Genomic DNA, 72,089 nt, shown 5'->3' with positions numbered 1-72,089 from the left:
ATCTATAGAGATAGATCGAGACGCCTCATCGGTCTTTCACAAAGTACGTACCTTGACAAGATATTGAAGAAGTTCAATATGGATCAGTCCAAGAAGGGGTTCTTGCCTGTATTGCAAGGTGTGCGATTGAGCACAGCTCAATGCCCGACCACGGCAGAAGATATAGAAGAGATGAGTGTCATCCCCTATGCCTCAGCCATAGGGTCTATTATGTATGCCATGCTGTGTACCAGACCTGATTTAAACCTTGCCATACGTTTGGTAGGTAGGTACCAAAGTAATCCCGGCAAGGAACACTGGACAGCGGTCAAAAACATCCTGAAGTACTTGAAAAGGACCAAGGATATGTTTCTCGTTTATGGAGGTGGCGAAGAGCTCGTCGTAAAGGGTTACGTCGACGCTAGCTTCGACACAGATCTGGATGACTCTAAGTCACAAACCGGATACGTGTATATTTTAAATGGTGGGGCAGTAAGCTGGTGCAGTTGCAAGCAAAGCGTCGTGGCGGGATCTACATGTGAAGCAGAATACATGGCAGCCTCGGAGGCAGCACAAGAAGCAATCTGGGTGAAGGAGTTCATCACCGACCTAGCAGTCATACCCAATGCGTCGGGGCCGATGACTCTCTTCTGTGACAACACTGGAGCTATTGCCCTTGCCAAGGAGCCCAGGTTTCACAGGAAGACCAGGCATATCAAGCGTCGCTTCAACTCCATTCGTGAAAGTGTTCAAAATGGAGACATAGAAATTTGTAAAGTACATACGGACCTGAATGTAGCAGATCCGTTGACTAAACCTCTCCCTAGAGCAAAACATGATCAACACCAGAACTGCATGGGTGTTCGATTCATCACAATGTAACTAGAATATTGACTCTAGTGCAAGTGGGAGACTGTTGGAAATATGCCCTAGAGGTAATAATAAAATGGTTATTATTATATTTCTTTGTTCATGATAATTGTCTATTGTTCATGCTATAATTGTGTTATACGGGAAATCGTAATACATGTGTGAATACATAGACCACAACACGTCCCTAGTGAGCCTCTAGTTGACTAGCTCGTTGATCAAAAGATAGTCATGGTTTCCTGACTATGGACATTAGATGTCATTGATAACAGGATCACATCATTAGGAGAATGATGTGATGGACAAGACCCAATCCTAAGCTTAGCTCAAAGATCGTGTAGTTCATTTGTTGTAGCTTTTCTGAATGTCAAGTATCATTTCCTTAGACCATGAGATTGTGCAACTCCCGGATACCGTAGGAGTACCTTGGGTGTGCCAAACGTCACAACGTAACTGGGTGACTATAAAGGTACATTACAGGTATCTCCAAAAGTGTCTGTTGGGTTGGCATGAATCGAGACTGGGATTTGTCACTCCGTATGACGGGGAGGTATCTCTGGGCCCACTCGGTAATGCATCATCATAATGAGCTCAATGTGACCAAAGGGTTGGTCACGGGATCATGCATTACGGTACGAGTAAAGTGACTTGCCGGTAACGATATTGAACAAGCTATTGGGACACCGACGATCGAGTCTCGGGCAAGTAACGTACCAATTGACAAAGGGAATTGAATATGGGATTGATTAAGTCCTCGACATTGTGGTTCATCCGATGAGATCATCGAGGAGCATGTGGGAGCCAACATGGGTATCCAGATCCCGCTGTTGGTTATTGACCGGAGAGGCGTCTTGGTCATGTCTGCGTGTCTCCCGAACCCGTAGGGTCTACACACTTAAGGTTCGGTGACGCTAGGGTTGTAGAGATATTAGTATGCAGTAACCCGAAAGTTGTTCGGAGTCCCGGATGAGATCCCGGACGTCACGAGGAGTTCCGTAATGGTCCAGAGGTAAAGATTTATATATAGGAAGTCCAGTTTCGGCCAGCGGGAAGGTTTCGGGGGTTACCGGTATTGTACCGGGACCACCGGAAGGGTCCCGGGGGTCCACCGGATGGGGCCATCTATTTCAGAGGGCCCCATGGGCTGAAGTGGCGTGGGAACTAGCCCCTGATGGGCTGGTGCGCCCCACCCAAGGGCCCAAGGCGCCTAGGGTTGGAAACCCTAGGGGGGCGTTGCCCCCCGAGGGGGCATGCGCCCCCTGGTTGGAAACCCTAAGGGGGCCGTTGCCCCCAGGGGCCGCCGCCCCCCCCCCTTTAGATGGGATCTCCAAGGGGGCATGCGCCCCCCTAGCCCCTATATATAGTGGAAGGGAGGGAGGGCAGCCGCACCTTGCTCTTGGCGCCTCCCTCTCCCTCCGTAACACCTCTCCTCCCCGCTTGTGCTTGGCGAAGTCATCTTCACGTCTTCCCAACCGTACGTGTGTTGAACGCGGAGGTGCTGTCCGTTCGGCACTTGGTCATGAATAAATCCCATATAGCCGCTGAACTTGCCATGCGAAATTCAAACAGGGGCAACCCCTCGCCAACATGTGTGCATCCTGATAGGTCCAATATAGCTGCAGAACTTGGCATGCTCATAAATCCCATATTTCTCTTTCTTAACATATACATTGCTTTTTTTAACACACAAAACATGTCATTTTATTCACAAGTACGAAACTGAGCAAAGGGAGATTCCACTTTCCAGAGAGGAGGGCGTGAGGAGCAACAGCGGGAGATTAGAGAGAAGAATACATGAGTTGTTGCACCATGCGTCTCTGTCGCCCGCTAGCTCTCTGCAGAAGCACCTCCTCTGTTCCGGAGACCTCCCCTCGCTAGCCACTCGGCGTGATGGTCAGCTGCTAGAGCTCGCGCCCCTTTTCTCTCCTTGAGATCTTTGTCGCTCTCTACTGCTCTGAGTCAACTCGCGGGCATATAAAAAGTGATAGAATTTACAATAAAAGAGCGAGGTGGGATTCACTTACGTGCATATACTTTTCGTTGCTCCTTGTCGGCGGAAACAAATACGGAGGATGCCCAGCCCATGCGGTGGACCCTATGTGCAGCCCACGTACAAAAATTCCTAGACAAACTTTTTTCGAAGAGCCGATTTTCCACATTTTTTATTTTTGTTTTCTTTTGCTTTTTTTCCTTTTTCTTCTCCCGTTTTCCATTCTTTTTGCATTTGTTCCTTCGGTTTTATTTTTTGTTTTCTTTTTCCTTTGGTTTATTTTGTTATCCTTTTCAGTTTTTTATTATTTTAGTTCCTTTTATTTCTCTTGGTTTTTATTCTCCATTTTTTGTATACATTGACAATATTTTTCTAATATTTGTTGAAGGTTTTTCTAAATTTAGCATTTTTTAATATAGGTATTTTTAAATTATTTATTAATATTTTCCATATACAAGATTAAAAAAATTATACATGGTCAACATTTTTTATATACATTCTAAAAAAGGCTTAATTAATAGTTTTGAAATAAAAAGATTACATTCTTTTAATACATGGTCAACATTTTTTCTATACACATGTAAAATTTTCCAAATGCTTGATTAACATTATTCAAACACTTGTTCAACATTCCTTCAAATGCTTAATTAACATTTTTACATACATGAATAATTTTTTTCATCAATTTTTTAATACATGATCAACATTTTTATATACACATTTAACATTTCCCAAATGCTTGATTAGCATTTTTCAAATATTTGTTCAACATTTTTATTCAAATTCTTGATTAAAAATTTTAAATACATGATAAAAAAATTCATCATTTTTTAATACTCGATCAATAATATTTATAAACATGTTCAACATTTTCTAAATGCTTGATTAACATTTTCAAATACATGTAAAGTATTTTTCTGAATGCTTGATCAACATTTTTTCAAATATTTGTTCAACAGTTTTTAAATACTTGTTCAACACTTTCTGAATGCTAGATTAACATTTTTGAAATAATTGTTCAACATTTTCCAAAAAACATTGTATAGGGTTTTTAATAATATATATATATAATTTTTAAAGTATAAACAAAAGCAAAAAAGAAACATAAAACATAAAAAATATATTATTAGAAAAGAGGCTGTGGCCTCCCGCGCGCGTGGGCTGGTCCATCTTGCTGGCCCCCTTCAGCGAGTCAGAACTAAAATGTGTATAGAGAAAATGTTGATCATGTAATAAAAAATGATGAAAAAAATTTAATCATGTATATAGAAATATTAATGTCTGACCAAAGGCGTGAAATAGGGGTACCCGCGCGTACATGCTGCGTTCACTTTTTGGCGAGAGCGAGTTATGGCACCCTCAGGGTCCACGTCGATGCATGTGAGCCCGCCGCCTCCCTCCCTCCACGTACAGCCCTTTGGACCTCGTTCACGTGGCCATGGCCGCGTCCACCGGCGACCTCCTCACGGCCGCTATAAAGTGCATCAGCTACTCGCTCACAGAGACACAGCAAAACAACACCAGCCAAGTGACATCGTCCATCCATTAAGCCAGCACTAACTTCTCAGTTCTCTTCGTGCCTTGAGTAATGGCGACCATGGTGGCTTTGAGTTCCTTCGCCGTCGTCGGCCGGTCCGCCGCCCGCTCTCCAGTGGCGGGCCCGCGCCGGAGGACCCTCGTCGTCAGGGCCCAGTCTGAGGTGAGCTTTCACGTCACACACTTGACTGCATCGCATGTTGGCTAGTTGGAGACTCGACCTCAACGTGAGATTGTTTGTGTATGTGCAGCCTGGCATGGACTCAACCAAGGAGACGACGAGCGCATCGACCTCCTCCTCCCCGAGCACGAGCCCGACCCCGATCCCGGCGGCACCCAAGCCCATGACCAAGAAGGCGAACCCCTCGGTCTGGGACACGCTCGCCTTCAGCGGCCCGGCGCCGGAGCGCATCAACGGCCGGCTGGCCATGGTGGGCTTCGTGGCGGCGCTCTCCGTCGAGGCGGCACGCGGCGGCGGGCTCCTCGACCAGGCCGGCAGCGGCGCCGGGCTGGGCTGGTTCCTGGTGACCGCGGGGGTGTTCTCCGCGGCATCGTTGGTGCCGCTGCTGCAGGGCCAGACTGTCGAGAGCAAGTCGAGCGGAATCTGGAGCGCCGACGCAGAGCTCTGGAACGGCCGCTTCGCTATGCTCGGCCTCGTCGCGCTCGCCGCCACCGAGTTCATTACCGGCGCTCCCTTCGTCAACATCTAAGACTATGTACTGTAGCGCTGAGGATTCTCTTTTCATCAGCTAACAAAATTGTAATAGTAGTAGTACTAACTGTTGTAGCCACGTTTATGTCAAAAAAAAATTTTGTTGCAGCCACGTTTATGCCATGATCTGATGTAGTGATTTTATTTCTATAGCTTCTTGGTGGATGTGAATTATATTATGTTTTCATGGAAGCCTTCTCTTTCCCCTCTCTCATCTTATTCAACACAATCTTTACTTTCTTGGTGCTTCCAAATTCCAAATTCATATGCTATGTTCATGCAACCTAATACGTTCACGAATAATCACTATTTGTTGGCATGCCCTACCACCATCTGTGTCCGGTCACTCTAATGTGGTTACATTGTGCAGACGGAACGAGATCCTCTAACATCACGAAGGGATGTCAGAGAAGGTACAGTATCCTAACATCCCTTCTTCACATTCATATGATTAAGCCTAAAATGACTTGAATTAATTTACAAATTATAAATCTACTGTATACATTTACGAAAATTACATACAAACAAAATTATGGTGCAATAAAATTAATTTTGGATTTTATTTTCCATGAACAATAATTACGCACAGCGTCTTTGCTACAGTGCCCGTGACATCCCTTCTTCGTTTTGCACTGGGATTGCACTGCAGCTTCGTGACATCCCTTCATGGTGTTAGAGGATCCGTTCCCCGTGCAGACATGTTCTGTCATGGCACATTTGTTTGCGATATTCATCTTTGGGAGCCCCTAATGTTTGCACTGATCAAGTAACGCACATGCTACTGCACCCTTTGTGGTCAAATCATTAGCTTCAAAGCTATCGGGATACAGGATATGCTCTTTTATCTGACGGAGTTTCTTTTCCAGTTATATTTTTGAAGCTGGAGAGTGTTTCTTTTCCGGTTATGTTTCTTAAGTTGGAGAGTGTGCTCCTTGTCCGTCAGAGATGCTAGCTGATAAAGAAACATCCAGGTTCAAAGATTATCATGAATACTCAGAAATCCAAGATGCGCACTTCAGTTACTGTCTCACTTCCTTTATTCTGTATGCATTAAGGGCATTTCCAACACAGATTACCAAACGGACATTAATAAACAATTTTTAAACTCACGAACATGTTTGAATTTGTTAAAAATCAAATTCAATAATATTCAAATTTGAGTACTTTTTTGAATTTATGAACTTTTTTGAATTCATGACCATTTTTTCAAACCCACAATTACTTTTTGAATCACGAATAATTTTCAGATTCAGGAGCATTTTCAAGTTGGGCGATCATTTTTTCAATTTTATGAACAATTTTGTATTCACAAACATTTTTTAAATTTTGCAGACATTTTTGAATTCACGAACAATTTTTGAGTTCATCGACATTTTTTGAATTCACAAATCTTAATACCAGAAAATCTTTTTTAAATTTATGAACATTTTTCATTTTAGCACTCATTTATCAAGTTTTTTTAATTCAAGGTCTTTTTAGAATTCACGAACATTTTATAGACTCGTGAATATTTTGAAATTTGGGGACATTTTTAAACAAGGCAAACAGATTTTTGAATTCACAGATAATTTTGCAAATACATGAACAGTTTCTGAATTCACTAGAATTATTCAAGTTCAGAAGCATAATTTGAATCCATATACATCTAAAAAATATGAATATTTTTCAAATTCATGAACACCTTTTCAAATTCTCAAACATTTTTATCTTTATCTTTCTTCGTACATGAAATCAGATGGTAGTAAATCAGAAGGAAAAAAAACGATGATGGAAAGAGGAGAGAGTTAGCAACCGGTTTGCCTACACCCCTGAAAAGAAACTAAAATATTGAATAACGCTCCTCCCCTACTCAATCGAAACCTGCACAGACAAGCAGAGGTACAAAAAAAAGTGAGATATAGGTAGTCTGGAATAGACATATCTATCATAACGAAAACAAGTACGACATCACTATGCCCTAGAAATCAAGTATTATAGGTGAAAAATAATCCATGGAAAAACATCAGGATCAACTATGGCCTATGGGACACGTAGAAAGGGAAATACCCAAACCTGCGACCCACAGGTAGAAATATCTAGTACTCCCATCCTTGAGGTACTCCCCATGCTCCAACTTCAAATAAATTAATTTTAAATGTTTTAAAAAATTCTGGAAAAAAATATGCATGTTTACAAGGAATGTGACTACAACTCCTAAAAATTTCAGGTCCAAACTCTAAATGCACATTGAGGAACAAAAATGTGAAACCTAGCATGAATAGTGTCATAAAAAGACAAAACCAACATTTAACACTATTCACATCTGAATTTGTCTTTTTTGTTTCTCAATATACATTCTGAGTTTGGACCTGAAATTATTTGAGGGTGTAATCACATTGCTTTTGAACATTCACACTTTTTTTCAGAATTTTTGAAACATTTGAAATTGATGTTTTAGACTTGGAGTATAGGGAGCACCTCAAGGATGGAAGCACCTGATATTTCCCTAGCTAGATTATGATAGGCAAAAAATACCACGAAATGGCCTGCGCGAACTGAATGCAAAAGGGCCGGAAGTAAAGGGCCCTAACAAAATCAATGGATGGCCTAGTTAGGATTCGGCCCACAGAGGGGGCGACTATTCCGCACGTTAGGATTCGCCCCTGCTGAAGGCCTCGTCAGGGATCTGGACTCCTGTCTCCGTAGGCGGCGAGGGCGTGCGAACTGGGGGGAAGGCAACCGCCGCGCTGCCTCTCCGCCCTCGGCTCCCCTGCCGCCGCCGGCCTCTCCGTGCCCTTCTCTCCCCCGCGGGCGCCTCCCCACCTCAGCGCCTCCCCACCTCGCCGCCTCCCTGCCGCCACTGACTACGGATTCCGTGCGTCCCCCGACACCGCCGCCCTACCCAGTCCGTGCTTCTTCGCCGCTGCCCCCCTCCTCTCCACCGCGCCGCAAGCAACCTCGGCCTCTTCAAGGAGGGGCCAAAAGGTTCATCCTCGCCGTCACCGGGGAAGCACCTTCGTAGCGTCACCAGGTAAAGATTTAATGCTCTACGCCACTATTTGATTTCTGTTGTTCTGCACGAATGTTTGGCGTGTTGTCTATTTCTGGTTGATGAAACATATATACAATTGTAGAAACATGTTAGAAATTCGGTCCTTGATGGACTGATGCTTTCTTGCGAACTAAATCAAATAGTCAGATTTAATTTTAACTGTTCGTTTGGTAGCTAATGTCCATACCTCGTGTCCCATGCGCTTGTGTTAGCTCCTCGTTTGGTTGACGCGGTACTACCTTTTCTTGTGCCATTTGCTAAACTTGTATGATCATTTAATCTTGCAACAATTGAATGCAGTTGTGTCGGTGAATTAAATGTGCTAGTCATATCATTCATGATGTTCTTTTTATGTTTCAATTCTTATCTTTTCTGTGAGCATCATTGAAATCATCATGCCTAGCTAGAAAGGCATTAAAGAAAAATGCTTGTTGGGAGACAACCCAACATTTATATCTATTGTTTTTGTGTGTTCACATGATTATGCTACTATAATAATCATGTTTTATAGCTTTTGTTTCAATAAAGTGTCAATTAAGACCTTTGGAATGGCTTACGGTGATAGTTGATTTGATTTTGCTGAAAAACAGAAACTTTTGCGCCCAGGAAATTAGTTTTAATTTTTAACAGAAGCGCGATAAAATACTGATTCTTTTTGCAGAGGATTAATAAAAAAATTGCCTAGGACTTCCTGATTTCTCAGGATTTTTGGAGTTACAGAAGTATTCGAGAGTTACAAATTACTACAAACTGTCCTGTTTTTGACAGATTCTGTTTTCGATGCATAGTTTGCTTGTTTTCTAATTTCCGTGGCTTATATTGTTTAATATAAATTGTAGAAATGATAGGGTACAGTAGGCTTCATGTGAGAAAAATTATGAATTTTGTCTTGGCAGTACCTAAGTGGTGATTTACTTTCTTATACTAACGGAGCTTACGAGTTTTCTGTTAAGTTTTGTGTTGTGAAGTTTTCAAGTTTTGGGTAAGATTTGATGGACTATGGAATAAGGAGTGGAAAGAGCCTAAGTTTTTGCTTGTTCACATGATATGTGCTATCCTTGCAATGTAACTTTATTTTGTTTTGCTTGCTGTTTGAATAAAATACCAAAATCTGAAATTCTTAAATGTTAGAGAGTCTTCACATAGTTACATAATTATTCGACTACTCATTGATCTTCACTTATATCTTTTGGAGTAGTTTGTCATTTGCTCTAGTGCTTCACTTATATCTTTTAGAGCACGGCGGTGGTTTTATTTTGAAGAAATAGATGAACTCTCATGCTTCACTTATACTATTTTGAGAGTCTTAAACAGCATGGTAATTTGCTTTGGTTATAAATTTAGCCCTAATATGATAGGCATTCAAGAGGGATATAATAAAAACTTTCATATAAAGTGCATTGAATACTATGAGAAGTTTGATGCTTGATGATTGTTTTGAGACATGAGGATGGTGATATTAGAGTCATGCTAGTAAATTAATTGTGAATTTGAGAAATACTTGTATTGAGGTTTGCAAGTCTCGTAGCATGCACGTATGGTGAACCGTTATGTAACGAAGTTGGAGCATGAGATATTTTTTGATTGTCTTCCTTATGAGTGGCAGTCGGGGACGAGCGATGGTATTTTCCTACCAATTTATCCCCTAGGAGCATGCGCGTAGTACTTCGTTTCGATAACTAATAGATTTTTGCAATAAGTATGTGAGTTCTTTATGACTAATGTTGAGTCCATGGATTATACGCACTCTCATCCTTCCACCATTGCTAGCATCTCTTGTGGCGCGCAACTTTTGCCGGTACCATACACCCACCATATAACTTCCTCAAAACAGCCATCATACCTACCTATTATGGCATTTTCATAGCCATTCCGAGATATATTGCCATGCAACTTTCCACCGTTTCGTTTATTATGACACACTGTTGGGGAACATAGTAATTTCAAAAAAATTCCTATGCACACGCAAGATCATGGTGATGCATAGCAACAAGAGGGGAGAGTGTTGTCTACGTACCCTCGTAGACCGAAAGCGGAAGCGTTATGACAACGCGGTTGATGTAGTCGTACGTCTTCACGGCCCGACCGATCAAGCACCGAAACTACGGCACCTCCGAGTTCTAGCACACGTTCAGCTCGATGACGATCCCCGGACTCTGATCCAGCAAAGTGTCGGGGAAGAGTTCCGTCAGCACGACGGCGTGGTGACGATCTTGTGTTCTACCGTCGCAGGGCTTCGCCTAAGCACCGCTACAATATTATCGAGGAGTATGGTGGAGGGGGGCACCGCACACGGCTAAGAGAACGGTCACGAAGATCAACTTGTGTGTCTATGGGGTGCCCCCTGCCCCCGTATATAAAGGAGTGGAGGAGGGGAGGGACGGCCCTCTCTATGGCGCGCCCTAGGGGAGTCCTACTCCCACCGGGAGTAGGATTCCCCCCTTTCCTAGTACAACTAGGAGTCCTTCCAAGTAGTAGGAGTAGGAGACAAGGAAGGGGAAGAGGGAAGAGAAGGAAGGAGGGGGCGTCGCCCCTCCCCCTAGTCCAATTCGGACTAGTCAATGGGGGGCGCGCGGCCTGCCTCTCCCTCTCCCCTAAAGCCCAATAAGGCCCATATACTTCTTCCCCCGTATTCCCGTAACTCCCCGGTACTCCGAAAAATACCCGAACCACTCGGAACCTTTCCGATGTCCGAATATAGTCGTCCAATATATCGATCTTTACGTCTCGACCATTTCGAGACTCCTCGTCATGTCCCCGATCTCATCCGGGACTCCGAACTCCTTCGGTACATCAAAACTCATAAACTCATAATATAACTATCATCGAAACCTTAAGCGTGCGGACCCTACGGGTTCGAGAACAATGTAGACATGACCGAGACACGTCTCCGGTCAATAACCAATAGCGGAACCTGGATGCTCATATTGGCTCCCACATATTCTACGAAGGTCTTTATCGGTCAGACCGCATAACAACATACGTTGTTCCCTTTGTCATCGGTATGTTACTTGCCTGAGATTCGATCGTCGATATCTGAATACCTAGTTCAATCTCGTTACCGGCAAGTCTCTTTACTCGTTCCGTAATACATCATCCCGCAACTAACTTATTAGTTGCAATGCTTGCAAGGCTTATGTGATGTGCATTACCGAGAGGGCCCAGAGATACCTCTCCGACAATCGGAGTGACAAATCCTAATCTCGAAATACGCCAACCCAACAAGTACCTTTGGAGACACCTGTAGAGCACCTTTATAATCACCCAGTTACGTTGTGACGTTTGGTAGCACATAAAGTGTTCCTTCGGTAAACGGGAGTTGCATAATCTCATAGTAATAGGAACATGTATAAGTCATGAAGAAAGCAATAGCAACATACTAAACGATCGGGTGCTAAGGTAATGGAATGGGTCATGTCAATCACATCATTCTCCTAATGATGTGATCCCGTTAATCAAATGACAACACATGTCTATGGTTAGGAAACATAACCATCTTCGATCAACGAGCTAGTCAAGTAGAGGCATACTAGTGACGTTTAGTTTGTCTATGTATTCACACAAGTATTATGTTTCCGGTTAATACAATTCTAGCATGAATAATAAACATTTATCATGAAATAAAGAAATAAAAAATAACTTTATTATTGCCTCTAGGGCATATTTTCTTCACACACTTTATCATTGTCATATTGCTTTGCATGGTCATGTAGTTGACATTGTATTTGTGCCAAAGCCACCGATCATAATTCTTTCATACATGTCACTCTTGTTTCATTGCACATCCCGGTACACCGCTGGAGGCATTCATATAGAGTCATATTTTGTTCTAAGTATCGAATTTTAATTCTTGAGTTGTAAGTAAATAAAAGTGTGGTGATCTTCATTATTAGAGCATTGTCCCATGTGAAAAAAAAGAGAATGCCCAAAAAATGAGAGAAAAAAAGAGAAGGGCAATGCTACTATCCTTTTACCACACTTGTGCTTCAAAGTAGCACCATGATCTTCATGATAGAGAGTCTCCTATGTTGTCACTTTCATATACTAGTGGGAATTTTTTATTATAGATAGGCATCTCAAATGATGGGCTTCCTCAAATGCCCTAGGTCTTTATGAGCAAGCAAGTTGGATGCACACCCACTTAGTTTTTCTTTTTGAGCTTTCATACACTTATAGCTCTGGTGCATCCGTTGTATGGCAATCCCTACTCACTAACATTGATATCTATTGATGGGCATCTCCATAGCCCGTTGATATGCCTAGTTGATGTGAGACTATCTCCCTCTTTTTATCTTCTCCACAACCACCGTCTATTTCACCTATAGTGCTATGTCCATGGCTCACGCTCATGTATTGCGTGAAAGTTGAAAAAGTTTGAGAACATCAAAAGTATGAAACAATTGCTTGGCTTGTCATCGGGGTTGTGCATGATTTGAATATTTTGTGTGATGAAGATGGAGTATAGCCAGACTATATGATTTTGTAGGGATAAGCTTTCTTTGGCCATATTATTTTGAGAAGACATGATTGCTTTATTAGTATGCTTGAAGTATTATTGTTGTTATGTCAATATTAAACTTTTGCCTTGAATCTTTCGGATCTGAACATTCATGTCACAATAAAGAGAATTACATAGATAAATATGTTAGGTAGCATTCCACATCAAAAATTCTGTTTTTATCATTTACCTACTCGAGGACGAGCAGGAATTAAGCTTGGGGATGCTTGATACGTCTCCAACGTATCTATAATTTTTGATTGTTCCATGCTATTATATTATCTATCTTGGATGTTTTATATGCATTTATATGCTATTTTATATGATTTTCGGGACTAACCTATTAACCTAGAGCCCAGTGCTAGTTTCTGTTTTTTCCTTGTTTTTGAGTTTACAAAAAAGGAATACCAAACGGAGTCCAATTGACGTGCCAATTTTTGATGATTTTTTATGGACCAAAAGAATCCCCCGGAGTAAAAGAGTTGGGTCAGAAGAGTTCCGAGCCATCCACGAGAGTGGAGGGCGCGCCCTACCCCCTGGGCTTGCCCCCTATCTCGTGGATGGCTCGGAGACCCCCCCCCCCTGACGTGAGACCGACGCCAAAAATTCCTATAAATACAGAAACCCCCGAAAAGAAACCTAGATCGGGAGTTCCGCCGCCGCAAGCCTCTATAGCCACCAAAAACCAATCGGGACCCTGTTCCGGCACCCTGCTGGAGGGGGGATCCATCACCGGTGGCCATCTTCATCATCCCGGCGCTCTCCATGAGGAGGAGGGAGTATTTCACCCTCGGGGCTGAGGGTATGTACCAGTAGCTATGTGTTTGATCTCTCTCTCTCTTTCGTGTTCTTGATATGGCACGATCTTGATGTACCGCGAGCTTTGCTATTATAGTTGGATCTCCCCTCTATCTTCTTGTGATGAATTGAGTTTTCCCTTTGAAGTTATCTTATCAGATTAAGTCCTTAAGGATTTGAGAACACTTGATGTATGTTTTGGTGATCAACTTGCGGGTTCAGTGACCTTGTGAACTTATGCATAGGGGTTGGCACACGTTTTCATCTTGACTCTCCAGTAGAAACTTTGGGGCACTCTTTGAAGTTCTTTGTGTTGGTTGAATAGATGAATCTGAGATTGTGTGATGCATATCGTATAATCATACCCGCGGATATTGAGGTGACATTGGAGTATCTAGGTGACATTAGGGTTTTGGTTGATTTGTGTCTTAAGGTGTTATTTTACTACGAACTCTAGGGCTGTTTGTGACACTTATAGGAATAGCCTAATGGATTGATCGGAAAGAATAACTTTGAGGTGGTTTCGTACCCTACAATAATCTCTTCGTTTGTTCTCCGCTATTAGTGACTTTGGAGTGACTCTTTGTTGGATGTTGAGGGACTGTTATATGATCCAATTATGTTATCCTTGTTGAGAGAACTTGCACTAGTGAAAGTATGAACCCTAGGCCTTGTTTCAACGCATTGCAATACCGTTTGTGCTCACTTTTATCATTAATTACCTTACTGTTTTTATATTTTCAGATTACAAAAACCTATATCTACCATCCATATTGCACTTGTATCACCATCTCTTCGCCGAACTAGTGCACCTATACAATTTACCATTGTATTGGGTGTGTTGCGGACACAAGAGACTCTTTGTTATTTGGTTGCAGGGTTGTTTGAGAGAAACCATTTTCATCCTACGCCTCCCACGGATTGATAAACCTTAGGTCATCCACTTGAGGGAAATTTGCTACTGTCCTACAAACCTCTGCACTTGGAGGCCCAACAACGTCTACAAGAAGAAGGTTGTGTAGTAGACATCAGCGGCAACGCACGACGCGGGCGTCGGTCGGCTGAACAGGGAAAGGGAAGGCAACAGCGGAGGAGCTGGGCCAGCTCAGGTGGGCCGCGCAGGGGGTTAGGCCCAGGAGAGGTTGGGGCCTTCTTTTTTTGCTTTAGCCTTTTTCCCTTTTTATTTTCCTGCTTCTGTTTCATTTATTTTAGGGCAATAAACCACTTTATAAAAAGTTGGTTCATCACCAATATTTAGTTATGGAATATTTTTCACACTTTGAATATTTTAGTTTTGACATTTAAAAACTTTATTTGTTTGACTTGATTTTGAATTTTGAAAAAAAGGTGGGTTTGAAACATCGCGAGTTTAATAACAGTAATCATGATGACATGACATCATTAGCAGGAAATTACTGTAGTTCAATTATATCCGGGCTTCACAATTCATGAGGCTTCATGTTGATTAGTCTGTTATATTATTTAGTAATAATTCTCTGCTATTGCAAGGGCGCCTTGTAGGAGATCACATGTAATGCAGACTACCACAAAATCCATTCCCTTTTGCTGTGGATAAAGTATTCCTTGGAAAAAAAAGTTTGCGTCTCACCTGATTGGTTGCGCGAAGAGGGACCGGAACAAGCTCACCCATGGCCTTGCTGCTTTGGCTTCTAGGACGGGCGACTTCTTTCTGTTGGCCGCAATGCCAGATGAGCTTAGAAAGACTCTGGTCAAAGATTGTAACCAGGCAGGTGCATACAAGACAACTTTCTTTTTGTGCAAGGGATGGCACGCCACTTCCACCGCACAAAGAAGCCGATGCTACTGATCAAGCTCGACATTGCCAAAGTATTTGATACGGTATCCTGGACATACCTCCTCGACATGCTGAGGGCCAGGGGTTTCGGACAGCGATAGTGTGATTGGATTGCCTTGTGTCTGGCCTCGGCCTCCTCCCGGGTGCTCGTCAATGGAGTAGCGGGGTGGCCGATTCGGCACCGGCGTGGCCGATTCGGCACCGGCGTGGCCTCCGTCAAGGTGACCCGCTATCACCATTCCTGTTCATCCTAGCGATGGAGCCGCTGCAGCAACTGTTGGTGCAAGCGGTCCATGATGGGACACTGAGCCGGTTGCGTGGGCAAGTTCCTGCCTTCCGCACCTCTATGTATGCGGACGACGTGGCAATCTTCGTCAACCCCATCTGAACGGAAGTGGAAACGCTGCACCAGATCCTGCATGCATTCCGGGAGGTCACCGGCCTCAAGGTGAACTTCCAGAAGAGCACAATTCTGCCAATCTAGGGTGCACTTTTTGATGTTCAGCATGTCACTGAACCTTTGGGGGCCCCCTGTGCGGCCTTTCCATGCAAATTCCTCGGACTACCATTGTCTCTCAGAAAATGGCGCAAGGTTGACCTCCAACCCCTGCTCGACAAGCTGCTGGCACGACTGGCTTGCTGGAAACTTAAACTTTTCGCGGCAGCGGGCAGATTGGTGCTCCTCAACTCGGTCCTGACCGCCTTCACCACCTACTGGTTATCTGTCCAAGACATGCCAGCGTGGGTGCGCCGCCAAATTGACAAGGTCAGAAGAGCTTGGCTGTGGCGTGGGCAAGAGGAATGCCATGGTGGTCACTGCAAGGTTGCTTGGGGGAGGATCTGTAGGCCGAAGGAGCTAGGCGGCCTCGGGATCTTGGATCTAGTGCGGTTCGGACATGCCTTGAGGCTATATACGTTGGCTGTGGCTTGAACGGACGGCACCGGAAAGGCCATGGATAGGTTTGCATGTCCCTTGCACCCTACAAGAGAGAGTTATGTTTGCGGCCGCAACGGCGGCGCAAGTCAGAGACGGGAAGACGGCGTCCTTTTGGTACGACAGCTGGATGCAAGGGGAAGCACCCTTCCTAGTAGCACCTAACATCTTCCAGTTGGCGCGCCGAAAAAACAAGACGGTACATGCGGCGCTCCGAGACAACAGTTGGGTGCGTGATGTGCAGGGGCGGGTGACCACGGGGCTGCTGCCTCAATTTGTCAACCTCTGGACGAGGGTGACGGCAACTGGCCAACTGTCGACAGGACAGGATGTCTTCTCTTGGAAACTGACGGGATCAGGCATCTTCTCCACAAGCTCGGCGTACCACATGCAATTCTTGAGATCCACGAGATCACCTCTCATGGCGGCAGTGTGGAAGGCACGGGCGCCGGCAAAGATCAAGCTGTTCGCCTGGCTTCTTGCCATCAACCGGCTCCTTACAGCGGGCAGGCCGATGGCGAGGAAATGGCCAAATTGTTACTTTTGCCCTCTCTGCATGCGCAACCTGGAGACCAACATGCATTTGTTCCAAGAATGTACATGGACGAGACGTCTATGGGCGATGGGGGCTGACCGCTTTCAGTTACCCTCATGCCACCCAGATAACTGGAGTACGACGACTGACACAACAGAATGGCTCCTGGGATTGACGATCAACGCAGCACACGCCAAGAAGGCCAGGTCCATCTCTCTGCTCATAGCTTGGACGATCTGGGGCGAGAGAAACAACCGGATTTTCAGAGGCCAAGAGCGATCTGTCGAGAGAGCGCTGGACTCCATTGGTGATGAGATCACAACCTGGACGTGGGCAGGCGGGAAGCACTTGATACCGCGAGAGTAGGACCTAGGCGCCCTTTCTCTCTCTTTTTTTTCTTTTTTCCTTTTTTCTGCGAGCTCGCTCTCGTTTGTACAGTTGGCGTTCCTTCGCCGTTTTCATCTTATAATGAAATCGCAGCTCTCCTGCGTTTCCTTCAAAAAAAAAGATTGTAACCAGCCTGTTTGATCGTTTATTTAATCCTCAAAAAGTTTATGTTTCTTAATTTAAGTCTGAGAATATTGATATTGCTTGATAAAGTGCAAATTAACTCACATTTTTCTTGCCAAAGGTGGCACGTGAAGATTCTATCCCTGTCAGCCGGTCACAGTTGGAATACCATACAGCTTGAGGCTCCGTTTGGATTAGCGTTTCAGCTCGTTTTCTGGCTGGTTTAGGATACAGACCCTCTCCCGTCGTTTTCATCCCATGCAGGAATCAAAAGTTGACCTATAATTTACACCTATAAAATAAATACAGGTGTAAAGTTTTGCACCCAATATTCCAAGCGAGGACTAAAAATATTCTCAGCGAAGGCTTTAGCGATGGTGTGTATAATTATTGGGTGTTTCATCATAGAAATGAAGTGTATGTATTTGGTGAACCTGCCCACCAACTAAGATGTTTTTTATCACAGAAATAATTTGGTTTCAACTCAGTGAAAATAATCTAAGGTACAATAAGCCATATAAAAACGTCAAAAAGTCAAGAAAACACAACACAAACACCGACGAGAGCGACGTCATATTTGAATTTAACTAAACTTCGATCAGCTGACAAGTTCTTCAGAAGTTCAGGCTTGGGCCATTGCCGCCGGTGGCCCCATGCAGCGCGCTCTCGCCTGCAGTACATCGTGCGCACACACAAGAGAGCTATGTCTCGCATTAAGCTAGACAGTAGTACTTCTCGCTGAAGGATTCTTTTCTCTACTGTAGCAACTGGGTCGGCCCGCTTAATGAAAGGAAAGGGGGAGAAAAAGTGACTGAAACCAGGATTCGAACACTCGTCTCCTGGATGTACTGAAGGCACGACCTCCTTTAAGGTAAAAGAGCCGATTTTCTATGGTTTTTTTGTTTTTCTTCTCTTTTTTGTTTTATTTTGTTTTTTCCCTTTTCTTCTCTGTTTTTTCATTCTTTTTACATATGCATCTTCGGTTTTATTTTTTATTTGGTTTATTTTGTTTTATTTTTCGGTTTTTAATTATTTTAGTTCTTTTTATTTCTCTTGGTTTTAATTGTCCATTTTTGCATATGTCAACAACATTTTTCTAATACTCGTTTAAGGTTTTTCCAATACAAATTTAACATTTTTAATATATGATCAACATTGTTTCTATACACATTTTTTAATATTTTTTCAAATTCTTGATTAACATTTTGCATATACAAGATTAACATTTTTAATACATGGTTAACATTTTCTCTTTACATTTTAAAAAAGTCTTGATTAACAGTTTTCAAATAAAAAGATTAACATTTTTTCGAATACATGGTCAACATTTTTTCTACACACATTTAACATATTCCAAATGCTTGATTAACATTATTCAAACACTTGTTGAACATTTTTTCAAATGCTTTATTAACACTTTTATATATATGATTAAATTTTTTCATAAATTTTTTTAATACATGATCAACATTTTTTCTATACACATTTAACCCAAATGCTTGAATAGCATTCCTTGAATATTTGTTCAACATTTTTATTCAAATTCTTGATTAACATTTTAAAATACATGATCAAAAAAATTCATCATTTTTCTAATACAGGATCAACAATATTTCTAAACATGTTCAACATTTTCTAAAAGCTTGATTAACATTTTTTTAATTCATGTTCAATATTTTTCTGAATGCTTGATCAATATTTTTTCAAATACTTGTTCGGCATTTTTCAAATATTTGTTCAACATTTTCCAAGAAAAATTGTATAGGGTTTTTTATAGTATATATATTTAGAATTTTCTGAAGTATAAACAAAGGTAAAAAAAATAAAGCAAAAAAGAAACAGAAAACATAAAGAAACAGAAAAGAGGCTGTCGCCTCCCGCGCGCATGGGCTGGTCGCCCCCCTTGAGCGAGTAAGAACCTAGTCTCGCTGAAAGCGTGAAATAGGGGCGCCGCGTACACGCTGGGTTCACTTTTTGGCGAGAGCGAGTTATGGCGCCCTAGGTGTACACGTCGATGCATGTGAGCCCGCCGCCTCCCTCCGTCCACGTACAGCTCTTGCACCTCGTTCACGTGGCCACGGCCGCGTCCACCGGCGACCTCCTCACGGCCGCTATAAAGTGCATCAGCTACTCGCTCACAGAGACACAGCAAAGCAGCATCAGCCAAGTGACATCGTCCATCCATTAAGCCAGCACTACTTCTCAGTTCTCTTCGTGCCTTGAGTAATGGCGACCATGGTGGCTTTGAGTTCCTTCGCCGTCGTCAGCCGGTCCGCCGCCCGCTCTCCAGTGGCGGCCCCGCGCCGGAGGACCCTCGTCGTCAGGGCCCAGACCGAGGTGAGCTTTCACGTCACACACTTGACTGCATCGCATGTTGGCTAGTTGGAGACTCGACCTCGACGTGAGATTGTTTGTGTATGTGCAGCCTGGCATGGACTCAACCAAGGAGACGACGAGCGCATCGACCTCCTCCTCCCCGAGCACGAGCTCGACCCCGACCCCGATCCCGGCGGCACCCAAGCCCATGACCAAGAAGGCTAACCCCTCGGCCTGGGACGCGCTCGCCTTCAGCGGCCCGGCGCCGGAGCGCATCAACGGCCGGCTGGCCATGGTGGGCTTCGTGGCGGCGCTCTCCGTCGAGGCGGCACGCGGCGGCGGGCTCCTCGACCAGGCCGGCAGCGGCGCCGGGCTGGGCTGGTTCCTGGTGACCGCGGGGGTGTTCTCCGCGGCATCGTTGGTGCCGCTGCTGCAGGGCCAGACTGTCGAGAGCAAGTCGAGCGGAATCTGGAGCGCCGACGCAGAGCTCTGGAACGGTCGCTTCGCTATGCTCGGCCTCGTCGCGCTCGCCGCCACCGAGTTCATTACCGGCGCGCCCTTCGTCAACATCTAAGACTATGTACTGTAGCGCTGCGGATTCTCTTTTCATCAGCTAACAAAATTGTAATAGTAGTAGTACTAACTGTTGTAGCCACGTTTATGTAAAAAAAAAATTGCAGCCACGTTTATGCCATGATCTGATGTAGTGATTTTATTTCTATAGCTTCTTCATGGATGTGAATTATATAGTAGAAACTGAAAAGAAGCTATAGAAATAGTGATTTTATTTCTATAGCTTCTTGGTGGATGTGAATTATATCACGTTTATGCCATCTCTGACGGAGTTTCTTTTCCAGTTATATTTTTTAAGCCGGAGAGTGTTTCTTTTCCAGTTATGTTTCTTAAGTTGGAGAGTGTGCTCCTAGTCCGTCAGAGATGCTAGCTGATAAAGAAACATCCAGGTTCAAAGATTATCATGAATACTCAGAAATCCAAGATGCGCACTTCAGTTACTGTCTCACTTCCTTTATTCTGTATGCATTAAGGGCATTTCCAACACGGATTACCAAACGGACATTAATAAACAATTTTTGAACTCCCGAACATGTTTGAATTTGTTAAAAATCAAATTCAATAATATTCAAATTTGAGTATTTTTTTGAATTTATGAACTTTTTTGAATTCATGACCATTTTTTCAAACCCACAATTACTTTTTTGAATCACGAATAATTTTCAGATTCAGGAGCATTTTCAAGTTGGGCGATCATTTTTTCAATTTCATGAACAATTTTGTATTCACAAACATTTTTTCAATTTTGCAGACATTTTTTAATTCACGAACAGTTTTTGAGTTCATCAACATTTTTTGAATTCACAAATCTTAATACCAGAAAATCTTTTTTAATTTATGAACATTTTTCATTTTAGCACTCATTTATCAAGTTTTTTTAATTCAAGGTTTTTTTTATAATTCACGAACATTTTATAGACTCGTAAATCCTTTGAAATTTGGGAACATTTTTAAACATGGCAAACATATTTTTGAATTCACAGATAATTTTGCAAATACATGAACAGTTTCTGAATTCACTAGAATTATTCAAGTTCATAAGCATAATTTCAATTCATATACATTTAAAAAATATGAATATTTTTCAAATTCATGAACACCTTTTCAAATTCTCAAACATTTTTATCTTCATCTTTCTTCATACATGAAATCAGATGGTAGTAAATCAGAAGGAAAAAAACGATGATGGAAAGAGGAGAGAGTTAGCAACCGGTTTGCCTACACCCCTGAAAAGAAACTAAAATGTTGAATAACGCTCCTCCCCTACTCAATCGAAACCTGCACAGACAAGCATAGGTAAAAAAAGTGAGATATTGGCAGTAGTCTGGAATCGACAGATCTAGCATAACGAAAACAGCTACGACATCACTATGCCCTAGAAAAGCAAGCATATATAGGTGAAAAAAATCCATGTAAAAACAGCAGGATCAACTATGGCCTATGGGGGACACGTAGAAAGGGAAATACCAAAACCTGCGACCCACAGGTAGATTATGATAGGCAAAAAATACCACGAAATGGCCTGCGCGAACTGAATGCAAAAGGGCCGGAAGTAAAGGGCCCTAACAAAATCAAGAGATGGCCTAGTTAGGATTCGGCCCACAGAGGGGGCGACTATTCCGCGCGTTAGGATTCGCCCCTGCTGAAGGCCTCGTCAGGGGTCTGGACTCCTGTCTCCGTAGGCGGCGAGGGCGTGCGAACTGGGGGGAAGGCAACCGCCGCGCCGCCTCTCCGCCCTCGGCTCCCCTGCCGCCGCCGGCCTCTCCGTGCCCTTCTCTCCCCCGCGGGCGCCTCCCCACCTCGCCGCCTCCCTGCCGCCACCGACTACGGATTCCGTGCGTCCCCCGACACCGCCGCCCTACCCAGTCCGTGCTTCTCCGCCGCTGCCCCCCTCCTCTCAACCGCGCCGCAGGCAACCTCGGCCTCTTCAAGGAGGGGCCAAAAGGTTCATCCTCGCCGTCACCGGGGAAGCACCTTCGTGGCGTCACCAGGTAAAGATTTAATGCTCCACGTCACTATTTGATTTCTGTTGTTCTGCACAGAATGTTTGGCGTGTTGTCTATTTCTTGTTGATGAACCGTATATATACAATTGTTGAAACGTCTTAGAAATTCGGTCGTTGATGCATGCCTGATGCTTTCTTGTGAACTAAATCAAATAGTCAGATTTAATTTTAACTGTTCGTTTGGTAGCTAATGTCCATACCTCGTGTCCTATGCGCTTGTGTTAGCTCCTCGTTTGGTTGACGCGGTACTGCCTTTTCTTGTGCCATTTGCTAAATTTGTATGATCATTTAATCTTGCAACAATTGAATGCAGTTGTGTTGGTGATGCCAGTTAGAACCTGGAAAATATGGTTGGTCACCATAAGTTTCTTTTGCACGGCAAGATGGGCCTATAAGATGTTATGGGGCCTTAGAAAAATAGTGCCAACAAGGATTTCCGTTTCCTTTTATTTTGTTATCTCTATGTGAGATAATATATTGTCCATTTCTTTCTTATATAACATGCTTCCCTTGCTGCTGCTGCTGTCTGAACCTGCAATATTTCCTAAAGTGACTTTGGCAGGTCAAAACAACTTCCTGGAGGCCACAAAGGGGGTTTGGACATGATTGATGATGAGGCTAACTTTGGCGACATCACTGATGCCCCTGCAGAAGCGGAAGCTGCTGCAAAGTTTCATCCTAATAAGCTGCGTGGCAAGCTTCGGAAGAAATCTGTGCCATCAAGATCTGTTGTACCCAATCGTACAGTGGAAACAAGTGATGAGAAGGCTCTAGCTTTAAGTCAAGATAATTTGTCTCAAGGACTTGCTACGAATCAAGAAATAGCATCTTCGGCCGTTCATGGTAGTGAAACGATTGGTGGTGCGGAAGTTTGTGGGGGCACTATTTACACACCTTCTGATGATGTGCTGGCAGTTTCTTCTGTAGATAGGGTTTCACAAAATGACGATCCTCATGATGATCCATCTGAAGTAGCTACGCTCCAAGAAAGCTTGGTTGTTTCAGATACCCAAGCATCATCCACCCATCCAACTAGCAAGACAGTTGATGATTTAGCTGACTTTGGGGAACTATTTGACACACATTCTGAAGAGGAAAACGCTGCAAAGTCCAAGCTAAAAATTAAGGTGAAACTCAGCAAGGCAGCATCCAAGTACCGAAAGACTGGCCAAAAGAAGGCAGCTTCAACTGTAGACGTGGTCTCACAAAATAAAGAGGATGGTAACGATGATGTCAGAGGATGCAACGATGAGCAGGTACAAGCTCAACATGAAGAACATGTACAGACCTCAGATTCTCAGCCACCCTTGGGAACTGATGATGGTACAGTTGACAATTTTGTTAACCACAACCGCATCCTTGAAGAGCCTGGTCCAGAGGAAACGGCTGCAAAGTTATGCCCTAAATCACAAAGAAAACCTGGCGGGGCTTCATCCAAGGCTGTTGGGACTAGTGATGATTATGCAGCAGCTAATCTAAAGGTCAGGGTTGAAATCTGTTAGAAATTTAACTAAGTTCACAAATATGATATGCTGATGCTCTGCTTTTGATTGCTTTTAGGATATCAATGCTAGTGTTGATATAGACTCTCAAGATGGGCTGATAAATCCTCATACTGATGATACTCAACCGATCTTTGGAGAACCCTCAGGTGCGTGTTTGATTTACTTGTGGAACTTCTTTTCCATGCACATCTGGCATAACGCTCATTCTGACCATACAGTATGTCATGAGTTGTTGGCTGCACTTATCACTTTATATTGCTTCGTCTAGCTTTCCTGCTTATTTACTCATAATGAGCAAACATATTTCTGGTACAGCTGAAGCTGCTGCTACATTTCTACTTGATCTTGGAAAGAAAAAGAGCAAAGGCAAATCAGTAACATTTGTTCTACCAGATGATTATGAGGGGGTCGCTGCAACAGATACCAACCATAATGACATAGGATCTGATGAAAATTTGAACACCTTGCCTCAGCAAGCACCTCAAAAGGTAAGTCCTTGCTGAAGTCTACACTTGTGATTAGAATTTTCTTAGCACCTCAAAAGGTAAGTCCTTGTCTCATTGGTAATTTTTGCAGCATTGTCTTACTGAAGAACATTCAGACGATCAGGAATATACTGATAGGGAGAGCCAGTACTATGAGGGGGAGCGATCAGATCATGGTGTTGAACAACAATCCAAATTGGATGTTGGAAAACAAGAATTATCAATGAAGTTAAGAAGCAGGACAGAGATTCAGAAGGTTGGGTTATCTGAGCATATTGTTGACGATCATCTTGATGAAGATTTTGTTGAACCTTCAGCAGCCGAACAAAATAATGATAGTAGCGACGAGAACACTGCTGGAGGAAAGCAGAAGGCACCAAGAAAGTCAAGGAAGAAAGATCCAAATAAAGAACCTTTGAGGGGTTCCAAGCGCACCTCGACGAAATCCACTTCGGAAAAATCACAGCCGAACCAGCAGAAAAATAAAAGTGAAGTATCGTCACGCGGTCGTAAGAGAGCCTTGAAAGATACAATGACAGAACAGCCTGAGAAGAAGCTTACTCACAGAATTCGTCAAAAAAGAGCTCAAGGTATCTGGCTAAAATAACAACGGTACCCAAATAACAAAGCATCAATTTAACATGCTATGAGCTCTTGACTCTTGTATTTTTGGCCTTTGTTGTTTTATAGAAGTGCAAACGTTACTTCAAAAACCTGATCATGAGATAGATCGCATGAAGCTAAGTGTGACGCATCTCAGGTTGTTACAAGAGGCCAGAGAGCGTATTCAGGTGAGTTGTGCACGTTTGCTGGGTCTACCTTCTTTATTGGAGTATTATGCTGTTGCTCATGATTTTTGTTTTGGCCTTTCCTAGAGTAAAACACCGTCAGGACCATCATCCTCTAATCAAAGGTAGGCTCTTTTCCCAACTTAAAATATTATTTATGAATATTTTCTCTGTATCTTGTTTAACTACCATTCTGCATTTTCTGTTTGGATATTTTTACCTAAAGTGTAGTAAAATAACCAGTCATTGACAACAATGCTACAGTTCTATTTGCAAGCTTTCTATTTTATCATATAGATACTTCACTTTTTCAGATAGGGTATTTGAAGTTGGTGTTGCTGCTGCAGTTTTTATTCCAGCATCTAAATTTGTATTCTTAAATTTGATGAGTTGGTATGCTGCTTTAACCATGATTTCACTGACTTTCGCCTGTCATGTTCTTTGTTGATGTCTTTTCACAGCAGCTCCCGTTTTGGAGATACTGACGATTTTGATCCTTTTGGAGATAACTATGACAATGACAGAACAGAGAATCAGGCGCTAGAAAGTGCTACTAAACTGAATTACCATTCTTATATGGACAAAAAGACACGGGCCAAATGGACAAAATCTGACACTGACTTGTTTTACCAGGTATTTGGAAATCAACTACACCCTCTATAACTTAATAGTATAAGATGTTTTTTGACACTGTCATGCTGACGTTTTGGCTTGCCTATGGGAAACTTCAACTTTTTTATCTGTTCTGGTCCAGGGTCTTCAACAATTTGGTAGTGATTTTGCAATGATACAGCAACTATTCCCAGATAAGTCCCGTGATCAGGTACGGCAAAAGTTTAAAAGTGAGGACAAAAAGCATCCAATGCAAGTCCACGATGCTATACTTCATCGCTCGAGAGGTCAGCGGTTGCTTCATACCTGGTCCAGCCCATATATTTTGATTTCTGATTTCTGATTTTGCTTAACCTAACTCTTCTGTCTTACAACTGTATACAGATAACTTGTATTTAAAACAAGTAATGAAACAGCTCAACATTGAAGATTCGCTCAAAGACATCAACATTACACAAAAACAAGAGGTTGCATCAACTGAAGGGAACACTGGAAATGATGTTATTTCTGAAACTAACACGTTCAGTGTTGAGAATGTTTCGAATTTGTCAGATGAAGAGATGGGCACGCACCAATCTGAGGTCAAAGAAGGGGAGGATGTTGCAGCTGGAAATGCTGATGATGTTGACCTGGATGTTTTTGATTGGTACTAGCACGATAGTCACGCTGAAAATCAGGCAGAAATTATTTAGGATCTCACGGTTCTGCCAACCCTGTGAGCCAAGGACATGTTCTATGTCGAACATTTTTGCTCACAGGTTTAGCTAGTTAGGGATGCGAGATACGGATGCAGATAGTACGGTTGTTACGTTGATTACCGTTTTATTTCACTCTTGCAAGTTACTGCTGTACTCTTCAGTAGTGTTGGTTTTTCTATTTCATGCAAACTTTGTAGTCTCCCTCGAAAGTTGCTGAAGTTTGCTGCTTCGTGATGTCTCCTGCTAGGTGCAGAGCTGATGGCGGCTCTCACTTTGCTTCTAGTTTTCTGAATAAAAGAAGTTGTGGCTTGTTCAGAAAGGTATATATGTGCCTATCAAATGAATTGCCCGTAATATTGCTTGTTCTTACAGGGTCTCAAAATGTAGAGTACTGATGAGCATTTCACTGTTTTTTTATGGATACTTTTACAGCCAGCACAAAGTATCCAAAAGGGTGAAATGCAAATGAACTTTTTTGAACTGTGTCCCATCAGGCTTAGTTTTCGTTTGACGAATTGCTACATTATGTTGATGCAACCCAATATTTTCATGAGCAATTGGTATTTATTGCCTAACATCAACTGTATCAGGTCGCTCTAGTATGTGATTTTTCCGGCTAGTTCTAACATGGCATTTTCCGTCCGCTGTCATTAGGCCAACTCCACCGCGTAACCCATTTCTACCCCAAATCGTTCGTTTGTGTCCGTCTGGGGTAAAACGGGCAAATCAAACGACCCAGCGCATGGGAGCATATAGACGTTTTGTCCGGTCCGTGTCCGCTTTTGCCCCATTTCCAGACCAAAGTTGCTCTCGGTTTGGGACCAAAGCGGACAGAAAGCGGACGTCTTCGCGTCCTCGTCGTCCGTCTGTGTCCGCCTCGACCCCACATGTCACTCTCTCCTTTTCTGTACATGGCCCACCACGTGCACCAACGACCACGACGTATGGGGTGAAAATGGGGTAGTAGCGCTGCATGCAGCGAGTTTGTGCGGCCTCTGTCCGGCGTTTGTTCTCCCTATTTCTACACCATACAGACAAAATCCGGACAAAATAGGTATAGATTTAGGATTGTGCGGTGGAGTTGGCCTTAGGGGCGGGTGCCCATATAGGAGGCCCTGCAATTTACACCTACGTAACCTTTTTTATGTATCTTACGTACTGTCCGATCTGGTAGTTTTTTATTGGTAATTACTTGCACGCACGGGCCCATCCTGAAAATTGAGGGGGGGGGGCGTTTAATTAGCGATGAATGAATTTACGTAAGTTTCGTACACCAATTATATTGAATTTAAAACACCAAACAGGCGAGGTTGTCGGTTTAAGTTTTTATTGGTCGGACTGTCGGTTCATTGGTCCATTTGTGATAAAAAAACCAGAATATTCAAAAATTTGACCTCACATCAAATTAATATGCATAATATTGAATCTAAATCATTAACAAATCATGAAGTATTACAATCTAGTTGGTTATTGGGCAAAGAGCTGGTTCAAGGTTTTTGCAGTCAGACCGGCAAAGACCCACGATCACCGTTAATCAACCCGTTCTTCCTCCCTCTTCTGCTCACCGCGCGGCGGTCGTATGTATGGAGACTCCAGCCGGAGAAGATGGCCTCGTCGACGCCCGCCCGCAGCTGCCAAGCGGCGGATCGCCGGCCTCGTGTGCCAGGCGAAATGCATCACAGAAGGGCACGGTGGACGCCCGCCGGGAGCGCCGCCGGCACCAGATCAGATTTCGTCCGCCCGCCAGGTGCTTGTGTTTATTCCCCATCCGTTCCACCACCCCTACTAGTGACCAACCACTCGCCACGCTTCGCTTTGCTTTGCTTGGACTCGCCACTTGGATGCTTCCTTCGTGGTATCGAGGTGTGGCCAAGACAAGAAACAGAACTGAGACTTCAGTTCTCCCACCCATGAATATCTTAGAGGGCAGAGTGGACTAGAATAACCAACACAAGGATTCGATAGGTTTGATGGGCCGGCCTGAAGTCAGTCATAGAAATAAATAAATAGTGGCCATTAGATGCAAATCACAAGATCAGACAAGCCCACAGAGTCAAGTGGTACAATATAAAACATGTGGACAACGCCGTAGTTATTAGGTTGCAACGAATCGGACTCTCACTTTTGTGCGTGCATGACTTCACTGATGATTGAGTGAGATCTGGAGATATCACGCAAGGACCAGAGATGGTGGACCTTGAGGCCAACAACCATCTTCCTGATCAAGCACAAGGAGAAGATGATGTGGTGGATCTTGAGCCCGACCATGGATCTCAGACGCAAAGCACACGGACAAGTAGAGCCCAAGTTGATGACTATAATGTGGACCTTGAGGTCTATAAGCTATTTGTGGACCTTGCATCGCCCTATCCTGATCGACTTGGCATCCTAAAATCCTTTGGGTTGCTTCATGAGAAGCAAGCATATGTTTTGTTGCAAAATAGGCTATCCAATACGTTTAATCTTTTATACCCGAAAAAGAAGATGATCGAGCTGTGTGACGAAACGGGGGAACAACCAGATATGAATCCTGGTGCTTTGTTCATACGTCTACCAGCTATGATACTGCCATGGGCAGCCCTCGCCCTCTTCCACAATAGCCACAGAGAAGGTTATGATGATAACGACGTCAAGGTTACATATGTCTTGTTCTGCTGTACCGCAGTGTTGGAGTACTTCTGCAGGTTTTTCTCAACTAGTCATATTTCTTCAAAGGCTCAAAGGCAAGTCCATTCGAGTTCTAGGACGCCTAATGGGGATTGGGCAGTACAATTGGTAACATGGGCGCTTGACCAAGTTGCAAGGATAAAGCTAGAGAATGCCCAACGGCGAGGGAGTGCAGTTCCCCCGTTCCAGTGGCAAAGGACCATCCTGTACAAGCTTCAGTGGGCAAGAAAGAAGGATGCCCTGTCCATCAGTGAGCTAATAAATATCATGAGCATTGGTGCACTCAAAGATAGCCTCGTAGGCCAATATGCTCTTGTAGGGTTCTTTGTCCACAACAAAAAGCACACCAAGATGACCAGCATCCTGAGTTTTTTGAATTGCAACGACTTCTTTCACCAACATTGGTTCATGAAGCCCTGCAACTCTTCCTTTGCAATAACAGAGTTAGTCCTCAAGTATGTAAAGAAAGGGTGGGAAGATCAGATAAAAGATGTTGGCAGTTACTGGAAGTTCAATGACCGCAGGGGGCAATGGACTCTTGAGGCTAACAAGTGCGACCAAGACCTGGGTTGGAGCTTAAGGAGTCCATTTGACGAGAGCGTCCTTCTCTGGCACATCGCCACGGATTTCTGCTTCTACCACTTGGGCGCATCAGCAGATCACCAATGTGCCACTGCTCAGTGTATTGAAGATGCATCAGGTGAAGGCCATGGTTGTGCTGTTTGGTGTGAAAGATCTCATCATCACGGTAGAGCCGTCCGGGTGCCGGGAGATGTCCAACTACTTGATGTACCTACTACTCCCTCCATTCCAAAATATAGTGCGCCCGCGCTTTCCGAGGTCCAACTTTGACCATAAATTTAACCAACGAGACCAACTGCGGCGGGAGAAAAAATTATATAATTGAAAACTTCTTTCGAATACGAATTCACTGATATAATTTTTGCTCCCGCCACAATTGGTCTTGGTAGTTAAATTTACGGTCAAAGTTGAAGCACATGGATAGAGGAAGCACTACATTGTGGAATGGAGGGAGTATTTGTTAACCCTGAGATGCTACTCTCGGGTTCTAGGCGGAATCTGCTTATCACCGCTAATGCCGAACTGGAGGAGATTCTCAAGGATGATGATCTGTCGCTCGAGAAGGTCATCAAGGGTGACAAGCCTTCGCTCATGGAGATCCTCGGATGCAGTAAGCCATTTCTGAAGTTCTTCACAGGCAGAAAGCCATTGCTCGATGAAATCGAAAGAGAATTTACGCAGAGAATAATTGGCAAGGTGCAGCCCACACAATGCCAAGAACAAGTTGTTGAACACACACATTCGCCACCTGGTGCAAAGAAATATCCAACTGCACAGGAAGGTTGTTTTATCCGTGATGCCTGTAAGATTTCTGAAGCGCTGTTGTCTTTGGGTGATGAGAACAAGACATGGGAAGTGATCGAAGGTGTGTGGGTGGAGATGCTCTGCTTCTCAGCCAGTAGGTGCCGAGGATACCTACACGGAAAGAGCCTGGGCACTGGCCCTGAGCTCCTCACTTATGTCTGGCTGCTGCTATCACACATAGGGATGGAGACCTTGCCGGAGAGGCCGCAGAGGATGGAGCTTTCAAGTGAAGGAAATGCCGGTGCCCCTCCATCGACTTCCCAGGTCAGCATTGTCACTGGCGAAACCTTTTTTTTAAATGGTGCTTATGGATACCATTTCTACTCTGCATTTCAATTTTACGCTTATTTGCTTAGCCATGGAAGGTTTTTATGTTTTTTGTTCGTTGTGATGTTCCTGTTATCTCCATGGTTTTCTAGTCTTATATTGTTCTTCAATGAAAGTTTGGAGGTATTATAACAGTGTGAATATGTGATCTACCAGATACCTGGGAGCGAAGATCCACCTCCTTGCAGACGCTCAAGGCCTCATGAAGCTGCTGCTGCCGGCGCATCCATGTCTGAATCCCAAGAAATAGTACCAGCTGAATAATCTGAGAAATCATACTCTATCGTTATACGTACATGGAAATAGCCCGGTGTCAATATCACCCATATGTCGTTCGTGTCATTTGCTTACTCACTTGCAGCTGCTCCTCGGTGCAGAGCTTGATGCACTAGTCCAGTCTGATGCCTGGCAGTCTGTTTGTGAGCTGTTGGAGCTGCCAGATTACCAAGTCTGTAGTATGGATGCCAGGTTACTCCACGATTGCCCCATGTTGAATTCTCTAGTAATGTATTTCTACCTGAGGGTCAGAAATTTCAGTGTTGTTTTTCTTCCTCAATCTCCATCATTTTATAACCATGTGAATATTTGATCTACCAGAAACAGGGGGTGTGGGAGGGAGTACCGGCTGAATAACCTGAGAAATTATTGTCTGTTTATTTACAGTTGGAAATAACCCGTTTCTGCATTACCAATCTGATGTGCCTGATTTTAGTTTGCAGCTGCACTATTGTGCAGAGCTTAATATACTATGGCTGCTGTTAACCGCCCATTTCCTATTTCTACAATGAGCATGTTTGTAGAACTGTCGCCCCATGTTAAACACAGTGGCGAAACGACGTGTCTTGCCTCGTCAAGATTATGATAACATGCCGTAATCTTGGCTTCTTATTTGCTTACCAGTGGAAGCTCTGCCTTAATTGATTCGTTGCGATATGCTGTTCTTTGGTGTGGTTCTCTGGTTTTCTCGGTGAATAAGAGCCATCTGATGCCTGTTTGTTTCCAGTTACAGTGCCTATCAGTCCACCACCATTTTTGTAAGAGTCTGGATTTGGTGTTGGTGGTTTTATTTTATTTTTGAACTTGAATACTCTATTGATTCAATCAATTTGATTGTAATAATGTATTACTACCCAAAGGTCAGATGCTTTTATCTTCCTTGATCTCCATGATTATCTTGTTGGTATATCACTTCCCAGAGGCACTGCTCCATCTCAAAATGCTTACGAGATTGGAGTTATTTATAGGTAATTTTGTAGATGGAGTAGACTGGAACCCGACCTGACTGGCATCTTTATTTGTAACTGTAAATGTGTGATTTAGCAGGGTTTTCTTCTTGGGAAGGAGGACCTAGGCCTCATGAAGCTGTTCATCTCTTTATGCAGGGAAATAATCCCATGTTTGTGTTTCTTGATTTTTTTTTTCGAGGTTAAGGGGTTCGAAGGGCGACGAGCTGTGTTGGTTCAGGATAAGTAAAAGACATCCTATCGCTCCTTTCTCCTTGCAGAACTTTTGTGGTCAAACTGTTCATTATCTCTATATAGTTATTATGAGGATTCAGGACATGTTCTTTTATTTTGCTTATTATTATATTTGTGGAGCTTCATATCATGGACACCCAAATAAATCAGAACACATACATCAATTCCTATCTTCCTTATTTGTATGCATAATATCAAGGTCCAGGTAGGCTGAAGATATGGCGGCACTGCGCACTGAAGCTGTATGATCTTGCCTCTTGATTGGTCCGGCGGCAGCTATCTGCTTATTGGAGTAAACTTTTCTTTTGCGGGTTGCTTATTGGAGTAAACTTGAATGGATGCTACACGTGCAGAGGGATGGAGGCCAGCATGGCAACATTTTCCTTTCCTTGGCCAGTTTTGCACTGAGCTCGGGTTTATTTTGTTTTCCGAAACCAGGGCAACATTGCTATTCCGCTGACCGTGAAAAACCCGGCGAAAACCGATACATCCAGATGCCCTCAAACTGGTGTAAAACGATACAATCAGGCAGCCTCGACACTGCTCCTTAGGCCTTGTTTGGTTACACCTCTTCTCAAGAGGATTGGAGAGGATTTGGGTGGATTTTGACTTGTGGGAGATTATATCCACCTCAATCCCTGCCAAACCCCTCCTAGATCCCTGTCAACCGAACAAGGCTTAAGCTGTTGCCGTCTCCATCCGCTAGCTGCAGTGAAGACTTCACCTGTCACCCGTTCACTCTCATTTTTCCCCCTCTGAAAATGGATGCAGCTCGTTGCCGCTCTGAAATTGCTGAACTCGGGTCGGCAGCAGTGAGCGAGAAGAAAAGGAGCACGCACGCTCCACGTTAATCCTAGCTACTAGTGTGCTTACGAGTACGGCCGATACGGCCTGATTCCATTGCTCCTCCGGCTTATACGGCACGGTCGGTCCTTATTTTGTTTTCCCGGTCATTTATGTTTGTCCTGAATAAAATTGAGCGTGGAGCGTGTGTTCTTTTCCGGAGGAGGCAGGCAGAATGTTGCTTGCTCACGCGGCCATCTCCGGTCTGGTCAGTGCCGAACAAGCTAGCATAAACACTACTACTCCCTCCGTTCCAAATTACTCGTCACAGAAATGGATATATCTACAACTAAAATATATCTAGATACATTCATACGTGCGATAAATGATTCGGAACGGAGGGAGCAGCAGACAGCAAATCAGGAGATCGGAGCCCGGGTTGCTCATGCACAGGCTAGCGTGTGCGCACTGCGCACACATCTCGCAGGACAGAAGAGGAAAAAGAAGCCACAGACCAACCACCACCGGAGAACCGTACGATACCCAATCTTCCCATCACCGGAAAGCAGAGAGGAAAAATAAAGCCGGCCACACGGCGCGTTGCGGTCGCCGAAGCCGCGGACGATCGGCCGCCGAGGCGCCGCCCGTGTGCACGTCGAGGGCGAGAGAAAGCATCGCATCGTATCCGCCGAAATCCGAAGCGTGACAGGACCGCGTCGGGCGCGGGAGGCCCACGAGCACGAGGCGTCACCGCCGGAGGGGACACATCCAAATCCACCTCACCTGCCGCGATCGTGCGTCCCCACGGCCCATCACGCCGCTCGCCCGCCTGCCGTCGCAGTCGGTCGACAGTGGCCGGCCATCAGGCCATGGCTCGTCCATGTACTATTAACTGTACTCGTAATAAACAACGATAAAGCTTGGGCGCCGCACCTGCATGGCTGCGTCCACACCATGACTGACGCAGACTCCACCTACTACCGCTACTGCGTGCAGGCAGCAGCAGACCGGCGAAGCATCGTGCCCGCGGTGGGTCAACGAAAGTCACGAGACTACCACCACTACAACTAGCACCGCTCGCTGACATGTGTGATTCATCTCCCTGACGAGTGAGTCGACGCGCAGGTACGGCTAATCGTGGTTGATAGATAGATAGCTCAAACAAAGATGAGACTGACTTTGAGAGCACACGGTGTCGCTGACCAGACACTCTCTTCCACCTCCAACGGAATCTGGATGCGCACGAATGTGCAACCCAACCCAACCCTGCAGAAATTCCAGCTGCAGGCATAGCGTAGACGATCCGGCGAATCCGGAGTCATGCGGGGGCAGCGGCAGCGCGTGGAAGGAAAATGAAGGGAAAGTAAAACGAATCAAGTCGATCGGTGCACCTCACCACACGGCGTGGAGAGAGGGACCGGGCGACTCTGCTGGAGCTCACCGCCGCCGACGGAAAGGCGACGGCGACCCCGCGGGCTGGCGGGCATACGTCGACGTGCCACTGACCCGCCGGGAAGGTGGAGCGGAGGGAATAAACCAAACCCATGCCTTATCTGAGAATCCAAACGGCTAGTGTCGATGGATCTCCAAGCACCATAGCCCGCGACCTCGACGAGATCCGGGATTCCCAACACCGCTAGCTCCTAGACGAAGGCAAAAGCCTCGCCCGACTGCGAACGGAGCCTGGAGAAATTTATTCCGACACGACACCACCGCAACGGCCTCGGCAGCGTCTCCCTCAACCCTAACCCTACCACATACCCACCTAGCGAACGGACCCGAGGTTCCCTCTCCCTCCCGCCGCCGGAGCGACCGACGGAGAGAGAGGGAACCCTCTTCGCCTCCTTGATCGCCTAGATCCTACTTTTTCAGTTCAGGTGTGTTTCGTGCTGTGGGCGCGCATGGATTGATTTGTTGGCTAGGACTTGCCTACACCAAAGATGAAGGTATTGACATAGAAGCAAATTTAAAGTTCATGTCTATTTTAGAAAATAATATGGCTCCATGTCCACCACAAAATGTTATGCTAAATATAAAAATATGCGGTATAATATTTTTAATCATATGTATTATGTGAACTAATGATTAATGTGCTTTCTAAAAACACATATATTAACAGCCACACATCCCCCCTCCCCCCCCCTAATAAAGAATAACCACATATTTATGTTGTTCGTATATTATATTAGATTTGTACACAAAGCTAAATTTGGAGCATGAGCTAGCTCATGATTTTTATTTGATGTTGGATCAATATATGCACAGGTCCAAATCTGATGTTAAGATCGTCTCCGTCTAGAACAGGGCACTGACGCTCTCTTCTCCGACGATTTAGCATAACATTTTGTGGTGGACATAGAGCCATATTATTTTCTAAAAAACGCATGAACTTTATTTTTTTATGTCAATTCAAACTTAGAACGAATTGGTAGTAGGTTAATTAGTCTTATCAGGGAACTGAAAAGAATTGGTTCAAAAAAAAGGAACTAAAAAGAATTAGTAGTATGTTTCATTTAGCAAAAAACATCAGTAGTACGCTTTCATTCTAGAACATATGAAACCATCCAAATAGATATGGTTACACTGTTGCTTATTGGGCTGTGCTAAATAAGTTAGTTACACGGCCACTTAACACGGGATTAATCCATCCAAACTGCATGTATTTCTTAAAAGAAAACAGTCAGGGAAGAAAAAGCACGGCATAATACTTTGGCTTTCCAGCTCCTCACATAATTAATCAGCCACACTAACGAACACCAAACCAGAATAATCAAACGGGCTCAGTAGGCTCAAATTGCCAAGCCTTGTGGCGTTTGCTCCAGACGCCAAGCTATATGGCGTTTGGCTCTGCGACTTCGGCGCCAGCTGGACAAGTGTGGGCCAGGCCCAAACGCCATCATTCCTAACGTCTCCCGTGCAAGCCAAACGCCAGGGATGTTGGCGTGACCAAAAAAGGTCAGATTCGAAATTCTTCTGCAAACTGGGTCAATTCTTGATTAAGTTAGGAAAAAGATCAAAACAGTAATTTCGTCCTCCACACCATGACTGACGCAGACTCCACCTACTACCGCTACTGCGTGCAGACAGCAGCAGACCGGCGAAGCATCGTGCCCGCGGTGGGTCAACGAAAGTCACGAGACTACCACTACTACCAGCGCCCGTGCTCGCTGACATGTGTGCAGGATCCATCTCCCTGACGAGTGAGACGACGCGCAGGTATGGCTAATCGTGATTGATAGATACGATATGATTAAACAAAGATAAGAGTGACTTTGAGAGCACACGGTGTCGCTGACCGGACACGCCTTCCAACGGAATCTGAATGCGCAGGAACGTGCAACCCAACCCTGCAGAAATTCCAGCTGCACGCGTAGCGTAGACGATCCGGCGGATCCGGGGTCATGCGATCCACGGGCGGCAGGAAAATGAAAGGGAAAGTGAAACGAATCCGCGACTCTGCTGGAGCTCACCGCCGCCGACGGAAAGGCGACGGCGACCCGGCGGGCGGGCGGGCATACGTCGACGTGCCACTGACCCGCCGTGAAGGTGGAGCGGAGGGAATAAACCAAACCACGGGCGCGCGCGGCGCCGGCGCCTCAAAAGTCGCTCTCCGCGTCGGGGGGCGGCACGGGCCCGGCGGCGGGCGGAAATGCGGACAGCGACAACGGGACGGGAGGCGGGCACGTAGTCGTCGTACTACGTACGTACCCCAGGCAGGGGCGGCCGGTCGACCGGTGGCTGGCTGTCCCTTTCCGGGCGGGTCCACGGCTCGCGCGAATTATTCCGCGCCCAACCGCGACCAGATCCCCGGCTGCGTGATCCGCCATCCGCCAACTATGATGCCACCGAGCCGCCGGCCGGGACCCATGTGCGTGACTGCTGCGTGCGAGACGGACGTGGTACTAGTAGCTTGTGTGTGCTGCCGGCAGTGTGATCTCCGGCCGTTGGTGGCAGGAGTATTCCTTTTTAAACGATTGTGTCGACCCAGGTTATTTGGCGCCTAATCTAATCTGATCCGGGAGCGAATTAGGGGATACATGGATATTATTTTTAAGAGGCGGCGAGCTGATGCGTGGTGCATGAGCGGCAGGCCGGCAGCTTCCTCCTCCCTCCCTGCCAGGAGAGGCCCTCTCCGTTAGCAGCCGGTGGAGGAAAAAAAATACTCTGACAGCAGTACACTCTCGTTTCCGTTGGTTGATACGTACAGTATATTACAGTAATACACGAACGTGGATGCCAACTTGTACATGTTCTTCAGTACTGCGGTATATTAGTATGCCCCATCTACAGTACATGTTCTTCAGGAAAGAATTCAGATGCCCGAGCCGGCGGCCCGCGTCTCCGGTCGTGGCTTTACCGAGATGTGACCTTTCTTCACTAGATGGATATTGGATACCCTCCCTTATCCTTCCCCACACGTGCATCACACTTCTAATTGTGGCGCTCTCGGCTAATCTAGTCCGTTACCAGTGGGGTCTGACCAACATCTCACCTTGACAAAGTTTAATCTAGCACGTAGTAGTGGTATATATTTGTGATCAAGCACACCTTTACTGACCCTTTGATTCGTTCTGATGCAATCCAACAGCAACGGTTGGCATCCGCCATTAAAAAACCGCACTGCTGAGAGTCATGCATCTGATGGAGCACACGAACAGATAGAACCATTGCTGTGCGGTCCAAGGATTACAATTCTAAAGTTGACAGGACACGGTATGGCATCCATGTATGCCACGATGCAGAAAAGTTCCGCTGATGAAACGCGCCGCACGTGTGCGTTGCTCTTTGTACGAGCATCGACTATGGCCAGTTCTTTTCGCCTCATGATTTTCCAGAATCTGATTTTAGCAAACTGCCCACAGAATTGTCTACCTACAGATTCATATGTCCAATTTTTTTCTGTGATTTCAGCCTGCGATTGTTGTATGTGTTGTGTGCTGAAATGTCTGTAACACCTCTAAATTAGAATCGAGTGTTGGACTGTTAGCAGTTGGTTATTTTCACGTCTAATACGAACAACTTGCAACTCATACGTCGTTCCAACCACACACATATGAATGAGAAAATTCTAACTACAATTTGTAAACACTTGCCCCCATAAGCATTATTGCAAACATCTTTTTTTTTCTTTTTCGAAAAGGAGGAATACCCCCGGCCTCTTCATCAATCGATGCATGCATCCATATTATTAAATAAAAATGTAACAAGGTCATAAGGTCCCAAAAAGCTCATAACTGAGCAGTAGTCGAAAGCAAATAAATCTGAAAAGCACCACACCCGGCGATATAGAACTAAAAAAGTGCCACATCCGGCGATAGAATAATAAGCTACAATGCCTACACACCTAGCCTATTATTCGCTCGCCACCCAAATCGGCTGAAGATAGCCCGTGCTACCGTCTCCCAACGGTTGTACCCAATAACCAAAGGCTTCTTGAAGTCCGCATGAGTGAGTAAGGACCATATACGGATCTAAACTGTAGCTTTGTAGATAATCTGCAAAAAATTGGTGAATTGTGTCCCATTAAAAATCATATCATTTCTACTGTTCCATATAGCCCAAAACAATGCACATACTCCCATCCGAATATGTTTAGCTAAATGTATGTCCACTCCATTAAGCCACGTTCCAAATAACGTGTGTATACTCCTTGGAGGTTGAACGTTAAAGGCTACATGAATTGATCGCCATAATAATTGTGCAAGAGGACATTCGAAAAAGAGGTGTTTAATCTTTTCATTTTGATCACAAAAACATCACCTAGAGTTACCAACCCAATTCCTTTTTGTCAAGTTATCATTGGTTAGAATAACCTCTTTATAGACAAACCACATAAATATTTTAATACGAAGCGGGACTTTAATCTTCCAAATATGTAACGACCTCGACAATGGCCCGGAATCAATTAGGTCTGAATACATGGATTTCACTGAGAAGATTCCATTCGTGGTTAACTTTCAGCGAATTGTATCCGCCTGATCAGATAGGTGAACTTCCATCAACCTACGAACCAGGTGCAACCAAGCATTCCAACGTTCCCTTACTAGGGATCTCCTGAATTGGATATTAAGCAGTATCGAGTTTAATATTGTGGCAACATAATCCCCCTTACGTTGCACAATATTATATAAGGATGGATATTACAAAGCCAAAGGCGTCTCCTCAAGCCATGTATCCTCCCAAAATCTAGTAGTATTACCATTACCAACTAGGAATTTCACTCGTTGGAAGAAAGTTGCTTTCGTCCTCATTAATCCCATCCAGAAGGGTGAGTCCGTTGGCCTAACGGTAACTTGGGCCAAAGTCTTAAGAGTGTAAGTATTTATTTCGCAAGATTTGTATCCACATACCCTCGGTCTCAGTAGATATTTTGTATAGCCACTTGCTAAGCAGACATCTATTTTTGACCTTTAAATTTTCGATCCCTAACCCGCCCTGGTCGTTTGGTCTGCAAATAATATCCCATCTAGCCAACCTGTACTTCTTCTTGGCCTCATCACTTTGCCAAATGAATCGGGATCTATAAAAGTCAAGTCTTTTTCGTACCCATATCGGTACCTCAAAGAAGGATAGAAGGAACATCGGCAGGCTCATCAAAACCGAATTTATCAAAACCAACCGACCTCCGTATGACACGAGCTTACCCTTTCAGCAGCTCAGTTTCTTTTTATATCGATCTTCTATACATTTTCATTCCTTATTCGTTAAACGTCTATGATGAATTGGGATCTCTAGATAACTAAAAGGTAAGGATCCCATTTCACAACCGAACAAATTTTTATAGTCATCTTGTTCCTCTTTGGCTCTCCCAAAACAGAACAATTCACTTTTATTGAAATTGATTTTGAGCCCAGACAGTTGCTCAAAAAGACACAATACAAGCTTCATATTCCTAGCTTTTGCAAGATCATGTTCCATGAATATAATTGTGTCATCCGCGTATTGTAGGACGGAGACTCCCCCCTCTACTAGGTGTGGGACGAGTCCTCCTACTTGGCCACTCTCTTTGGCTCGGCCAATTAGTACTGCCAACATATTTGCTACAATGTTAAACAACACCGGAGACATGGAATCTCCCTGTCGTAACCCCTTCCGTGTCTGAAAAAAATGTCATGTATCGTCGTTGACTTTTATTACGACACTACCTTTTTGTATGAATGAATCCACCATATATCTCCAGGACTCATCAAACCCCTTCATACGTAAGGCTTGCTGCAAAAAGGGCCATTTGACCTTATCGTGCGCTTTTTCAAAATCCACTTTGAAGATAACACCATCTAATTTCTTCGTATGGATTTCATGTAGTGTTTCATGTAAGACCACAACCCCTTCATGGATGTGTCGTCCTGGCATGAAAGCAGTTTGTGTTGGTTGCACAACCGAATGGGCTATCTGTGTCAACCTATTCGTGCCAACCTTTGTAAAAATCTTAAAGCTTACATTGAGAAGACAGATCGGTCTGAATTGCTCTTTGGCAACAACGTGATTGTTCCAAGATTGAGGTGAAAGAGGTTTAAGTGGCCATCGAACAAATCATGGAACATAGGCATAAGATCTCCCTTTATGATATGCCAACATTTCTGATAAAATTCCACCAGTAACCCGTACGGTCCAGGGGCTTTATTATGCTTCATTTGCATTATTGCATCAAACACCTCTTTCTCAGTGAACGGAGCAGACAACAACTAATTCTCTTCTAAGTTAAGCTGAGGTATGTCCCCGATCAAACTCTCATCTAGAGCTACGAAACTTTCTTTCGGCGCTCCAAAAAGCTTCTTATAATATTCAGAGATGTACAATTTTAGGTTCTCATGTCCTACAATTGTACCCTCATCTTGTTCGAGCTGTATTATCTTCTTCTTTCTATGTTTCCCATTAGCTATCATATGAAAAAACCTTGTATTATCATCTCCTTGGACGATCTTAGACACCTTTGCTCTAAACGCCCATTTCATTTCCTCCTCTCTCATAAGGGCTTGTAACTTCTTCTCGGCCTCATTCTTAATATCTTGCTCCGACATATTAAGAAGGGTGGATTCCGCTTTCACGTCAAGTTCATTAATAATTTGTGTTAGCCTCTGCTTTTCAATTTTGTAAATACCACTTTGATTTTTGGCCCATCCCCTCAAGTATTGGCGCAAATGTCTAATTTTGTTTTGCCATATTTCCACATGAGAAGTCCCGCCAGACTCCCTGGCCCACTCTGTGGCAATAAGATTTAGGAATCCCTCCCTCTTGAACCATCCTAGTTTAAAAGAGAACGTATTTCTATTGACCACATGGGTCGATTCCCCAGAATCAACCAGCAAAGGGGTATGGTCTGAAATGGCTCTCTGTAGAGCACGAATCGTTACAAGTGGAAATTTCTGTTCCCTCTCAACAGTAGTAAGGACCCTGTCCAATTTCTCATACGTAGGAATTGGTAAGGAATTAGCCCATGTGAAATGTCTACCAGAGAGTTCAATCTCCCTCAAGCCGAGACTCTCAATGATCATATTGAACATGAATGACCACCTTCCATCGAAATTGTCACTATTTTTCTATCAAGCAAAATCCTTACACATGTGAATAAACTTGAACATGCACCGGAAAAATCATGTGACAATTACTCATCAAGATAAAATCGTTCTTATATTCTCACAATTATCAAATCTACAACAAGTACTCATCTAATACAAAAAAACAAGGTAAAATTGACAAATAGAGGATGGATGGAGTTGTCGACGCCATACAGATGCACGAGCACCGTGCCGGCGTCTGTGGTCGTTCTAGAGGAACCATGCGGTGGAGGAGGCCATGTCGTTGGCCTGCCAGACCCGGGCACCAGCGGAGGTGCGCCACAGGGAGCCACACACTAGGGCACCGCGGTGGCCGTGGCGGAGGACGACATGTGAGGTAGAGGATCGGGGAGGAGTCAAGCGGCAGTGACGTTGGGTTGATCTTCTCATGATCAAATGGCAGATCAAGCTAATGCCCTGCCATTTCAATCAATGCATGGGAAAGACAGTTAAGGGTTAATCTTCTCATGATCAAACAAGCTCAAGCATCAGGAGAATTACTCTGCCTGGATTGAACAAAATCTTAATTGATTTCTAATGATTTCCAACTGTTTTCCAACAACTTGTATTGGCTAGAGTTGTTTGTGGGATGTTTTGTAGCACTTGTTCATTTGTACCTTTTTATTATTAATATATAGTTATGGGATTGCTAAATCTCACTCGAGTGAGAAGTAACCAAGTCTCAGTCGATGCTATATTTATGGGATTTTACATGGAGATGTGCGATATGCGGGAAGCGTCTTACCTCGTTGGAGGGACGCATTGCATGTTTATATGGCAGGGGCGCACCTCCCTGGATAACAACGCATACAAGAGTTTGTTAAGATTACATTGCTTGGAGAAGAAGGGATAAGAGAGAGGAAGGATTCGGTTATATCCACCAAAACCATTTAAACATCTATCCCTAGTCTATCTCTACAATGCTACGTTTAACACCCTCCCGTAATCACAACTTCATCAAGTTGAGATTATGCTTGAAATCTTCGAAACTCCGTGTGGGCAAAGCCTTGGTGAATCCATCGTCAACTTGATCTCTAGAGTGAACAAACCGAATGTCAAGTTGCTTGTTAGCAACCCTTTCTCTGACAAAATGGAAATCTATCTCTATATGTTTTGTTCTGGCATGAAACACAGGATTGGCAGACAGATAGGTAGCACCAAGGTTATCACACCACAAACATGGAGCTTTGGTATTTTTCACACCAAGTTCCTTAAGAATAGATTGAACCTATATAATTTCTGCTGTTGCATTTGCCAATGTTTTATATTCTGCCTCTGTACTAGATCTAGACACAGTTGCCTGTTTCCTTGCACTCCATGAGATCAAGTTGGGACCAAAAAACACTGCAAATCCACCAGTGGAACGCCTATCATCCAGGCTGCCTGCCCAGTCAGAATCAGAGAAGGCACTAACCAAGGTAGATGGTGACTTGCTGAAATTAAGACCAATGCTCAAAGTATTTTTGACATATCGAACTATACGTTTAGCAGCAGTCCAGTGAACAGTGGTGGGTGCATGAAGAAACTGACATACTTTGTTGACAGCAAAAGAGATGTGAGGTCGTGTCAAAGTTAAGTACTGTAATGCACCAACTAAGCTCCTATATTTAGTGTTGTCCTCTTTGCTGAGAGGTGTACCTTCTGTAAGAGACAGTTTTTCAGAACTTGACAAAGGAGTGGGTGAGGGTTTACAACCTTGCAAGCCAGCCTTTTTTACCAAATCAGTGGCATATTTTTCCTGAGAGATATGAAGTCCATCATCATGTTTCTTCACTTCAATCCCTAGGAAATAATGAAGATCTCCAAGATCCTTAAGAGCAAAATCTGTACTCAAATCCTTCAACAATGCAGTTAGTGCTTCATCAGATGAACTTGTAACAGTAATGTCATCAACATAAATGAGAACAAATATGGACATGTTCAATTTATTGTAAATGAACAATGACGTGTCAGACTTGGAAGGAACAAAGCCAAGCGTCTGCATCTTATGACAGAGGCGTGAGTACCATGCCCTTGGTGCTTGCTTTAGCCCATAAAGTGCTTTGTCAAGTTTGCATACAAATGAGGGTGCTTTTTCATCTTCAAACCGAGGAGGTTGTTTCATATAGACCTCCTCTTTCAGAACGCCATGCAGAAACGCATTCTGAACGTCTAGCTGCCTGAGACTCCAGCCCCTAGAAACAGCAATGGACAAAACAAGGTGTATGGTTGCAGCTTTAACAACGGGACTAAAGGTGTCCTCATAGTCTATTCCATACCGTTGTTTAAAACCTTTGGCAACAAGTCTTGCCTTGTACCGGTCTATGGTTCCATCAGATTTCCTTTTTATCCTGAAGACTCATTTACAATCAATAAGGTTTTTACCTTGGTGTGGAGGGACTAGATGCCACGTCTTATTTTTCTCAAGTGCCAAATATTCTTCCTTCATTGCCTTTTTCCACTTTTCATCATCAAGTGCTTGCTCAAGTGTAGTTGGCTCACCTGGTTCACCTGTAGAACAAACTAGGCCATATTTTGTTATATGCTTATAATCAACAGGTTTGATCACACCTTGTCGTAGTCGTGTTTGTCGTTGTAACGGTGCAGCAGAATCGGCAGCCACAGAAAATCCTGGGCCAGGAACAGGAGTTCCGGACACTGCAGGAGATCTGGGCGCTGCAGACTCCGAGGCAGATTCGCCTCGTGCTCGCCCCGGATCTTCTGTGGCTTCGGCCCGTGAACCAGGTGTTGTATGCGCCGCAGAAGATCCCGGCCTCCCGACCGGCTCGTCAGGCGCACGCGATTGCGCGGGCCCGCGCGAATCTGCACCGGATTCAGCGCCTGTCAGCCGCACCTCAACGCGCCGCTTGTAGCAGCGCGATTCGTCCGAAAAACGTGCGCCGCTTCGACCACCCGGATGCTGCCAGTTGTCGGGTGCTAAGTGGTGCGGGGCACGCGCGGGGTCAGCTCCAGCTGCGGACGGGCGCGTGGCACGCGCGGAGTCGCTGCCGGTCGCACGGGCGGGCGGACCCGCTGTCGGTTATGGCGCGTCAGCGCGCGCAGTTCCCGGCGAAGATTGCCTGTGCTGCTGCTCCTGCGACGATCCTGAGGCGGATCCAGCGCACTCCGAGGCAGATTTGCTCCCCCCATCGTGACACATGAAATATGACACTTGGGGAGTAATTTGTGCATCATTTTCTTCTCTGTTTTCACTTCCGTTTTCTCCTGCATCATCACAAAGCTCATGTGCATGGTTAGGAGGGTTAGTCATCATTGGATCATCACAATTATTTTCTCCCCCGTGATCAAGGCCGGATAGATGAGGTGGCAAAAGAAGTATTTCTTGACGGAGCCTAGCGCCGGCATTAGGATGAAGATCAGCAAAAGGAAATTTGGTTTCATCAAAGACCACATCTCTAGAGATATAGACACGGCCGGTGGAGATGTCAAGGCACTTGACACCTTTATGAAGTGGACTATAGCCAAGAAATGCACATTGCTTTGAGTGGAACATGAGCTTACGATTATTGTAGGGACGAAGATTGGGCCAACACGCACAGCCAAACACACGAAGTGACTTGTAGTCAGGTTTAACATGAAGAAGCCTCTCTACTGGAGTCTCATTATTGATAACACGACTAGGAAGCATGTTGATGATGTGGACAGCCGTGAGGAAAGCCTCATCCCAAAACTTGAGGGGCATGGACGCCGGCTAAGAGGGCTAGTCCTACCTCAACAATGTGTCGGTGTTTATGTTCTGCAGAGCCGTTTTGTTGGTGAGCGTGAGGGCATGATACATGGTGAGAAATACCAAGATTTTGGAAGAAAGAGTTCAACTTTTCGTACTCTCCCCCCAGTCTGATTGAACAACAATAATCTTGCTGTCAGACTTGCGCTCAACGAGAGCTTGAAAGTTTTGAAAGACTTGAAAGACGTCGGATCATTTCTTAAGAAGATAGATCCAGGAATATTTGCTGTAGTCATCTATAAAGCTTACATAGTAAGTGTGTCGACCAACAGAGCTAGGGGCAGGACCCCAGACATCAGAAAAGATTAATTGCAATGGTTTTGTAGACACACTAGTTGATAAAGGATAGGGTAACTGATGACTCTTAGCACGTTGACATGAATCACAAACTGTTTCAATATTGCGCTCACCAACAAACGGGAGCTTATTTTTCCTAAGCAATCTTTCAACTAAAGAAAAAGAGGCATGGCCTAATCGATCGTGCCATCGGGTTGACGAAAGCTTGGCAACACTGTAGGCTCGTTTATTGAATCTTTGACACTCCAGAAGCAATGGGTAGAGCCCTCGAACGCATCTACCTCGATAAAGCACTTTCTTCGTTGCCTGATCCTTGATCAAAAAGAAAGAAGGATGAAACTTGAGAAAGACATGATTATCAATGGCAATTCTATGAACGGAGAGAAGATTCATACTAGCACTAGGGACATGCAAGATTTTATTTAGATGAAGGTTGCGATGGGGAGTTTTAATAACCGTATGACCAACGTGACGAATCCTCATACCTGCACCATTGGCAGTGTGGATCTGGTCCTTGCCGCGGTATTTCTCCCGTGTGGTCACCTTCTCAAGCTCGCTGGTGATGTGTTCAGTGGCCCTGCTGTCGACGTACCAATTTGTGTCGACGCCGTAGGAGCCGTCCGCAGCTGCAGCAACTTTGTCCTCGTCTTGGGAGTCGTTGTCATCTTTATCGTAGCGGTACCAGCAGTCTTTGGCCGTGTGCCCAAGCTTGCCACAGATCTGACAGCGAGGGGCATCCGGACGAGACCTGGCGGAGCTGTCGCCACGGCAAGGTTTGGAGTTGGGGGAGCGGCCGCCGCGGGAGTTGGAGGAGCCACCACCGTTGATGGTGCCGCCAGGCTGCCCTTTGGTGCGGGGAGAGCCACGACCGCGACCACGACCGCGAGATGCGGCGTTGGCCGAGGACTTGTAGCCGCCGGAGGAGCCATGAAATTGAGCCATGCGCTGATCGAAGTTGCTCAGCATGGCATAGAGCTCATCGAGGGTGACAGGCGTGACGCGGGCGTCGAGGGCGGAGACGAGCGGCTGGTAGTCGACGTCCAGCCCATGGAGGATGTACGAGATCAACTCGTCGTCCTGGGTGGGTTTGCCGCCGGCGGCGAGCTCATCAGCGAGGCCGCGGAGGAAGGCGAAGTAGGAGGCAACAGACTGGTTGCCCTTCTGCGCGTTGATAAGCGCAGTTCGGATGTTGTTGACGCGGCTGAGGGATTGGGACGAGAACATGCCCGCCAGAGCCAACCAAAGTTCACGCGCCGTGGTGATCGCGGTGACCGCGACCAAGACCTCCCTGGACAGCGTACTCAGCAAATAGCCGAGCACCTGTTGGTCCTCCTTGACCCAAAGCGGGTGGAGAGGGTTGGGCTCAGAAGTCTCCTTGCCGTCTTTGTCCTTAGTGACGTGGAGTCTGGCCGGTTCCGGCGAGGTGCCGTCGATGTAGCCGAAGACACCGGCGGCCCGCAGGTGGGGTGTGACCTGCGTGCGCCAGAGCACGTAATTCGTGCGGTTGAGCTTCTCGGTGACCTGGCCATTGAGGCTAGGTTGGGAGGCGCCGGATGAAGACATGGCTATGGTACTAGATGGAATTGGGACAGCTAGATGGAGAGAGGAAGGGCTCTGATTACCATATGCGATATGCGGGAAGCGTCTTACCTCGTTGGAGGGACGCGTTGCATGTTTATATGGTAGGGGCGCACCTCCCTGGATAACAGCGCATACAAGAGTTTGTTAAGATTACATTGCTTGGAAAAGAAGGGATAAGAGAGAGGAAGGATTCGGTTATATCCAGCGAAACCATTTAAACATCTATCCCTAGTCTATCTCTACAATGCTACGTTTAACAGGAGAATCATGCAAAAATTTCATTCATGTTTTTCTTTTCTTTTTCTTACATATTATATCACTAGACTGATTAAGTCTCAGTCAACAGAGATCTAGACACATCCATATAATTTTATCATAGTACGATTGTTCTATGATTCTTGGTTGAGAAAAAAAAAACATCAAACAGGCATCGCTCCTTACTAATAATCCAAACGCGCCTACCAGCCAAACTAAACCACAGCTGCAGCACATGCGCAACCGCGCAAAAGGCACACCGGGGACATGAACAGCAGCAGAAACTGTCCAGAAACCTCGTAATCATGTCATGGGCACCGGGCCATCCTTACGTTGTTGCGGTCTCCATGCGCGAGCTGCAGTGAAGAGTGAAGACTTCACCTGTCACCCGGTTCTTCTTCTTCTTCTTTTATTTATTTTTTTGTTCCGTGAATGCAGCCGTTCTGGCAAAAGAAAACAAAAACAGAAAAGAAAAGAAAAATAGTGCTTCAAGTCAATTCCGTGTGGACTGCAACCCTCGGATCAGTGATGAGATGACATGCATACTATTACTAGCTGCACACGACAGAATATTCCAGTTCGGGCAAGGATTTTCCGTCATTCTTTCTTTTTTCCCTGTGCAAGGGATGCAGCCTCGTTGCCGCTCTGAATTTGCTGAACCCGGCTTCTCTCCAAGACCAGAGGAGCAGTCCCAGTCCCCCTCCATCAGTGGCAGCAGTGAGCGAGAAGAAAAGGAGCACGCTCCATGTTAATCCTAGCTACTACTACTAGCTAGTAGTGTGCTTACACCAGTAGGGGCTTGATTCCCATTGCTCCGCCGGCCGATAAGGCACGGTCGGTCCTTATTTCGGTTTCCCGGTTATCTATGTTCGTCTTGCTGAAAATTGAGCGTGGAGCGTGTCTGCGTGTGTGCTTTTCCGGAGGGGGCAGGCAGGATGTTGCTTGCTTGCTCACGCGGCATCTCCGGTCTGGTCAATGCAGAGCAAGCTAACACACCACTGGCAGACAACTGATCAGGAGCTCAGAGCCACTTTCCTCTCCAGAGCTCACCACGCAGACAGCAAATCACGCGCCGCTCCTCCAGATTTCACGACCAACCACCATCGGAGAACCACACGGCGCGTTGCGGTCGCGGAAGCCGCGGACGATCGACCGCGGTGCGCACGTAGAGAGAAAGAGGGCATCGCATCGTATCCGCCGAAATCTGAAACGTCACTGGACCGCGTCGGGCGCGGGAGGCCCACGAGCACGAGCCGTCACACCGCCGGAGGGGACACATCCAAATCCACCTTACCTCACCCGCCGCCCGCGATCGTGCGTGGAGTGGCAGTACGTCCGCCCGTCCCCACGGCCCATCACGCCGCTCGCTCACCTCACCGTCGCAGTCGGTCGACAGTAGTTGGCCATCACACCAACTTCACCATGCGACCCTATCCTATCTAACCCTGTTTGTTTGAGGTAAAACGGACAAATAGCGCGACCCGGCGCGCGGCCTTAAACAGACAAATGTTCGGATTCTGTCCGTTTTCGATCCATCCTTGGCCCAAACTTGCGCTCGGTTTGAGATGAAACGGACGCGCGCGGACGGCCTGGGCGCACGCCCTTGTCCCCCCGTGGCCCGCCTATCGGGGACACTCGCCGTCCCTCCGCTCCCAACGCTTCCATCCACTCTCTCCCGCCCCGCCCCGTCGCCGGCGCCGCCGCTATTCTCCGGCCGCCTCCTCACCGCGCAACCTCCGACCGACCCTACCAAACCACTTCTTGACATGGCCGCCACCACGCCCGTGCTTTGGCCGTAGTTTTGGCCATCGATCAGAGGTTTGGCCGTCGCCGTCTTTGCCGGCCACATAGGGGACAGGACCGCCGGCGACGCACCACGGCGGCCTCGGCAGCTTCCGAGGAGAGCTCCAGAGCGGCCAGTAGTCGGCCGGCAACCACCCCTGCTGCGTCGAGGTGATCATCGCGGCCTCTTCGCTACCACGACCGCAAGGTGTTTGGCATTTTGCCCACAAAGGCATGGACAGTGGAGACGAGTTTTTCTTCCATCACTTCCTTTGTTCATCGGACGATTCATCATCGGATGATGAAGATCTTGTGGTGGCTGGACTGGTCGTTCACGACCACATTCAACGGCACCTTCCTCGATACAGGGGGTCAGTCCCTGGCCGTGCTCCCAACCTGAACCGCAACAGGGAGAGAGGCCACGCCCTACTCTATGCTGATTACTTTGCCAACACCCCGCTCTTCAAGCCGGATAAATCCCTCGCCGTTTTCGAATGGCAAGGCATGTGTTCAATTGTATCCGAGAGGGAGTGGTTGCTCATGATCGATACTTCGAGTGCAAGACGGATGCCCTTGGCAAGTTTGGATTCTCCTCTTACCAGAAATGCAAGTTTTGCGAGACTGTGATCGAGGTGTTTGGCCTAGAGTACTTGAGGCAGCCAACTGCCGCTGATACAGAGAGATTGTTGGCGACCAACGCAGCTGTAGGCTTTCCAGGCATGCTTGACAGTATAGATTGTATGCACTGGGAGTGGAAGAACTGTCCATTTCCTTGGCAGGGCCAGTAAAGGGGCATGTCAACGGGTGCATTGTCATATTAGAAGCGGTGGCATCGCAGGATTTTTGGATATGGCATTCTTTCTTCGGCATGACAGGTTCTCACAATGATATCAACGTGCTGCAGCGTTCTCCAGTCTTCGCGATGCTTGCAGAAGGCCACTCCCCACCTGTCAACTTTGAGATCAACGGCCACCAGTACAACAAGGGATACTATCTAGCAGATGGTATATATTCTTAGTGGTCAACTTTTGTGAAGACAATTTCGAAACCCCAAGGTGAGAAGAGAAAGAGATTTTCCTAAATGCAAGAGAGTGTTAGAAAGGATGTGGAACATGTTTTTGGTGTGCTTCAATCCCGGTGGGGTATCGTTCGAAACCCTGCATTGTCATGGGATGAAAGGAAGCTTTGGGAGGTGATGACTGCTTGTGTGATCATGCACAACATGATCGTCGAGGACGAGCGTGATGAGAGTATCTTCGACCAAGGATTTGATTATTAAGGTGAAAATATTGAGCCCCTGCACCAAGATCCGGCCACATTTGAACAATTTGCCCAATTCCACCCCGAGATGCGTGATTGGCACAGTTATTTGAATCTTCAAAATGTCTTGGTTGAGCACGTGTGGGATCACATTGGCAATCAATATATGTATTGGTTCATTTTATGTTCAGTCAAAACAATTTCGATTTGGTTGTAAAACTATTTTATTAAAGACAATTTCAATTGAGTTGTAAAACTATTTTAATTTTCAGACAAATATTTGGGTTGAAAAACTAGTTTTGATGAAAATATGGGCATTTTTGGCCCTGACGGATAGGATGGGGCAAACGAATGTGGCCGCGTGCTGAGCGTACGGCCACTGCATCCCCGGACACGCCCGGACACGACTCCATTGCCTTACCCAAACAGAAAGAAACTGAACAAAACGGATGTCCGTTAGAGCCGCGCGGCGGATTTGGCCTCAGGCCATGGCTCGTCCAAGTAATTGTAAGTGTACTCGTAATAAACAACGATAAAGCTTGGGCGCCGCACCTGCATGGCTGCGTCCACGCGACGACTGACGCAGATTCCACCTACCACTGCTACTACGCGGAGTAGCAGACCGGCGAAGCATCGTGCCCGCGGTCGGTCAACGAGAGTCACGAGACTACCACCACCGGCACTACTCGCTGACATGTGTGATTCTTGGAGCGTTCTCCTTCCCCTGGACTGACACGACGCGTGCGTACGCCGGGCTGATCGTGATCGATTAAACAAAGATAAAACTGACCTCGAGAGCACACGGTGTCGCTGACCAACCAGGCCTCCCGAAACGGAATCTGCGCGTGCACGAACATGCAACCCAGGAGAAACTCCAGCTGCCGCTGCCGCTGGCGCTGCCACGGCTGCACGCGTAGCGTAGACGATCCGGCGAATCCATCAGCAGCCACAGCGCGTGGCAGGAAAACGAAAGAGAAAGTAAAACGAATCCATCAAACGACGGGCGCGGCGTGGAGAGAAGGACCGGGCGACTTTTGCTGGAGCTCGGCGCCGACGACGACGGCGACCCGGCGGGCGGGCATACGGCGACGTGCCACTGACTCGCTGGATGCTGGAGGTGGCCGGGAAGGTGGATGGAATAAATCAAACCACGGGCGCGGCGCCGGCACCTCAGAAGTCCCTCTCCGCGTGGGGGCCCGGCGGCGGGCGGAAATGCGGACAGCGACCACGGGACGGGAGGCGGGCACGTAGTCGTCGTAGTACGTAGTAGGTAGTACGTGCGCCTGTGAATCGTGATCGCAGGGGCGGCCGGTCGACCGCTGGCTGTCCCTCTCCGGCCGGGTCCCCACCGGCCACGGCTCGCGCGAATTATTCCGCGCCGCGCCCGCGACCAGATCCGCGGCTGCCTGATCCGCCCACTATGCCACCGCGCCGCCGGCCGGGGCCCATGTGCGTGCCTCCAGTGCGTGAGAGACGGACGTAGCTGTACTAGTACTAGCTTGTGCGTGCTGCCGGCAGTGTGATCTCCGGCCGTTGGTGGCAGGAGTATTCTTTTTTAAACGATTGTGTCGGCCGAGGTCATTTGGCACCTAATGGCTTACGCTGATGCGTGGTGCATGAGCGGCAGGCCAGCAGCTTCCTCCCTCCCTGCCAACCAGGATAGGCCGTCTCCGTTAGCAGCCGGTGGAAAAAGAAAGTCTGATGGCAGTACACTCTCGTTTCCGTTGATTGATACAGTACATTTTTTTTTGAAGGCACAGTACATTTTTACTACAGACTACAGTACACGAAAGTGGATGCCAACTTGTTTGTGCTTCATCTTGAGAATAGCAACGACCGAGTGAACCGGTACCGGCGGTCCGCGTCTCCGTAGCTTTACCGAGTTGTGACCTTTGTTCACTGGATATTGGATACACTCCTCCATTATTCTTCCCCGCACGTGCATCACACTCTAATTATTGCCGCCCTCGGCTAATCTAGTTAGTTAGTTAGTGGGGGTCTGACGAACATCTCACCTTGAGAAGGTTTAATCTAGCAGTGTGTAGTTGTGACCAAGCACTCCGTTATTGAGCTTTTTGTGCTCATTCTGATGCAATCCAACAGTTGGCGCCACCATTTTGAAATCAGGCTGCTGCAAGTCATGTCTGATCGAGCACATGACCAGGTAGAACCATCACTGTGCGGTCCAAGGAATGCAATTCTAAAGTTGACATGACACGGTATGGCATCCATGTATACCACGATAAGGAAAAGCTCCACTGATGTGACACTGAAACGGGCCGTGCGTGTGCCCTGGCTCTTAGTACGACCATAATAAACAACACACACGAATCGTCGTTAAGTTTGCTGCCGCTGAAACTTGCAGCTTCTTTGTTCGAGCGTCTGCGCACCCCCCCCCCCCCCCCCCCCCCTCTCCCAGCGTCTGCTCCTTTTATTCAAGGAATACTTTGTTTTATGCCCCTAATTGGGTCACACTCAGACACTTACATCTAGTTTTCAAAATACGCGTTCCTGTCCAAACCACTTTGCCCGTCTTATACTTTTGCCCTTTGACTGTTTGACCATTATTTTTAAAACTTCATAAAGAATTCATACTAACTCGAAAAAATTCAAATAAGATATCAAAATGTTCAAAAAACACCACCTATATGTGCATGCCATTTGCATTCACGATAAAAGTGTTGGAAAGTCCCCATCACCTACATAAGCTAAAATTGTGATGGGGACTTTCCAACACTTCTTATGAATATAAATGTCATGAACATATAGGTGATGTTGTTCTGAACATTTTGATATATTATTTGCATTTTTCTGATTTAATTCTAATTTGTTATGAAATTTTAAAAATGACGGTCAAATGCTCAAAGGGCAAAAGTATAAGACGAGCAAAGTGATTAGGGCAGGAATGCATGTTTTCGGATTTTCCCAGTAATATAAAGGGTAAACCAGCCGAGTGTGACCCAACTAGGGGCATAAAATCAATTATCCCAGAAATAAAATACTCTACTGATTTTCTCATTCTTGGTTCCCCATAAGATGATTTTTGTCCCATTATATTTGGTAAACCTTTCCTGAACACCATTAATGCTTAGATAGATTGTGAGAAAGAAATTGTTAGTATAAGCTTTTGTGATGTGTCTCATGAGTTTAATTTCTCTAAATTTTGTAGACAACCTCGTGATAAAGAATTATCTAGTAAGGATGAAATTATTGGTCTTGCTTCTATTCTCATGCCTCTTACTGATCCATTAGAACAATATTTGCTAGACCATCAAAATGATATGCATATAAATGAAAGAAACAAAATAGATGAGATAATCTTTAAACAAATGCTTGTTTTGAAATACAATTTGCCTGTTGAGACTCTTGGAGGTCCTCTACCACCCAAGAGCGGTCTTGTGTTTGATCTTAAACAATTACCTGATACTCTGAAATATGCTTATCTCGATGAAAAGAAGACATATCCACTTATTATTAGTGCTAACATTTCGGAGCATGAAGAAAAAGATTATTGGAAACTCTAAATAAGCACCGTGCTGCTATTGGATATACTCTTGATGATCTTAGGGGCATTAGTTCCACTCTATGTCAGCTAAAATTATTATGAAACCTGATGCTAAACCAGTTGTTGATCACCAGCAATGATTAAATCCAACGATGAAAGAAGTGGTCAGAAATGAAATATTAAAGCTTCAGGAAGTAGGTGCTACCTCTTGAGCACTGCGTTGGTTTTCCCTTGAAGAGGAAAGGGTGATGCAGAAAAGTAGCGTAAGTATTTCCCTCAGTTTTTGAGAACCAAGACATCAATCTAGTAGCAGGCCACGCACGAGTCCCTCGCACCTACACAAACAAATAAACTCCTCGCAACCAACGCAATAAAGGGGTTGTCAATCCCTTCACGGTCACTTACGAGAGTGAGATATGATAAGATAATATTTTTGGTATTTTTATGATAAAGGGAAATAAAGATGCAAAGTAAAATAAAAGGCAAAATAAATAACTAAGTATTGGAAGATTAATATGATGGAGAATAGACCCGGGGGCCATAGGTTTCACTAGTGGATTCTCTCGAGAGCATAAATATTACGGCGGGTAATCAAATTACTATTGGGAAATTGACAGAATTGAGCATAGTTATGAGAATATCTAGGTATGATCATGTATATAGGCATCACGTCCGAGACAAGTAGACCAACTCATGCCTGCATCTACTACTATTACTCCACACATCGACCGCTATCCAGCATGCATCTAGAGTATTAAGTTCAAAAGAACAGAGTAATGCTTTAAGCAAGATGACATGATGTAGAGGGATAAACTTATGCAATATGAAATAAACCCCATCTTGTTATCCTCGATGGCAACAATACAATACGTGCCTTGCTGCCCCTACTGTCACTGGGAAAGGACACCACAAGATTGAACCCAAAGCTAAGCGCTTCTCCCATTGCAAGAAAGATCAATCTAGTAGGCCAAACCAAACTGATAATTCGAAGAGACTTGCAAAGATAACCAATCATACATAAAAGAATTCAGAGAAGATTCAAATATTGTTCATAGATAAACTTGATCATAAACCCACAATTCATCGGTCTCAACAAACACACCGCTAAAGAAGATTACATCGAATAGATCTCCACAAGAGAGGGGGAGAACTTTGTATTGAGATCCAAAAAGAGAGGCGAAGCCATCTAGCTAATAACTATGGACCCGAAGGTCTGAAGTAAACTACTCACACTTCATCGTAGAGGCGATGGTGTTGATGTAGAAGCCTTCCGTGATCGATGCCCCCTCCGGTGGAGCTCCGGAAAAGGCCCCAAGATGGGATCTCACGGATACAGAAAGTTACGGCGGTGGAATTAGGGTTTTGGCTCCGTATCTGGTAGTTTAGGGGTACGTAGGTATATATAGGAGGAAGAAGTACGTCGGTGGAGCAACGTGGGCCCCACGAGGGTGGAGGGCGCGCCCCCTACCTCGTGCCTTCCTGGTTGATGTCTTGACGAAGGGTCCAAGTCCTCTGGATCATGTTCGTTCCGAAAATCACGTTCCCGAAGGTTTCATTCCGTTTGGACCCTGTTTGATATTCTTTTTCTATGAAACCCTAAAATAGGCAAAAAAAAACAGCAATTCTGGGCTGGGCCTCCGGTTAATAGGTTAGTCCCAAAAATAATATAAAAGTGTATAATAAAGCCCAATAATGTCCAAAACAAGATATAATATAGCATGGAACAATAAAAAATTAGAGATACGTTGGAGACGTATCAGTAGGTATAATCTATCCTATAGTTCATAGTAGATGGGTAAGTATTGTTCATTGTGTCCCTAATAAGGGAGGCATTACTGTTGTTTCTAATGATAAAAATAAATTGATCCCACAGGTAATTGTCACAGGTTATAGAATGGTAATTGATTTTAGAAAATTAAACTAAGGCACTAGGAAAGATCATTACCCTCTACCTTTCATTGCTCAAATGCTAGAAAGACTGTTAAAACATACACATTTTTTGCTTTCTAGATGGATATTCTAGTTTCCCAAATACGCGTGTCACAAGAGGATCAAGAAAAAACTACTTTTACATGCCCTTTTGGTACTTTCGCCTAAAGGCGTATGCCTTTTTGTTTATGCAATGCACCTACTACCTTTCAAAGATGTATGACTGCTATATTCTCCGACTTTTATGAAAAGATTGTTGAGGTTTTCATGGATGATTTTTCTGTTTACGGAACTTCTTTTGATGATTTCTTAAGCAACCTTGATCAAGTTTTCCAGAGATGTGAAGAACTAGTCTTGTCCTGAATTGGGAGAAGTGCCACTTTATGGTTAATGAAGGTATTGTCTTGGGGCATAAAATTTCTAAACGAGGTATTGAAGATGATAAAGCTAAAGTAGATGCTATTGAAAAAATACCGTGTCCTAAAGATATCAAAGGTATAAGAAATTTCCTTGGTCATGCTGGTTTCTATAGGAGATTTATCAAAGACTTCTCTAAAATTTCTAGGCCTCTTACTAATCTTTTGCAAAAAGATGTTCCATTTGTTTTTTATGATGATTGCGTAGAAACCTTTGACATCCTTAAGAAAGCCTTAATCTCTGCACCTCCTGTTCAACCACCTGATTGGAACCTACCCTTTGAAATTATGTGTGATGCTAGCAACTATGTTGTTGGTGCTGTTCTAGGACAAAAAGTTGATAACAAATTAAATGTTATCCATTATGCTAGTAAAACTCTAGACAATGCTCAAAGAAATTATGCTACTACTGAAAAAGAATTTTTAGCAGTTGTGTTTCCTTGTGATAAATTTAGATCTTGTATTGTTGATTTTAAAATAACTGTGCAGACTGATCATGCTTCTATTAAATACTTTATGGAAAAGAAAGATGCCAAACCTAGACTCATTAGGTGGGTTCTCTTGCTACAAGAATTTGAGTTACACATTATTGATAGAAAGGGAACTAAGAACTCCGTAGTAGACAACTTGTTTAGGTTAGAAAATATTCTTGATGACCCACTACCTATTGATAATAGCTTTCCTGATGAAAAATTAGCCGTTATAAATGATTCTCGTAGTACTCCATGGCATGCAAACTATGCTAACTATATTGTTGCTAAATTTATACCACCTAGTTTTACATACCAACAAAAGAAAAAAAATCTATGATTTAAGACATTACTTCTGGGATGACCCACACCTTTATAAATAAGAAGTAGATGGTGTTATTAGACGTTGTGTACCTGAGCATGAATAGGAACATATCCTACGCAAGTCTTACTCCGAGGCCTACGGAGGACACCATGCTGGAGACAAAACTGCACACAAGGTGTTACAATCTGGTTTTTATTGGCCTACTCTTTTCAAAGATGTTCGTAAGTTGGTCTTGTCTTGGGATGAATGTCAAAGAATTGGTAATATAAGTAGACCCCGGGAAATGCCTATGAATTATTCACTTGTTATTGAACCATTTGATGTTTGGGGATTTGATTATATGGGACCTTTTTCTTCCTCTAATGGGTATACACATATTTTAGTTGTTGTTGATTCTGTTACTAATTGGGTAGAAGCTATCCCAACTAGTAGTTCTGATCACAACACTTCTATTAAAATGCTTAAAGAAGTTATTTTCTCGAGGTTTCGAGTCCCTAGATATTTGATGACTGATGGTGGTTCACACTTTATTCATGGTGTTTTCCATAAATTGCTTGGTAAGTTTGATGTCAACCATATAATTGCATCTACATATCATCCTTAGTCTAGTGGTCAAGTAGAATTAAGTAACAGAGAGATAAAATTGATCTTGCAAAAGTCTGTTAATAGATCTAGAAAAGAAACTTGATGATGCACTATGGGCTTATAGAACTGCTTATAAGAATCCTATGGGCATGTCTCCTTACAAAATGGTATATGGAAAATCATATCACTTACCTCTTGAATTAGAACATAAGGCTTATTGGGCAATTAAAGAGCTCAACTATGATTTCAAACTTGTCGGTGAGAAGAGGTTATTTGACATTAGCTCACTTGATGAATATGGAACCCAAGCCTATGAAAATGCCAAGTTGTTTAAAGAGAAAGTTAAAAGATGGCATGATAAAAGAATACAAAAGCCGGAATTTAATGTAGGAGACAAGGTCTTGCTATATAACTACCGTTTAAGATTTTTTGCAAGGAAACTTCTCTCCAAATGGGAAGGGCCTTACACTATCGAGGAAGTTTATCGTTTCGGTGCCATTAAGATCAACAATGCCGAGGGCAATAACCCGGAGGTGGTGAATGGGAAAAGAATCAAACATTATATCTCAGGTACTCCCATAAATGTTGAAACTAACATTATTCATACCATAACACCGGAGGAGTACATAAGGGAAACCATCCAGAACACTCTAGAATCCTGAAAAGGAATAGGTATGTGATAGGGTAAGTAAACCGACTCAAAAGTTTCCCAAAAGTAATTTTACTCCATTTTGGAATATTTAAAAAATTAGGAAATTAAGAAGTAGTCCGAATAGCGCATGAGGAGACGACAAGCCGTGGGGGCGTGCCCTACCCCTCTGGGCGCGCCTCCCAGGCTTGTGGACACCTTGTGTGCCCTCCGGACTCCGTTTTCTCCCATAATACTTCTTTTGCATGGTAAAAAATCATTATATAATCCCCCGAAGGTTTAGACCATCGTATCACGACAATATCCTCTATTCTTATTTGGAGCTATTTTTCTAGGAGATCTAGATTGCCATGACGTCTCCAAGCGCCCCCAAGGACAAGTTCTACGAGAAGGTCAGCAACCCCTATCTTCCGGAGGTGATGCAACACCCTCAAACCATTGAGACAAGTTCTACGAGAAGGTCAGCAACCTATCTTCCGGAGGTGATGCAACACCCTCAAACCATTGAGATGCGTGAGGGGGTGCTTCACATCCGGGATGTTCAAGGGCCAAGGCGGACCCGAAGCGTGGAGGCCAGGCTCGAAGCGGTGGAGCAGGAGGTCTTCAAGTGCCAAGGGATGGTGGAACACGGACTCAACGCCAACCACTCCATGATCACAAAATTCACCCGTGACCACATGTTGGACAACAATGATATTCGATAGGCCATCTTCAAGCTTCATAAGAAAATCGAGCACCCCCAAGCCCAGATCTATGACCTGCAAAACCAAAACTGTGAGTATGAATACAGATTTAAGAAGATGAGTTTAGCTGCAGATTTGAGGATTCCGGAGACTCGTTCATCCTTTTACGATGCCGAGCCTATGCCTTGGAAGACGGAAGACAAGCCTACCACATCATCAACTTCACCACCACCACCTCTGAAGAAGGAGACTTGAGAACATGGGTATGGGCACTCCCCTTGGCTTGTGCCAAGAATGGGGGAGGTGACCCGGTATCATATCACCATCACATCTTTACTTTTATCATTTTTCTTAGTTTGATCCTTTTGGTTATATTGTTACCTAGTAGAATATAAGTTTTTAGTATGATCTAGTTTTTGAGTTTTGCTTTGTGATCTATCTATCTAATCGAGTGCATGAGTTATATAATAAAGATTAGTTTTGAGTTGAGGGCCTTGCTTTCTTTCTTTTATCTTTGAAAAGTAAAATTTAATAAAATAAATAAAAATAAAAATATTATATATACTCTTATGAAAAGTGATGACTTCACATATAAAGAAGTATGTCACATGAAATTTGTTGAGAGTTGACAGACATAGTTTTGGTCATTGTTGCAATTAATAGGAAGTAATAAAGAAAGAGAGGTCTCACATATAAATACACTATCTTGGGCATCTTTTGTGATTGTGAGCACTCATTAAAATATTGTATGCTAAAAGGGTGATGTTGGACAAGTAAGACAACATAATGAGTTATGTTTTCTTATATCTGAATAGAAGTTATATTGTCATGGATCCTCTAACACGTTGAGCTTGCTTCGCATCCTATGCCAGCCAAATCTTGTGCACCAAGTAGAGATACTACTTGTGCAATCAAAATTCATGAACCCAATTTTGCCATGAGAGTCCACTATATCTACCTATGGATTGAGTAAGATCCTTCAAGTAAGTTTTCATCGGTGCAAGCAATACAAATTTCTCTCTAAATATGTAGATCTTGTAGTGCGAGGAAAATAAGCTTTAGATGAACTTGTGATATGGAAGAAATAAAAGCGACGGACTGGATAATAGAGTTCTTTATCACAAGCTGCAATATAAAGTGACGTTCTTTTGCATTAAGATTTTGTGCATCCAACTATAAAAGCGCATGACAACCGCTGCTTCCCTCTGCGAAGGGCCTATCTTTTACTTTCACCTTCTACCCGTATACAAGAGTCATGGTGATCTTGACCCTTCTTTTTATATTTCTCTTTTTGTCAAGCACTATGTGTTGGGGATGATCTAGACATGTATACCCACTTGGATGTAGGTGATCATAAATTATTATTGTTGACATTACCCTTGAGGTAAATGGTTGGGAGGCGAAACTATAAGCCCCTATCTTCTTATGTGTTTGATTGAAGCTTTGATCTCATAAGTATCGCGTGAGCGTTAGCAATTATGAAAGATTAAATGATGGTTGAATATGTGAACTTGATAAAAGGCTCTTACATTGACTCTTTCCGATATTATGATAAATTGCAATTGTTTCAAAGACCGAGATCATAGTTTGTTAGTTTTCAATAAAGTTCTCGATCCATACTTTACCTTGTGAATGAATTGTCACTTTAGCATAAGAATTTATATGACAATATATGTTTCTGTTCTAAAGATGATCATGTTGCCCTCATGTCTGCATTTTATTTTATCGACACCTCTATCTCTAAACATGTGGTCATGATTATCGATTTCGGCTTTCGCTTGAGGACAAGCGAGGTCTAAGCTTGGGGGAGTTGATACGCCCATTTTGCATCATGTTTTTATGGTTATATTTATTGCATTATGGGTTGTTATTTCACATTATGGTACAATACTTATGCCTTTTCTCTCTTATTTTACAAGGTTTACACAAAGAGGGAGAATGTCGTCAGCTGGAATTCTGGACCGGAAAGGAGCAAATCTGAGATACCTATTCTGCACAACTCCAAATGTCCTAAAACTTCACGGAGAATTGTTTTGGAATATGTAAAAAATATCATGCGAAGAAACAACAGAAGGGGACCCACCAGGTGGCCACAATCCCGGTGGGCGCGCCCCGAGGACTTGTGGGCCCCCTGGCCATCATCTGCTGCCAATCTTTTGCTATATGAAGGGTTTTGACCCTGAAAAAATCATAAGGAAGCTTTCGGATGTAGCGCCGCCGTCTCGAGGCGAAACCTGGGCAGAAGCAATCTAGGGTGCCGCCGTCTCGAGGTTGGTTTATTTGGTGGAAGATCATATGTTCAGATCCTTAATGATATTCAATACCCCTCTCATATTGAACATGAACATGCTTTGTGAGTATTTACATTTGTTCCTGAGGACATGGGAGAAGCCTTGCTATAAGTAATCATGTGAATTTGGTATTCGTTCGATATTTTGATGAGATGTATGTTGTCTTTCCTCTATTGGTGTTATGTGAACATCGACTACATGACACTTCACCATGATCTGTGCCTAGCGGAAGGCATTGGGAAAGTAATAAGTAGATGATGGGTTTCTAGAGTGACAGAAGCTTAAACCGTAGTTTATGTGTTGCTTCGTAAGGGGTTGATTTGGATCCACATGTTTGATGCTATGGTTAGATTTATCTTAATTATTCTTTCATAGTTGCGGATGCTTGTGAGAGGGGTTAATCATAAGTGGGAGGCTTGTACAAGTAAGGACATGACCCAAGCACCGGTCAATCCACATATCAAATTACGAACGCGAATCAAATGAGCATGATGAAAACTAACTTGACAGTAATTCCCATGTGTCCTCGGGAGCGCTTTGCTTTATATAAGAGATTGTCTAGGCTTATGCTTTGCTACAAAAAGGATTGGTCCACCTTGCTGCACCTTTGCTACACTTGTTACTTGTTACCCATTACGAATTATCTTATCACCAAACTATTTGTTACCGATAATTTCAGTGCCTACAAAAAATACCTTGCTGAAAACCTCTTATCATTTCCTTCTGCTCCTCGTTGGGTTCGACACTCTTACTTATCGAAAGGACTACGATTGTGCTGGATTTGGGGCTCTGCAGACCCAAGAAGGTTCAAACTTAGGGGCATGTACGAAGATCTCAACCTCTCAAGCTTCGAGCTCGTCGCCCCCACTACAAAAATATACACTTCCGTGATGATACGTGTTTGTCACAGTAGGTCACGTTTTCTGTCATGCATGTACATCCATGAAGATTTTATGACAAAATCAAGATAGTCATACCTGTGCTGTCATAGAAGTGTTCCATGACAATACCAAAATTATCATCATGGAAGTGTTCACTTCCATGACGATAAATGGCGCGTCATGGAAGTGCTTTCTTCAAGGGTAACCAACACGTGGCATCCACCGTAACGAGTCGCCATTAAGCTATCGGGTTCGGTTTTGGATCCATTAATTCGTTAACAGCCCGGGCCAATAGGGATTGTCCATGTGTAAAATTCTCATTGGCCGCAGGAAACACATGTCAGCTCGTCATTGGGTCAGATAGGTGCCTATGATATGTCGACATGTGCGACGGCCCACCACTGGCCCATTTAGCTTACAGAGGCCGCCCCGTTTGACTTGGTCAAAAGTTAGCGGGTCGACCCATGAAAAGCCTGTTAATGGTGTGTTCGCAAATAGCCCATTTTCGGCCCGGTAACTCACGGCCCATTAGGGCCTTCCTGAAATTGGCCCAACAGCGTCATGTGGTCCGTCGAATATAACACCAACCCGTTTCACTTTCGGCCCATGTATGGCCCATGACGTCTTTCGGCCCATATGAGGCCTTTCGTATCTTTAGGACCTTTAGTGGCCCACGGTGACTCTAGCCCATAATGTACAATAAATTTCTTTGTACCCATTAACGGCCCATGATTCACATGGGCCATTTCCATCCCATGTTAGTTTTCGGCCTACTAACGGGCCATATGTTCTTGGGCTCCATTCCGGCCCTCGATTACTTCCAGCCCATTCTCCTAATGGGCCAAATTCGGCCCGTGGATAGAATTGGCCCGTTTGTGGCCTGTTAACCCGTTGCGCCGTTTTCAGCCCGTCCTATATTCTGGCCCATTAACGACCCGTTATGCCTGTGACAGAATTAAGCCTTTGCTGTCTTCCGGCCTATTAACGGCCCGTTACTATGCTGGCCCGATACCAATTACGCCCGTTTACGGCCCATGTGGACCCATTTATCCGATGGCCCGAGGCCACCGATACTATGGCCCGTTGGAGGCCCATTTATCCGATGGCCCGTAGGAGGCCCATGGATCCTATGTCATGTAGCAGGGTCAAGGTTACCACGGTCCGTATATAGCCCATGGTTGTTGCGGCCACTAGAAAACCAGGGAAACAAAACTAACGCTAGGCTATTAATGCAATTGCACAGATTACATCCACTGGGCATCAAAGTTCGCCACCGGTGCAAATATAGGGAACACCCTACACTATACAAAAATGACTTGCTGTTTTCTTCAGCCGGTGGCTGCATGTTAAGAACAAATTTTGTATCGCAACAAAACGAATTACAACCATAAAACAAAAGAAAGGTTGGCATAAAAGTTAACAGTCTGGCAGATAAATGCACCACTAGAAGTTCAAAAGCTCACTTCGTTTGACCTGACTATTACGTTTTCATGCTGTATTCTCCCATGGAGCACCATAACCTTCGCGTACATTTCTCCTAGGCTCCTGAACAACATAGCAAATGTCTGATAGTCTGGTTTCAAAACCATGCATATCTTGATGACATCAAACAATGGTTGTGCTTGTTTCACAAAGGGTCTCTGTTAGGGAATGCACTTGTGTCTGGAGCGCAGATATAACATTGTTTTGAGCTTGCATATCTTGATCATGAGGCAGTTTGGACGAGATTGCCTTAACAACCAACCCAGTATTACGCAGGAATGTGTTTTTGGCACTGTTAGTGAACAGGTACTGACCCACCGCAGCAAGAGGTGACATTGCGGTTATAGTTGCCTCGTCACCTTCAGAAGGTGGCGGTTCCACCATTTTTTCCATAGCTTGCTGAGAAGTTGAGTTTTTACATTAGTAGTACCAGAACAGAAGATATTAAGGAGGCATCAAAACCAAACAAAATAGCTTTGCTCTATATATAGAACTTATTCTGGTGAACCAATGTAAAATATTAGTTGTATTTTACTGCAAAATACATAATAAAACCAGGTTCCAAACATATGACCATGTACCATGGCTAATGTATTGTCTATTTCTTCACATTGTATTGACAACTAAGGATAAAGAGACAAAGTTTATAATACGGTAAGCATAATATGACATCATTCATATCACAAAACAACTGAGAACAGACAAACAGGCAATTGTAACATTGTGTGGGCAAGTCCAGCACGGAACTAGATTACAGATCAAGATCAAAGGAACATCACTCCTCTCTTTTAAACCTTGTAAGGTGCAATGATACGCTAAGACAATTGTGTATAAAATTGAAAAGAGTAATAGACATTGGCTGCAAACCATGCAGTTCAATGCACAAGTCAGAGTAAGTAGTAGTTAAAAGGCATGAGTATTAAGGACTTACAACAGCGGATTTGACTGGTGTAGTCATGCCCTTCGTCTTGCTGGTGTGACAGTCCTTGAAGATTTCCACAACATTTGGTTCAGGTACTTTTTGGTCCTTGTGGGCTTTCCTCTGCATTTGGAACAAGTCAATATAGATATGATAATATGGTACAACGAAAAGAGTGAAACAACAGCTAATTACAAGAGCCTCGCTGTGTGCAATATAGCTACGAGATCCCGTCGTCTGTTGGAATTTCATTTTCATACGGCTGGCCTTGTTCTTTGAATAGTTCACCTACAAGAAGATAGATTTGTGAGGCACATGCGTAAATAGGAGTTCAACATGTGATCTGATGACATACATATAACGTACCTCATACTTTGGATCAGACCAGTGTTTAACGAGGCCTCTCCAGTCTTCATGCGATATATTTTCCACCGGAGATGTTTGGGCAAGTTCACTGTTAGCCTTGCCTTCAAAGTGAGTTTTCCTCAAGTTATGCAGATACTGTCACAGAGCAGACTTGAAACACATGGGTGCAAGCTTGTCTGGTTGCATCATCTTGGCTATCCAACTTGAACCTCATCTGTTGAAAATTATGGGAGTCTCATTATCAGCAACCTAGAAAGTATGGGATAGAGCAAGACGATATTACTAGTTTCCATACATAACCATACTTACAGATAAATGGTCGAGGAAGATGTTGAACTGGCTTTCGTCTTTGTCATTCCTGTACTGAATCCATGTTGGGAGGATATGTACATGACACCTAATGGCAATCGCTGCCTCTAATACTAACTTGGCTGACTCTGTAGCATCACGTGGCCTTTTTAAACCTACTTCAAAATGGATCTCCATTCTTCCTGCTCTAGATTTAGTTAACCTATCGAGCATTATCCCTGATGTTTGTTTCCTCTTGCGCCTAGGTGCTAGTCCAATAACGAACATAGGAAGTGTTAGTGTACATCAAACTGTGAGACTACATATAAAGAAGCATGCAACTGTAATTTGACTCCAGCAACTACCTTCTTGCTGTTGAATCTCACAAAGTTCATCTTATCTTGCCATCTCGTCTTGTGTCAAGAGTGCTTTGGAAGTAGTGTCAAGTGGCAAGGGAGCTTGGGAACGTGCTGCTAGCTAAGTTGCCGAACGAGTAACTTGTGCAGCTAGTGGTACTGTGGAAGGTGTTGCAACAACAAGGGTTGTCTCTGCTTGTTTGATGGCAGCCATTGGTTTCTGTTTGGCTTGTTCTGCAGCTCGTGTAGCACAAGATACCCCGTTTGTACAATTTTCTGCTGGACTTTGACCTTCTATTGCACCATCAGTACGAGCAAAATCTGCAGGATTCTTCCGCTTCCATTTCCCTGTGTCCTTAGTACTAACACAATTCCCTGTTATTCTGTGTTCCTTCCTCTTTCTCTGTGCCATGTTAAGTCAAGCCGACAAGAAAAAGGAATAACAATTTAGTTCTTCAGAAAAAATTGATGCGTGATACAGACGAACTGAACTTTGATGTTAGACAACCACATGATAGGAGGATGTAATATGTACGAAAAACAGGACGACATGAGATAATCAGAACTATGATGTGTAAACTAAGCAGAAGACATTTCACTAAATTAAAAGCAATGCAATGAAAAGTATACACCATATGAAAGATGCTACAAATATCGCTCTGCCAAATTTACAGTGTCTCGTCATAACTGGCGTTTAAAAAATGTGAAGAAGTGCAAGAAATAAATCATACGCAAGATGTAAACAACATCACACTACCAAGTTAAAGGTCTCTCATCATTAGTGCCATTGCATATTCACATCATTGCATATTCATAGCTTATGATGTGTAAACTAAGCAGAAGGCATTTCAACAAATTAGAAGCAATGAAAGCTAGAAACCATATGAAAGATGCAACAAATATCACTCTACCAAGTTAAATTGTCTCATCATAAGTGCCATTTCAACAAATTAGAAGTAGTACAAGCTAGAAAAGAATGCGAGATGTAAGGCAAACACATGATACCAGGATGGAATATGTACGAAAAATAGGACGACATGGCATATTCACAATTGTTTGTGTAACCCAAGCAGAAGCCATTTCAACAAATAAGAAGCAATCCAAGCTAGACACTGTATGCAACATGCAAGACAACACTAGTAGAAAAACTACTTTACGTGAGCATCACTAGTCCCGGTTTGTAACTGAACCGGCACTAATGTGCTCATTAGTGCCGGTTCTAATGGCTAGGCGGGCGGCGATCGTTAGTACTGGTTCGTGGCAAACCTTTAGTACCGGTTCGTGCCACGAATCAGTACTAATGACGTGGTGGCAGGCTTGTGTCAGGCTGGGGCCCCACCAGCACCTTTAGCACCAGTTGGTTATATGAACCGGTACTAGAGATTCACCTTTAGTCCCGGTTCATATAACCAACCGGTACTAAAGGTCATCCTATATAAACCCCTTCGTCGAGCCCGAGTGCTCTGTTCTTCCCCTTTCCTCCCTCCTTTGTTTGCTTCCTCTTCCTCTCAAGCTCACACTCCATTTTTGCCAAAATTTGTGAAGATTTGAAGGCACCCCATCCATCCAAGTGATCACAAATTTTAGCAACTTTGTCTTTTCATCTCTCATTACTAGATTAGCTCTTGCAATGCTCTATAAGTATAGTGATTTGTGGGTTTTATTTTGGGAGGAATTATATGTGGTAGTATTTGATTTATATGCAAGCTGAGGTCAAAATAACTCTTAGTTTGCATATGTAGGTGTGGTTTACTTAGTGCCTTCCCATCTCTGTCGTGACCACCATCGATCGCCCGCACCATCCCGTCGCCGGCACCACCTTGTGGTGAGCCTCTTGTTCTTATCTTTTTTATATTAAAAAAGTCATGTTTGTGTGATTTACATATATAGTTACTCGTATAATTATCTTACCCGTACGTTGTTTGTTATACATAGTGCCATGGTTTTGATATCCGTCCCCGTCGGCCCTCGTCCGGGTTATGATTCGGATGTGGTATATTCTCTTTTATAACTATTTGTTGCATTTCGTGTTTATGACAAATTATGCCCATCAAGTTGACATAGATATTTTTATATAGGAGGTATGTGAACCGGAAATTCAAACCGACCCTATTGTCGAAAGGTTAAATTTAGTTGAAAGAGAAAACAAGTATTTGAAAGAAAAATTGAAAAGAATTGAGGGGGAGAAGATGGAATTGGAGTTGCATGTTGCCGATGTTGTCGATGATCACAAGATCAAGATGGAGAAAATTGATGACCCACAAGTATAGGGGATCTATCGTAGTCCTTTCGATAAGTAAGAGTGTTGAACCCAACGAGGAGAAGAAGGAAATGATAAGCGGTTTTCAGCAAGGTATTCTCTGGAAGCACTAAAATTATAGGTAACAGATAGTTTTGTGATTAAATAATTTGTAACGAGCAACAAGTAACAAAAGTAAATAAAGTGTAGCAAGGTGGCCCAATCCTTTTTGTAGCAAAGGACAAGCCTGGACAAATTATTATATAGAGAAAAACGCTCCCGAGGACACATGTGAATTATCGTCAAGCTAGGTTTCATCACGATCATATGATTCACGTTCGGTATTTTGATAATTTGGTATGTGGGTGGACCGGTGCTTGGGTGCTGTCCTTACTTGGACAAGCATCCCACTTATGATTAACCTCTATTGCAAGCATACGCAACTACAATAAAAAGTATTAAGGTAAACCTAACCATAGCATGAAACATATGGATCCAAATCAGCCCCTTACGAAGCAACGCATAAACTAGGGTTTAAGCTTCTGTCACTCTAGCAACCCATCATCTACTTATTAGTTCCCAATGCCTTCCTCTAGGCCCAAATAATGGTGAAGTTTCATGTAGTCGACGTTCACATAACACCACTAGAGGAGAGACAACATACATCTCATCAAAATATCGAACGAATACCAAATTCACATGACTACTAATAGCAAGACTTCTCCCATGTCCTCAGGAACAAACATAACTACTCACAAAGCATATTCATGTTCATAATCAGAGGGGTATTAATATGCATATAGGATCTGAACATATGATCTTCCACCAAATAAACCAACTAGCATCAACTACAAGGAGTAATCAACAGTACTAGCAACCCACAGGTACCAATCCCGGACTTAGAGACAAGAATTGGATACAAGAGATGAACTAGGGTTTGAGAGGAGATGGTGCTGGTGAAGATGTTGATGGAGATTGGCCCCCTCCCGATGAGAGGAGCGTTGGTGATGACGATGGTGATGATTTCCCCCTCCCGGAGGGAAGTGTCCCCGGCAGAACAGCTCCGCCGGAGCCCTAGATTGGTTCCGCCTCGTGGTGGCGGAGTCTCGTCCCGAAAGCTTGCTTATGATATTTTCCTCAACAAAAGACTCCATATAGCAGAAGATGGGCATCGGAGGGCTACCAGGGGGCCCATGAGGCAGGGGGGTGCGCCCCCACCCTCGTGGCCAGGGTGTGGCCCCCTCTGGAACTTCTTGCGCTCAGTATTTTTTATATATTCTGAAAATGACTTTTGTCAAGTTTCAGGACTTTTGGAGCTGTGCAGAATAGGTCTCTAATATTTGCTCCTTTTCTAGCCCAGAATCCCAGCTACCGGCATTCTCCCTATTTATGTAAACCTTGTAAAATAAGAGAGAATAGGCATAAGTATTGTGACATAATGTGTAATAACAGCCCATATTGCAATAAATATCGATATAAAAGCATGATGCAAAATGGACGTATCAACTCCCCTAAGCTTAGACCTCGCTTGTCCTCAAGCGAAAGCCAAAATCGAAAAATATGTCCACATGTTTAGAGATAGAGGTGTCGGTAAAGATAAAATACGGACATGAGGGCATCATGATCATTCTTAGAACAACAACTTATATAATTCTTGTCATATGATCTCTTGTGCTAGAGTAACAATTCAATCACAATTTCAAGTATGAATCATAAACTTCATTGAAAACTAACAAACTATAATCTCAGTCATTGGAGCAATTGCAATTTGTCATAACATAGGAAAGAGTCAATATAAGAGCTTTTCAGCAAGTCCACATACTCAACTATCATATAGTCTTTCACAATTGCTAACACTCACGCAATACTTATGGGTATGGAGTTTTAATCGGACACAGAGAAAGATAGGGGCGTATAGTTTTGCCTCCCAACGTTTTACCTCAAGGGTAATGTCAACAATAATAGTTCATGAAAACTCACATCCAATTAGCCATATATACCAGGATCTTTCCAACATGTTGTGCTTGCCAAAAGATAAAATGTAAAAAGGAAGGGTGAAGATCACCATGACTCTTATGCAAGGTAGGGATAAAAGTAAAAGATTGGCCCTTCGCAGAGGGAAGCAGAGGTTGTTATGCGCTTTTATGGTTGGATGCACAAAATCTTAATGCGAAAGAACGTCACTTTATATTGCCACTTGTGATATGGACCTTTATTATGCAGTCCGTCGCTTTTATTTCTTCTGTATCACACGATCATATAAAGCTTATTTTCTCCCACACTAATAAGTCATACATATTTAGAGGGCAATTTTTATTGCTTGCACCGATGACAACTTACTTGAGGGATCTTACTCAATCCATAGGTTGGTATGGTGGACTCTCATGGCAAAACTGGTTTAAGGGTGTTTGGAAGCACAAGTAGTATCTCTACTTGGTGCAAAGAATTTGGCTAGCATGAGGGGGAAAGGCAAGCTCAATCATGTTGGATGATCCATGACAATATAATTTATCTCATATGTAAGAAAACATAACCCATTACGTTGTCTTCCTTGTCCAACATCTACTCTTTAGCATGTCATATTTTAATGAGTGATCACAATCATAAAAGATGTCCAAGATAGTGTATTTATATGTGAATACCTCTCTTTCTTTATTACTTCCTATTAATTGCAACGATGACCAAAACTATGTTTGTCAACTCTCAACAACTTTTATTCATCATACTCTTTCTATGTGATCTCATTACTCTCCATAAGATCCACATGATCTCTTTGTTTTTTTATTTATTTCTCTTTTCTTTTATTCACTCAAGATCATGGCAAAATAATCAAGCCCTTGACTCAACACTAATCTTTATTATATATAGCTCACAGACTTGATTACATAGAAGGATCATAAAGCAAAACTCACAACTAGATCATACTAAAACTTTTATTCTACTAGATCAAAATATTATCAAAAGGACCGAACTAAGAAAAACGGTAAAGATAGAAGTGATGGTGATATGATACCGGGGCACTCCCCAAGCTTGGCAGGTGCCAAGGGGGTGCCCATACCCTTATGATTATATCTCTTTTGCCAGTGAAGGAGGTGATGGTTTTGTTGATGGCGTAGGCTTCTTCCTTAATTTGTGCTTGAGGACAGAATTTTGGTCCCTTAGGTCATCGATCTCCTGCTCCAGGCTCAGTATCGTTTTGCACAGTTCCTGCTTGTTTTCTTGCAAGAGGCGAAAAGGGATAAACTCGATCTTAGGTTTCTTTACTCTATCTGGGAGGCTTGAGGTAATGGGACTTCATCTTCTTCTGAGCTCGTCTCCTCCCTTCGCTTGGGTTCATAGTCCTCTTCTTCTTCCGTAGTCCAACCACAATGCTCCACATCCCCATAGACCTTAGGATCTGCAAGGTAGTCAGCCACATAGCTTTCTCCTTCCGAATCCTGGGACAACATGTTGATCTAATCTGTAGCAGGACAGCTCGAAACAAAGACAGGAGATATCTGCGTGATACAGGAGTCAAAACCTCTGGGAGATTATATAATGAATTTTTACCGACCAAAATACGTAACGTGTAAGAAAACGGAGTCCGGAGAGCGCACGAGGTGCCCATGCGGCAAGGGGCACGCCCAGGGGGGTAGGGCGCGCCCTCCACCCTCGTGGATCCCTCGTGTCCTTCCCAGACTGCTTCTTATTTTTCTATTTTCCTAAATATTCCAAAACAGAGAAAAATTGCCATTAGAACTGTTTTGGCGTCGGTTTACTTACCGTACCACATACCTATTCCTTTTCGGAGTCTGAAACATTCCGGAAAGTGTCCCTTATGTATTCCTCTGGGGTTACGGTTTCAATAACATTGGTTTCAACATTTATAGGATTACTTGAGATATAATGTTTGATTCTTTGACCGTTCACCACCTTCGGATTTGTGCCTTCGAAGTTGTTGATTTTTATGGGACCGGAACGATAGACCTCCTCGATAACGTAAGGACCTTCCCATTTAGAGAGAAGTTTTCCTGCAAAAAATCTTAAACGAGAGTTGTATAGCAATACATAATCACCTACATTAAACTCACGCTTTTGTATCCTTTTGTCATGCCATCTTTTAACCTTTTCTTTAAACAATTTGGCATTCTCATAGGCTTGTGTCGGTGTCAAAACCGGCGGATCTCGGGTAGGGGGTCCCGAACTGTGTGTCTAAGGCGGATGGTAACAGGAGGCAGGGAACACGATGTTTTACCCAGGTTCGGGCCCTCTTGATGGAGGTAAAACCCTACGTCCTGCTTGATTAATATTGATGATATGGGTAGTACAAGAGTAGATCTACCACGAGATCAGAGAGGCTAAACCCTAGAAGCTAGCCTATGGTATGATTGTATGTTGTCCTACGGACTAAAACCCTCCGGTTTATATAGACAC

The 72,089-nt window shown here is 44.2% G+C and overlaps 4 protein-coding genes and 1 pseudogene across 4 annotated transcripts; 4 read left to right on the top strand and 1 right to left on the bottom strand.

Annotated features, from left to right (window-relative positions):
• The first annotated feature begins 4,332 nt into the window (after positions 1–4,332).
• LOC125522936 (high molecular mass early light-inducible protein HV58, chloroplastic-like) lies at positions 4,333–5,210 on the top strand. Its single transcript, XM_048687979.1, has 2 exons — positions 4,333–4,538; positions 4,627–5,210. The coding sequence occupies exons 1-2, from the start codon at positions 4,428–4,430 to the stop codon at positions 5,083–5,085; spliced, it is 570 nt and encodes a 189-aa protein (XP_048543936.1). The 5' UTR covers positions 4,333–4,427; the 3' UTR covers positions 5,086–5,210.
• Positions 5,211–19,353: 14,143 nt separating this feature from the next.
• Positions 19,354–20,219, top strand: LOC125522928 (high molecular mass early light-inducible protein HV58, chloroplastic-like). The gene is made up of 2 exons (XM_048687970.1): positions 19,354–19,546; positions 19,635–20,219. The coding sequence occupies exons 1-2, from the start codon at positions 19,436–19,438 to the stop codon at positions 20,097–20,099; spliced, it is 576 nt and encodes a 191-aa protein (XP_048543927.1). The 5' UTR covers positions 19,354–19,435; the 3' UTR covers positions 20,100–20,219.
• Positions 20,220–21,744: 1,525 nt separating this feature from the next.
• LOC125522918 lies at positions 21,745–26,388 on the top strand. The gene is made up of 10 exons (XM_048687961.1): positions 21,745–22,089; positions 22,654–23,584; positions 23,664–23,754; positions 23,924–24,096; positions 24,185–24,683; positions 24,784–24,884; positions 24,969–25,006; positions 25,343–25,514; positions 25,636–25,780; positions 25,878–26,388. Exons 2-10 carry the CDS (start codon positions 22,706–22,708, stop codon positions 26,144–26,146), a joined length of 2,367 nt encoding a protein of 788 aa, XP_048543918.1. The 5' UTR covers positions 21,745–22,089; positions 22,654–22,705; the 3' UTR covers positions 26,147–26,388.
• Positions 26,389–29,834: 3,446 nt separating this feature from the next.
• LOC125536734 lies at positions 29,835–31,720 on the top strand. The gene is made up of 2 exons (XM_048699982.1): positions 29,835–30,508; positions 30,728–31,720. Exons 1-2 carry the CDS (start codon positions 29,885–29,887, stop codon positions 30,833–30,835), a joined length of 732 nt encoding a protein of 243 aa, XP_048555939.1. The 5' UTR covers positions 29,835–29,884; the 3' UTR covers positions 30,836–31,720.
• Positions 31,721–46,361: 14,641 nt separating this feature from the next.
• Positions 46,362–46,500, bottom strand: LOC125533323 (annotated as a pseudogene).
• Between the last annotated feature and the right edge of the window lie 25,589 nt (positions 46,501–72,089).

This window comes from Triticum urartu, chromosome 1, assembly GCF_003073215.2.
Source record: "Triticum urartu cultivar G1812 chromosome 1, Tu2.1, whole genome shotgun sequence".
Classification (NCBI taxonomy): Eukaryota; Viridiplantae; Streptophyta; class Magnoliopsida; order Poales; family Poaceae; genus Triticum; species Triticum urartu.
This window is presented reverse-complemented; position numbering and strand designations above follow the sequence as displayed.

Coding starts and splice junctions, on each gene's coding strand:
- LOC125522936 (XM_048687979.1), top strand. CDS start 4,428: ATGGCGACCATGGTGGCTTTGAGTTCCTTCGCCGTCGTCGGCCGGTCC. Junction 4,539..4,626: donor TCGTCAGGGCCCAGTCTGAG/GTGAGCTTTCAC, acceptor GTGTATGTGCAG/CCTGGCATGGACTCAACCAA.
- LOC125522928 (XM_048687970.1), top strand. CDS start 19,436: ATGGCGACCATGGTGGCTTTGAGTTCCTTCGCCGTCGTCAGCCGGTCC. Junction 19,547..19,634: donor TCGTCAGGGCCCAGACCGAG/GTGAGCTTTCAC, acceptor GTGTATGTGCAG/CCTGGCATGGACTCAACCAA.
- LOC125522918 (XM_048687961.1), top strand. CDS start 22,706: ATGATTGATGATGAGGCTAACTTTGGCGACATCACTGATGCCCCTGCA. Junction 23,585..23,663: donor ATGCAGCAGCTAATCTAAAG/GTCAGGGTTGAA, acceptor GATTGCTTTTAG/GATATCAATGCTAGTGTTGA. Junction 24,885..24,968: donor AGGCCAGAGAGCGTATTCAG/GTGAGTTGTGCA, acceptor GGCCTTTCCTAG/AGTAAAACACCGTCAGGACC.
- LOC125536734 (XM_048699982.1), top strand. CDS start 29,885: ATGGAGGGAGTATTTGTTAACCCTGAGATGCTACTCTCGGGTTCTAGG. Junction 30,509..30,727: donor CCCCTCCATCGACTTCCCAG/GTCAGCATTGTC, acceptor GTGATCTACCAG/ATACCTGGGAGCGAAGATCC.